This window comes from Ylistrum balloti, unplaced genomic scaffold (assembly GCF_031769215.1).
Source record: "Ylistrum balloti isolate Yb309-2 unplaced genomic scaffold, AGI_CSIRO_Ybal_v1 Utg370840, whole genome shotgun sequence".
Taxonomy (NCBI): domain Eukaryota; kingdom Metazoa; phylum Mollusca; class Bivalvia; order Pectinida; family Pectinidae; genus Ylistrum; species Ylistrum balloti.
Window position 1 is genome coordinate 2,383,245 of NW_026782484.1, and position 72,089 is coordinate 2,455,333.

The 72,089-nt window shown below is 36.1% G+C and overlaps 2 protein-coding genes across 2 annotated transcripts; one reads left to right on the plus strand and one right to left on the minus strand.

The window, feature by feature from the left end:
- Positions 1–13,132: 13,132 nt before the first annotated feature.
- LOC132558925 (circumsporozoite protein-like) lies at positions 13,133–14,909 on the minus strand. Its single transcript, XM_060223542.1, has 2 exons — positions 14,791–14,909; positions 13,133–13,607 (listed from the first exon to the last, which is right to left on the minus strand). Exons 1-2 carry the CDS (start codon positions 14,907–14,909, stop codon positions 13,133–13,135), a joined length of 594 nt encoding a protein of 197 aa, XP_060079525.1.
- A 5,142-nt stretch (positions 14,910–20,051) lies between these two features.
- On the plus strand, positions 20,052–45,368 carry LOC132558926 (uncharacterized protein DDB_G0292186-like). Its single transcript, XM_060223543.1, has 3 exons — positions 20,052–20,095; positions 21,323–22,041; positions 43,966–45,368. The coding sequence occupies exons 1-3, from the start codon at positions 20,052–20,054 to the stop codon at positions 45,366–45,368; spliced, it is 2,166 nt and encodes a 721-aa protein (XP_060079526.1).
- Positions 45,369–72,089: the final 26,721 nt, after the last annotated feature.

The window sequence follows — 72,089 nt, forward strand, 5'->3', positions numbered from 1 at the left end:
CAGATGTACCTACCAGATACACTAGACTGACAGATGTACCTACCAGATACACTAGACTGACAGTCTACAGATGTACCTACCAGATACACTAGCCTGACAGTCTACAGATGTACCTACCAGATACACTAGACTGACAGTCTACAGATGTACCTACCAGATACACTAGACTGGCAGATGTACCTACCAGATACACTAGACTGACAGATGTACCTACCAGATACAATAGACTGACAGATGTACCTACCAGATATACTAGACTGGCAGATGTACCTACCAGATACACTAGCCTGACAGTCTCCTGATGTACCTACCAGAAACACTAGACTGACAGATGTACCTACCAGATACACTAGCCTGACAGTCTCCTGATGTACCTACCAGAAACACTAGACTGACAGATGTACCTACCAGATACACTAGACTGACAGATGTATCTACCAGATACACTAGACTGACAGTCTACTGATGTACCTACCAGATACACTAGACTGACAGTCTACTGATGTACCTACCAGATACACTAGACTGACAGATGTACCTACCAGATACACAAGACTGACAGATGTACCTACCAGATACACTAGACTGACAGATGTACCTACCAGATACACAAGACTGACAGATGTACCTACCAGATACACTAGACTGACAGTCTACTGATGTACCTACCAGATACACTAGACTGGCAGATGTACCTACCAGATACACTAGACTGACAGATGTACCTACCAGATACAATAGACTGACAGATGTACCTACCAGGTACCTACCAGATACACTAGACTGACAGTCAACTGATGTACCTACCAGATACACTAGACTGACAGATGTACCTACCAGATACACTAGACTGGCAGATGTACCTACCAGATACACTAGACTGACAGTCAACTGATGTACCTACCAGATACACTAGCCTGACAGTCTACAGATGTACCTACCAGATACACTAGACTGACAGATGTACCTACCAGATACACTATAGTGACAGTCTACTGATGTACCTACCAGATACACTAGACTGACAGATGTACCTACCAGATACACTAGACTGACAGTCTACAGATGTACCTACCAAATACACTAGACTGACAGATGTACCTACCAGATACACTAGACTGACAGATGTACCTACCAGATACACTAGACTGACAGATGTACCTACCAGATACACTAGACTGACAGATGTACCTACCAGATACACTAGACTGACAGTCTACTGATGTACCTACCAGATACACTAGACTGGCAGATGTATCTACCAGATACACTAGCCTGACAGTCTACTGATGTACCTACCAGATACACTAGACTGACAGATGTACCTACCAGATACACTAGACTGACAGATGTACCTACCAGATACACTAGACTGACAGATATACCTACCAGATACACTAGACTGACAGATGTACCTACCAGATACACTAGACTGACAGTCTACTGATGTACCTACCAGATACACTAGACTGACAGTCTACTGATGTACCTACCAGATACACTAGACTGACAGATGTACCTACCAGATACACTAGACTGACAGTCTACTGATGTACCTACCAGATACACTAGACTGACAGATGTACCTACCAGATACACTAGACTGACAGATGTACCTACCAGATACACTAGACTGACAGATATACCTACCAGATACACTAGACTGACAGTCTACTGATGTACCTACCAGATACACTAGACTGACAGATGTACCTACCAGATACACAAGACTGACAGATGTACCTACCAGATACACTAGACTGACAGTCTACAGATGTACCTACCAGATACAGTAGACTGACAGATGTACCTACCAGATACACTAGACTGACAGTCTACTGATGTACCTACCAGATACACTAGACAGACAGGCTACTGGTGTACCTGCCTGGCCTCCACCAGTTACACTGGACTGACAATCTACTAACAGACACATCCACCAAGTATTCTGGACTGACATTCTATAGACAGACCAACTGGGCTGCAGCCAGTGAGTCTGGACTGACAGTCTAGACAGACAAGGTATCAAGTTCTGTATATAGTTAAGATCTTCCATAATGCAACTCTGACAGTGGTTGACAAAACAGTAGAGCTTAGAATGTTGGAGAACTCCCTATGACTTTGTGAAGCCAGTAACAAACCTGTGTAATACAACTCATCAGCTTCAATGCAATACCATTAGCTTTCACATTTCCTGTACCCGAATACATCCTGATCTTACCCAAGATAGGTATTCCTTGCATTAGTCTGTACCCCAGTCCTACCTTCTGAGCTGTACCTGGTACATTCATCAATGAACCAGACAGGTAAAATTTCTCCTGTCAATGGAATTCTCTGACCGTTAAAATGTACAGGTATGAACTGGCGATGGAGACCACCACATGATTCCATAGCCTGGCAGATCAATACTTGTCTATTGTCAGGAATACATACACCCAATCGCTAATTTACTTTCAGCATTGTCGGCATACTACAAACACACACACATTTGTGGACTGTTTTTGTCCTTCATCCCACTACAGACATTTATTGTTTTACCAATTCTGTCCCTCCACCATTTTCAACAAGCTACATATAATATAAATATAGAAGCAATACAACATCACCAGGTGATAATGCCTGCTGTTATTTGTGTTGATGCTGCTGTACCTGGACTGTCTCCAGTGTATGGTAATTATCAGCGGTGTTTTCCTCGCCATCGCTACACAAACACATTAATCTACTGATTAGAGGAATCTGTCTATCAGAACCTTCAGTCTAAATTACTCCAGGCTACTACTCACCTATAACGACTTAAGTTTGATATCACCTGACATTTAAAACTGGTGTAATGAAGGAAAATTTTACATGAACTTTAAACAATGACCTTAAAGTACAGTTATTATTTTCTAAGTGATTTAGGATGAAACAGATTAAACAAAAAGTAAGATGAAGAGGTGTATTTAATTGAATATTCCATTATTTATTTTTATCTTTTTCTACCATAACTCTTTTGACTACTTTTTTTAAAATTCAATGATTACACCACTAATTCAGATGGCCTTTATTTGGTTTTTGAAAAGTTTTAATATTCTTTTTAACAATTTAAGTCAATTAGGACAAAGATTTAATTATAAAGTAAATATAGCAGTATAGTTTTGGTTAGTGATAATCCATTTATCAAAAATTTACACATCAAGTAGTAAGTCTAATTTAACTAATAGTGTTTGATCAAATCTGACAGTAAGATAATCCAAAGACAAAATAATTTGAAAGTTAATCAACTAAAGTTAACAAATACACTGTAGGGATTAAAAGGACTGATTAATTGTTTCAGAATCATACATTTTTCTCCATGCTTATAATTAACATAGTTAAATAACCTCTGTAGCATTATTTCTTGTTTGAGATAGCTATTGGATTTGTTTTCACATCTACGCTTCTCTCCACCGATTCTGTCCTTCTGTTGGCACGGCCACAAGGACTACAGGATGCACACTTGATCCCACCAGCATCATGCATGGCCAACAATCCTACGTTTATAATTTCTTCTTCTGCAGTTTTTGTTATTAAGGTTTGCAGTGTTGATTACATATAAAGATTTATGAGCCTTTGACAACAAAGAGTTCTCTTCAGCTTCCCAATCAATAACCAGAATTTGTTTTAAAGGAATGAAAATCCTTCTTTTTTTTTATTAAAAAACTGTGATGGAGTACACATGGATTCCAATGAACTGTAAATATATCGGAAAAGGGAAATAAATCTCCAGCAGTGCATTTAACAAACTGAATATATGTTCATCTACCAATAGCTAATCCTCTATGGCATAGAATGCAAGTAATTTGTTTTTAGTGTAAAGTATAAGGAATGTATTACAACTGGCTAAAAAAAGGATTTATTTCTGTGAATCTCAATATAAGATCTAATTCTGTGTTAAATTTACACTGTTTCACTGAATAAGAGTTTTCATGTTAACAAAATGTTCAAAATGAATGTTATATGTGAAAAGAAAATTTAATGTTACATGTAAGAAATTTACTGAAAGACAACAAGCAAAAGATTATCTGACAAACGCATATTGTCAAAATTATAATATCCATTGTCACTTCTTGAAAAGCAATGCATCAAAATACTAAAGCCCTATTTCATAACTGGGGATCCTGCAAAAGGACCAGGGGACCAGTACAAAAACTTTGACTCAAAGTAAACAAACAGATACTCCAGCATGTGTGTAGGTGGGTTGCTAGGCATCAGCTTGTTGTGGATAAACAGTACTTCTATCAATTGGTTAAATGAAAACAGATTTCAATATTTTGAAATTAAAACATTTCCAAATTAAAGATGAAAATAAAATTGATATATATAAAGAAGTAAGTAGAAGTTTCAATTCTCTTTAGATTCAAATGCCAACTTATTACTGAAATATATACACTATAGCTAAATCTCACTGGAAAGACAAGCCAAACCTTCGTAGTTCTGTTAACCAAGACATCCATGATATCTAAATAGCATGTACACATTATTTCAAAAAAACAAAAAACAAAAAAAAAACACAAATAGCTGGAGCCAGACTTTTGTTGGGTAAAATCAGGGGAGGTAATTCTGGCAGATACTAATTCAAAGTCTGAAGACAAGAACCACAGCATCATGTTAAATGGTGTTATATGAATATCAGGTAAATGTTTGTGTTATGTATGACAGACCAGTATAATGATGCTGATTGTCTTGTATTGATCTCCATGCTTGCATGTATAACACAAATAAAAAAATGAGGACCAGATATCACGCACAAACATACTAAGATACATACATCATTATCGTAAATCCATGTAATTCTATCATCTCTCCTCAACATGCCATGCTTTTCATGCAGCTAAGTAGCAACATTCATCAAATTTGTAAAAATTGCTTCTATTAAATGTATATGTTTTGAAGTATCTCATTTTTCAAATTTTATCACAAATTTCCATACAATTTTAAGAAATATATCATATGTCAAATTCTGTTACAAAGTTCTTCTATAAATGTAAAACATTAGGACTTAATATGCGTTTGTCAAATTTTAGAGATATTGTGTCTATTTGTAAGATATCCAGAGTCCTTTGTCAGGTAAAAATTTTACATTAACAACATTTAAAACAAACAGCTTATATAAACATTGCTGTTCTCTCTTGCTACATATTATTGACAAACTATTTAAGAAATCGATTATTTAAAGGTTACAGGCAAAAGTGGCAATTAAGAAATATTCCACATAATATATAATCAGCCAAAGTCAGCACCACACTATTTATAGCTCCTATAAACGAGCAACAAGGAAGCCAAATGCCAGAACATGTTAATGCACTGTATATCACAATATCTGTTTCACTTCTAACCAATGGGAAAGTTGAAACAGGATCTCTCCAATATCAACATAATATACCAAACAAGGAAGGGGATCCTGGTGAAGGGAGACTGTAATGAACGGGATCCTGATGAAGGACGACACTGATGAAAGGGACTGTGATGTTCTTTCCTTTACTTTCAGTAACATACCAACAGATCATCATAACTTATTCAATATAATACTGATTATAAAACCACTCTCTGGAAACAGGGAAATGATACTGATTATAAAGCCACTCTCTAGAAACAGGGAAATGACACAGATTGTAAAGCCACTCTCTGGAAACAGGGAAATGACACAGATTGTAAAGCCACTCTCTGGAAACAGGGAAATGACACTGTTTATAAAGCCACTCTCTGGAAACAGGGAAATGACACTGATTATAATGCCACTCTCTAGAAACAGGGAAATGACACAGCTTCTGATGACATAATCTGGAAACAGGGAAATGACACAGCTTCTGATGACATAATCTGGAAAAAGGGAAATGACATACCAACTAATGACGCTCTCTAGAGGGAAGTGGCTAAGCTTATAGAAACCTGGCAAAGGCATAAAGCTTTAAACGGCATAATCAAACATCAAATACTAGGAAATGGCTGATTACTGTTACAAAAACAAGACAATGATGTAACTTCAAATGACAACATCTTAATTTGCAACATGGAACCTTCATTGTATCAAGACAGGACAAGGCCACCAGATGAATTACATAACTTTATCTACAGAGCAGGCAGTTAGCCTACTCTTCACTAACACAACTGCCAGATCAAATACACACACATTAAGCTTATCCACACAAATAAATATTTAAGTACAAGCATATATATCATTTTAGCTAACTGTTAACTTATAATGGTGGTTCTTCTGTATGATATATCCTATATGGTTAACCAAACTATTCTGCTTAATTTTATATTTTTTTAACACTATTGAATTACAATGTATCCAAACAAAACTCAAACTTTGCAACAATCTCTATTCATCAACTATCAAGCCTTCAACATGGCATTTGTTAAATGGGCGACTACCATCAAACAGATCCCAAGTGTGTTTCTATTTATAGAACAAGGGCGGAGTTTCACCAAGAAGTCTCCATAGAACGCCAGTGTATTCTACACTAATTTAAGATCATCCTGTGTTTATTCAATTTTAAATAAATAATTCAAAGAAATCATGCATTTTGATCTTGAAGTTTCTAAAATGATGCGATTTGTTTGGGAATTTAGTAGGCGGACGTCCTTATCCTTACTCTATCTACATTTATATCAACAGTTTATACGATTAACTTCAAAGCAGCCGACGTTCACAACAGCATCCTGGTCTTCTGCAGTCGCACACAATATGTTGTCTCCAACCTACCACACACAGTGGGTCATCAGGTGCATGAACTCCAAAGAAATTTACCCCCATAGAAAAGCACAGCAGTTTTTATGGATAATAAGTAAACATTCAAAAATACGTAATTTCTCTAAAAAAAGAAACATTGATCTACATTTGTATACAGCTTTAAGTACAGACGTACCTTAGGCCTGACCTTCTAATACTGCCAAAGATGGCCCTCCAAAACACGCTATGCTCTTTGACCTACTAATACTGCCAAAAGTGGCCCTCCAAAACATGTTACATACCTCAGACCTAATAATGTTGCCAAAAATGGCCCGCCAAAACATGCTCATAGTTTGGCATTTGTGCAATGAAGACACTCAAAGAAACTGATACTATAAAAGGAAAATGAGATCTTGTAATATATATCTATCACAAATGTAGTGAGATACAAGAGTATTTCTCCTTTATAAGAAGTCATTAAAACAATGTAAGACAGGAAAAACAGGAGTTTTGTTGTTCAGAATTGAACTGGTATGGTCATGTGGTTAGTAAAGTCAACAGATGATTGGTCCAATGGTAAACACTTTTATAGTGTCATCAGAATGAAATGTCATTACCTGGACATGGTAGCTAGTCACACAATCCCATTACACTAAATAACAAAACAAGCTCAACATTCCTTACTGCTTATCCAAAGATTTTGTATTAAAGAGAGGGTTGTTTGGTCTGTGGTCAAATTTATATCTGCATCATGGGTTTTTGATATTATTCTTTGTGAAATGTCAGAGAAAAATCAAAACTCAAAATACCTATAAAATTATCTTTAAGGCTTATTTCTCCAAAGGCTAGAACCTGTACAATTATTATTACAGTCAGTGCTCCAAAAACTAGAAATACCTGTATAAGTGTCATGAGAATTAACTGTCCAAAAACTAGACGGAATATTTATAACATTTAATTATAATCACTGGGTTTCTATTTACACAGTACCTGAACTTACACAGTACCTGAACTTCAGATTATCAGTTTGTTTCTGTAATTACACAGCACCTGAACTTCTGACCATCAGTTGGTTTCTGTAATTACACAGTACCTGAACTTCAGGTTATCAGTTGGTTTCTGTAATTACACAGTACCTGAACTTCAGATTATCAGTTGGTTTCTGTAATTACACAGTACCTGAACTTCAGGTTATCAGTTGGTTTCTGTAATTACACAGTACCTGAACTTCTGACCATCAGTTGGTTTCTGTAATTACACAGTACCTGAACTTCTGACCATCAGTTGGTTTCTGTAATTACACAGTACCTGAACTTCTGACCATCAGTTGGTTTCTGTAATTACACAGTACCTGAACTTCTGACCATCAGTTGGTTTCTGTAATTACACAGTACCTGAACTTCTGACCATCAGTTGGTTTCTGTAATTACACAGTACCTGAACTTCTGACCATCAGTTGGTTTCTGTAATTACACAGTACCTGAACTTCTGACCATCAGTTGGTTTCTGTAATTACACAGTACCTGAACTTCTGACCATCAATTGGTTTCTGTAATTACACAGTACCTGAACTTCTGACCATCAGTTGGTTTCTGTAATTACACAATACCTGAACTTCTGACCATCAATTGGTTTCTGTAATTACAAAATACTGAACTTCTGACCATCAAAGAGTTTCTACACAAAACTTATGATACCTACAATAAACAGTGGCCTTAGTTACTTGTCAAGGAAGTGATGAGATAGAATATTTTGTACAACAGTTGTACAAAATGCATTGCATCCAAGACTTTTTGAAATGTAGCTCAGATATTTGTAAAATAAACCTCAAAACATCACTCAAGAATTTCCAACATATTATAATTCATACATATATCTCCAATTTTTCGTTCTCTAAGACATGATGAAATAACAAGGAAAATACAAAAAAAAATAATAAGTTCATTTAAAAAATGACCATGAGCCTTAATATCTAGAGACACAAACAGTAAAGAAATATGTTCATACCCATTTCTACAATTGTGTGATATCTGTGTATGACCATGGTAAAGATTATATTGTTGTCAGAAAGTAGCATTTATTGTCTGTGACAACTTAATTCAAATATTGATGCAAAATTGAGCTGGAATTGTGATCCAATAAACATTTTATCTATATCCAGACATAAAAACATCAAGCCAATTGTCACTTAGCCTTCTCTACCACAGTAGTCAATTTACATAGGAATCAGTGAAAACATAAATGTTATACAACCAAATTTCGGTACACATTGGTAAAATGGAAGCCAACACAGCTTATCAGGCAACAGAGAAGCATGAAAACGCCACACAGGAAAAGGAAATAACAATCAAGTTATCTGCAGTGTGATTGGTGGATATGGAATTTGAAGCCAGCAAGAACCCAACGTATAAAACAGATATGAATTGTGTCCTTCTTCTACCATGTTTGTCTAAATAAATCACTATTCTAATCAACTTGCCCCTGGGAATTTTGTAATCAAACTCAGAAATGAAATATAAAATGATTCCATTGATGAGAACTTCAATATTGATCCTCATCAATGTCATCTTGAATTTCAAAATCTATACTGTACCAGGGTGGGTGTGATTGGTGCTGCAAACCAGCTTCCCAAAAATCTGATACACAATGTAGTATATGTGATATTGACAAGCTGTGTTTGGCTGGTGATTCCAGCAAACTTACATATAAATAATGCAATATAAAGTAGAGGAAATAACAAACGAGTTATCAGAAACCTTCAAGGAAAAAGAAAAAAAAGGGAAAAAAAATATCATATGAAGAAATGATGGAGAAAGCTCCTAGAGCTGAATAAGCTCCTAACAACATTGAAAGCTCCTTAAAACAGGGAAAGCTCCTTACAAACGAGAAAGCTCTATACAACAGAGAAAACTCCTAACAACAGTGAAAACTCCTAACCACAGTGAAAGCTCCTGACAAACCAGAAAGCTCTATACAACAGCGAAAGCTCCTGACAACAGTGAAAGCTCCGAACAACTTAGAAAACTCTTTAAAACAAGGAAAGCTCCTTAAAACAGGGAAAGCTCCTTACAAACAAGAAAGCTCTATACAACAGGGAAAACTCCTAACAACAGTGAAAACTCCTAACAACAGTGAAAACTCCTAACCACAGTGAAAGCTCCTAACAACTGTGAAAGCTCTATACAACAGGGAAAACTCCTAACAACAGTGAAAGCTCCTAACAACTGGGAAAGCTCTATACAACAGGGAAAGCTCCTAATAACTGGGAAAGCTCTATACAACAAGGAAAGCTCTATACAACAGGGAAAGCTCCTAATAACTGGGAAAGCTCTATACAACAAGGAAAGCTCTATACAACTAAGAAAGCTCCTTAAAACAAGGAAAGCTCCTTAAAACAAGGAAGTTCTATACAACAGGGAAAACTCCTAACAAATATCCTAACAACCAGAGGGATCAATTTTGTTTCTCTCAAACTGAAGACTGCACAACTAGGCATAAAAGGAAACCTTGACATGAAATGAGGTATTCCTCAACAAATTAGTATTCAAAAGTCAAAATCACAAGTGGAAACTGTGATCTATCCAGTGCTTCTAGAAATTTATAAATATCAAACAAATTGTTGCTGGTGGCTATCTTGAATGTCCAATAAAATTCACAGTGTTACATGCACAATTAGGACCTAAAATAACCTTATCCCTAAAGTTTCAAGAAGACCCTACAGTAGTTCTTATGAAATAGCAGTAACAAACTTTAAATGGCACAAGAGATCCCAGACAGATTATTTGATCTATAATTGTTCTGTAGAAGTTGGACCTTTTCTCTTCTCTCCTATGTTTTTGCTCATAATGATAAAACATTCTAACATTCCTTTGCAGTAAAAGAGACAATAATCTCTCTAATTTCATTTACTGATTATTTTTCAATATTATGATGATCAAAACATAACATACTCATCTAGAAATCACAATGTCCTTATCCTTACATTTTCAAAGTTCATGCAGATCCTTTCAGTAGTTCTAAAGAAATGATGATAACAATCATTCAGTGGCAAAATTCAAAATGGCCACTGGCAGCCATCTTGAAAATCCAATGTATCTAAAATGTTACACAATGAAAACCCATTGCGAACATGTCAACATCAATGAAATCCCTTCTTTAAAGGATGGACTAATGAATGTATGGACAGACAGCTCAACCGACAGACTGATGGATTGATGGACCATAAATGAAAGCGATTGAAAATGCCATCGCATGAAGGTGGGCTAACAATCAGTGAAAATGACATAAAAATGCTTGAAACATCTGTAAAGAACATTCAGACAAGGGAGTGTGCCCAAAACAGTTCAGGGATTGACTGGATGGTATTCATCATACTGGTCAATTAGCTGCCTAAAATGAGTAAGGAATAGATATCAGCTATTTGTTTAAGGAAAGAGCAGACTGACAAGCAGAGATACTAACATAGACACCACGGCAAGTATATCTATTGTTATTCCAAGGCTTGTTTACAAACTATCCTGTAACATCTCTCAGTAGCTTATAATAAAGAGTGAAGTTTTCCCAGCGTATCTGTGAATTCACCACAATATAGTGGCTGGCTCTACACAAAAAACGTTATAATTGCATCATATATAATGTTTGATTCAATTGCACTATTGAGATAAGTCTGATAATGTTATCAGAATATTAATGGGGAAACCATGGAGAAATCAAAAAAAAAAAAAAAACGGGAACCAGTGTGCTTCCCGGCGTAGTTCCAGTCATCAATATTGGTCTACCAGATTTACCATAACAATCACAGCAAAACTGTTAAACAGTAGTATAGCAAAGTAAAACTCGGTTGGCAGAACATCAGATTTAAGAGCATCGGTTGGAAAATATAGGTGAAAGGTGTTTCTCTAGAATTTGAAACCATGATTCCTCCTCTGCTGTTGTAGTGGTGTCCTAAAGTAAGATACTCAACATGGAAGCATGCAGCAGGCCTTTCACATGTTGTTCAGTGAACACTTGAAGGAGATCCTACCTCAAATGACTCACTCAATTCATAGTGCAATAGTTCACTCCAAACAAACAAGAAATAACAAAGTGTAAACAAAGTCTAGTTGGTCACCTATCAACAATATTATTATTACTAATCAGTTTCAAAATTCAATATGCATAACAGGAACCATGGGTTCCTCTATAAACAACTTTTCCAGGGCTTGATAAAATAATCATTATTTAAAGACAAGTGAACAGATTGACCAATGACCTGATACAAAGGATGATCAGGCCATCCCATGATGAAGGTGTGCTTAAGAGGCAACACTCATTTGCAGTAGAATAGGCTGTGGACTGGGAGATGTTATGTAGTCTAGACTTCTACTGAAGGCTGTGGACTGGGAGACTTGTATTGAAGGCTGTGGACTGGGAGATGTTATGTAGTCTAGACTTCTACTGAAGGCTGTGGACTGGGAGACTTGTATTGAAGGCTGTGGACTGGGAGACTTTCCATAGGTTAGACTTCTACTGAAGGCTGTGGACTGGGAGACTTCTACTGAAGGCTGTGGACTGGGAGACTTTCCATAGGTTAGACTTCTACTGAAGGCTGTGGACTGGGAGACTTCTATTGAAGGCTGTGGACTGGGAGACTTCTACTGAAGGCTGTGGACTGGGAGACTTTCCATAGGTTAGACTTCTACTGAAGGCTGTGGACAGGGAGATATTCTGTTAGCTAGACGTCTACTGAAGACTGTGGACTGGGATATGTTCTGTAAGCTAGACTTCTACTGAAGGCTGTAGACTGGGAGATATTTTGTTAGCAAGACTTCTACTGAAGACTGTAGACTGGGAGATATTCTGTAAGCTAGACATATTCTGTAAGCTAGACATCAACTTGTGGTCCAGTAAATATTATGAAGGATATTCACTTCCCTTGTATGACTTAGACTAAGATATGTTTTGCAGGTTATATTTCCACTTTAATTTGAGGACCATGAGATATTTTACAGAAGTTGTTATGCAATGGACCATGAAACGTTAAGTGGCAGCACCATGCTGTGTCATGGTGCATACTTAAAATTTCTACTTTGACAATATCTGCTGATATTATCGACACACAACTGCAACCATGCTGAGTGATAAAGTATAACTTGGTGCAGTAAATATCCCAAACTACCTACAATAAACAGACTACTATTCATCTAATCAGTCCATCTTTCATGTGAATTCTTAGAGATGATACTTTATCTATAACCTTTAGAACAGGTAAATACCAGAGATTCTCCAACTGCTAACAACAAATATGAAAAGGTCTCAAATATTTTGATGCTACTACTTTACTGCAACAGCAACAATATACAATGTAGTCAGTTTATCGGCTACTATTGTACCACCAATATCCTATGTGGTCAGTCCATCGGCTACTATTGTACCATCAATATCCTATGTGGTCAGTCAATCGGCTACTATTGTACCATCAATATCTAATGTGGTCAGTCCATCACTTGTACCACCACTCGTACTACCAATATCTAATGTGGTCAGTCCATCGGCTACTATTGTACCACCAATATCCAATGTGGTCAGTCCATCACTTGTACCACCAATATCCAATGTGGTCAGTCCATCACTTGTACCACCAATATCTAATGTGGTCAGTCCATCACTTGTACCACCAATATCTAATGTGGTCAGTCCATTAGCTGTACCACCAATATCTAATGTGGTCAGTCCATTAGCTGTACCACCAATATCCAATGTGGTCAGTCCATCGGCTACTATTGTACCACCAATATCCAATGTGGTCAGTCCATCACTTGTACCACCAATATCTAATGTGGTCAGTCCATCACTTGTACCACCAATATCTAATGTGGTCAGTCCATCAGTTGTACCACCAATACCCAATGTGGTCAGTCCATCAGTACACCTATAGTCAGGCAGACTTTAAGTAAGATCTAAAGTAGTATATCAACCAAAACCAAAACTAATTGAATGCTTAATTAGCAGATTTTAGCAGTGTCCTTTTAGGGACAAGACTTTTATACATTTAGTTAACCAAATTATTGCCTACTTCATCTAAAACTATACAATTTCATAACAAAGGGTTAAGAGATACAAAATTTGCTTGTCCATTGGTCAGACTATTTGGTTAATTTTTATCAAATTTCTCCCTATGTGATATTTTGACCAGCATCATATGAGGGCTGATTGATAAGTTGTGAGCTTTGTTTTCAAGGGTTTGACTTTTGGCCGACATATTGCATTATTGTTCAGCATAATCCCATTCAGTATCTTTACACTTTTGTCAGCAATATTTAAGGGTCTCAATGCCTCTTTTACCGACCATTTAGATGTCCTCTATGTAAAACGTCACCATCTGACTAAAAGTGGGTACCGGAAACATTTTTTTTTCAAGTTTGGAAACAGATGAAAGTCTCATGGAGCAAGATTAGGCAAATAAGGCAGATACACAGTCAATTCCTGGCCACAATCATTAATGGCAGCCATGGCAATGAGAGACTTGTGAATAGGGACATTGTCCTGGTGGCATAAAATACCTTTACTGAGTTCTCCACAACACTAGAGTTTTTCTCTTAACAGCTTAACAAGTGATGCAAAATATGTGCCATTGATTGTGTGTACTTTATGCATATAATCTACCATCAGAATACCATCAACATCCCAGAAGACCAAGGCCAGATAGAACAGTCTTTGCCTTTTTTGGCAGGGGTGAACTAGGGTGCTAGACTGGTGTTTGGCCTCTAGGGTGAAATGATGGAACCACATTCGTCCATCATCACAAACCTCTGCAGAAATTTAGCAGGATCTGCCTGTAAAAGGCTCAGATCAGCATGCGACAAAGTCCTCCTGGTGTGCTTCTGATCAACTGTCAGAAGTCTTGGTAACCAACATCATCCCTAAGAATGGAATGTACTCTTTTCTGTGAAATCCCAACTGTACTGGCTATATATCTGTCTGTAACTTGCCTGTCAGCCATAACAATATCATGGACTTTATTGACTATTTCTGGGGTTGCAACAGTGAAATGCCTCCCCGGATGGGCATCATCCCCATGGCTCTGCCTGCCAAGTTTAAATTCCACCACCCACCTTTTCACTATAGCATATGAAGGGACATCATTCCCTAGTGTTGCAGTATGTATATCCTTAGGTGCTAGACTTTTCCTATGAACATATTGAATCACTGCTCTTTCAGCAATTTTGTCCATTATGAAAAAGTCACTTGCCTTGTTTACTTTAGAGTGCTACCTCTTTGACATAAACTGAATAAATGACACCAGTCTTTGGGTACACTTCCTTAAACAGTAAGCGAAAAGTAGAAGTGGAAAAAGTACATCCCTGCTGAACTTCTTCATTACAAGGCTCTCAACTTATCAATCAGCCCTCATATGTAAAAGAGAAAATTACCTTTGAATAATAACCTTAATAATGTTGGATAGTAAAGAAAAAGACCCCCAAATACACTTCATTACTTCACAATTTTGACCAAATAAGCATATTATGTGCTTACAAAAAATCCAAAGGGGCGTGTTTAAAAGATGTATTGATATGAGAAAACATGTGAACTTAATCAGAATCCAGACTCAAATTCAATAAAACTAGTGCCAAATACAAACAAGGAGCCACAAAGCATGGCATTATCCCTCGCACCAAGCTGTTGGTGTAAAATCCAAATACGATATAAATATATCTTATGTATCAACCTTAGAGCCAGAGTTTATATCTTGATGTAGATCCTGTGTATTTGACTTTTGATATTTGAATGGAGATTGGTATTGTGAACAAATACATGCAACACTCTAAAAGCTCTGGAGTAATTCAAGATGGTTACAGAAAAAAGATAAATGATAAAATGTCCTCAAAATGGCACAACTAGGGCACTAACCTAATATATACAGAAAATTATGTGGATTTGAGTGGTACAGTTTTGACGTTATAAAGTTGAAGTAAACACTAATTTTGTGTTTTTTGATTATGTTTCAATGGTAACACAAAAAATACAAAAAAAAATGAAATGTCGCCAGTAGCAAAATGCACAACTAGGGCACTAACCTAATATATATAGAAAGTTTTGTGAAGTAGAGTGAAACGGTGTTGAAGTTGTAACCGGGAAAGGAACGTAAACACTAATTTTGTGTTTATTGGCTGTATTTCCATGGTAACACAAAAAGGATAAATGATAAAAAGTCCTCAATAGCAAAAGGCATAGCAAAGGCACTAACCTAATACATACAAAAAGTTTTGTTGAGTTGCATGGAATGGTTTTTGAAGTTGTAGCCTGGAAAGGAAAGTAAACACTAATTGTGTTTTTTGGCTATGTTTCCATGGTAACACAAAAAAAGTATAAAATGAAATGTTGTCAATAGCAAAAGGCCCAACTAGGGCACTGATCTAATAAATACAGCAAACTTTGTGAAGTTGAGTTGAATGGTTATGAAGTTATAGCCCAGAAAAACAATAGAAAAATTTAAACAAGAACTCCAGAAAAATAACAAAGAGTAATCATCTCCTCCTTCTAAGACAACACTGCCAGGTAAATCTTGTTCAATCCAAGTACTGTATTTGATCCAATAAATACACATGTCCCTATAAGTGCCCCTCCCCCTATTTTTTTGGATTCTGATGTTCAGATTTATTGACTTGTTTTACTCAATTCAAATTTCGTGGTCGCTACCCTGAGGTGACTTTAAGGGTGGTCCTTTGCGAATGATGTATATCAGAGCACATGGCTGTATTGCAAGCTGTAATAAAATGGAAATGGAAATGCAAACTAACTATACAGTAAAATGACAGGAATAATGAGAAGAATTTCCTTATTATACCTATATTATCGTACTCAACAATGACTAAAAGGTCACAAATTGAAGGGAAAAAAAAGAGAATAAAACATCAGCTGTTTTCACCTTTGGTAATTTCTATTCAAAATCTTTAGTGATTACGGTGTAGGACATATCTGTACCAGCAACTACACAGGAGTCCACAAATGCCATGTATTAACACTTCATATGATACACACTATCTAGTGTCATGTAAATATTTTTCCAAACTCATAATCATATTCACTTCATTACCATATTAAGAATATCTTACCATTTGTAAAAAGGGACCCAAGAGTCATATTCAGGCTAAATATTTTTGTGAAACACAAGATTTCAGAAACTTGTCATTAAGTCTGCATTAGTGATATGGTCTGATTCAATATGGCTTTTCAAACCAAAAAAAGAAAAGAAAGAAACTTGCAAATAACAAAATTACATAATCTTAAACTGAATAACCCATAATTTCCACTTGCATTAAAAATGTTTTTACATTAATCCAATCTTTTTAGAACGCAAATCATTTTAATTGAAAATTTAATTGTTTTGACTAGATTTAAATTCAATAAAATTCTAGGAAGATCAAATCTTGATCAAGGTCGCTCATGCAGTTTGCCTCAGTATGGTAACAACTTCAGCCAGACTTTCCTTGCATATGAGTAAAAGGAGCAGACATGGTGAATCAGAAGGACAAAATGCCCTGGCAACCCAGATGATTCAACTGTCATGGTATACAGTCAATATTTCAGCATCTGCAACACACACCTCTACGACAGTGTAACAGAGGTCATTTTTCATCGCAAAGCTGCTGCTAGGAATCGAACCCGGGATCCCTGGCTTACTAGTCTGATGCTCAACCAGTTGAGATAAAGAGTAGTTTTCTCTAGCCGAGTGGTATATTGCGGCTAGTATTTTAACAGGGTTACATACTCCCCCTCCAGGAATTAACTCGTCCTTGAGTTTCCAGGGGTCAAAGCAATGCCGGTGGGGCATGGCTAAGTACTATTCCCGGGTCCCTATGTGGGCGCCAATGTAACAGGTCATTTTTCATCTCAATGCTTCTGCTAGGAATCGAACCCGGGACCTCTGGCTTACTAGTCTGATGCTCAACCAATCGAGCTAAAGAGAAGTTCTCTCTAGCCGAGTGGTATATTGCGGCTAGTATTTTACCAGGGTTACATTATCATAGTTTTGCTTTTAACACATAAAACTATCCATCAGAAAACTGACCCTTCCTTATTTGCATAGTGAAGATGGCCAGTCAAAAACTGTCACAGACTGTCCCTGGTGTACTGTCCTCAGGAGTGCAAGTGACATAACACAAGAGAGGTTGACAAGATTACCAAACAAACACAGACATCTTCAGGACAATAATGACCAGGGTGATCTTTATCACAACAGGGTCTTTAAGAACAACATCAGATGACAAATGCTTATGACCTTGAGACAACTTTTCTTTTGATTAAGCAACAAGGCAGTAATCTGAAGCACACAAGTACAAATTAACAGTCTCCTATTTCTATCTCACTCAAAACATTTTGTTTATTATTTCATATTATTTTTGCGAAAATACATTATCACTGTTATACATTTACACATACACTGAGAATACATGGTCATTTTCCGTAAATATAAGCTGTATTTTGCCAAGGGTGAAGAAATTGAGACACATATTGTGAGCCTTTGGCTAGCCACTTTCGCCTTTCTGTCCTGAGCCAAAATGCAGCTTATATTTCAAGACAATGAACATAAGATCTTACAGACTTTACCAAAACTTTTTTGTTTACCTGACGTTGATGTTACTCTTAATTGTGTCTGATGATGCATGAAAATATCGCTCTGCATGGAAATATAGTTCCACACTTCAATGGCTATGAAAAGTTTTTTTATAAATTTTAGTAAATAAACTTATTTGTTACAACATATAATAAGACAGCTTGTTTAAACAGTTATTTATATTCTTAAATGAAATATTTAAGTAAATCATAAAGTAATCCTGTTAAATTAATGAACAAGCTAAAATACATTGACATACCATTCATAAAAACAACATGCAATATACAACATACTGAAGTGTGGATACTGGACAAAGTTTACATATCCAACATACTAGAAAATCCAAATAAGAGAAAACTGACCAGTGTATATATAAGGTTATACAAAAGATAGACACTAGTACATACTCTACATCGACCAGAAGGCCACACCTAACAGGACAAATATTATACTTAATTAGTATACAGATCAACCAAGTGATACATTATAATGTAAGTCAGGCAGGCCAAATATCTCCTATTTCTTCTTATGGTGTGGTACAGCTGCTGACCATTTTATGACTTTATCAATATGCAGTGTTTATGACTTATTTACATTATGTACACCACCTTCCCACATCATCTCATTAACCTCTATTCCAGTCATCTAGTCACTCCATCCCAGGCGAAAACTGTCCTCCTGGTGATAACTTACTCTGCCCCATCCCCTGAGCATTTACAATGTAGTACAAAGTCTATTGGCCTTACACAAAAACATGTATATAAGTGACCCAGTTACCAAGGAAACACTAATATTTTGCAAAAAATTATAAAGAAAAAAAAAAACTCACGCCAACACATCTACAGCATATAGCCCATAATACATCTGCATTTTTTTTCACAGAAGTCTAGAAAGGGCCCTCTAATCATAGGTTTTAGTTGGATGTTATGGCAACCAAATGACATAGGACGTGCTGGAAAATAGTACCATTGTTATAACTAATAACCATTTTTCAAAAACTTTATGTATCAATATTTAGCATAATCGTACAATATCTTAATTTTGACCAATCACAAGCCTTCAGTATGTAATGATTCTGGAAACACTTGATGTGTCAAATTATAGGCTTTGATATGTTACACCATTTGACCAAGTTTCATTAATATTCATCTAAGGACTGATGAGCTATGAACCATTACACAAAAACCTGTGTATATTGACAACCAAACATTCTGCTGAAAAAAAAAACTGCATGCACATCTATGCATGGTTCCTAACATTCCTGTGTAGTGCCATGGAAGTTAATTCACAAGTTAAGAAGGAGTTGTCAGGACAATTTTTTTCAGACAGACAGACAAACAGACTGACAGACAAGTGAATTCCAGTATAACATTGTTAGGAAAGGAAGAGTACATCACAAAACACATTAGGGTCATCCTGTCTGCACACAAAATCATTCTGATAATGCTGTAAATTCTCTCTACATGATCAAAATATTGCAATCTTCATTTTACTGTTCACTTTCTCTTTTATCTTAAATTCATCATACCTAACAGTAACCTTTACAAAAAACCACTGTAAATATCCGCCATATGCACCCATGTTTGTTTTACACAGAGTTTTACAGAGAGTAAATTTTGCCAACTTGTGTAGTCTTTCGGTTTGATCAAACCAGGTGTCTGCTGATCAGAAAACAACATTTTGTTCACAAAGTTTTCTCAAGAAAAAAAAAATACCTACCAGGAATGCACTTGCTGAATTTCCCTATCCCGATCCGTCATGACTGACGAGGTCCACGATGGAAAAATCATTTGGAATCAAAGGTAAATCAGGTAAATGTGCCAATAAAGCCTACTGGTACTTGTTTCCTTTCAAATATCAATGATCTCCATAAAATGTATGACTAACATACTTAACAAAGATGCAATTTATACTTGAAGAAACATCTAGCATCTTACAACAAATATTGTCATAGCCTATGAACCAATCAAATTTTCCGTCGTGCCTCATTCCAGGCAAATCTAAATACACCTATATGGAATACCAATAGGAATATCAGAGCTAATTCACACCAGTCACTTAATTCTTACAGCATGGATTAATACTGTTCCATATTAGAAAAGTCTTAATTTGTCCTGAATGTCTCACTTCAGATCCAATGGACCACAAAACTATGACATTTTGTAAAATGAGGAAACTGTTTTACCCCTAATAATGGACCTGACAAAGACTCCCAATGAAGGATGATTGGACAAGTTTCTGCAATAACAATGTCACTACTGTGATTTAAAATGATTCAACAACATTGTTCAATACCTATACAACAACATATAATTCTAATGATTTTCAACTCAATATGTATCATTTTGATCAAGCAATTATGTGGAGAACCAAAATTAGAACAGGCAATCACAAACTGTAAGTACCTCCAAGCTTCTTCAGTAAATAAAGGATATTTCAAATATTACGTTTAGTGCTTAATTAAATTTGGACATATATTTACTGACTATAGGATACAGTGCTTTAATTCTCTGTTGCTTAGGTTTATTTGAATACTTGATACTCATGGGGACTAATTTGCAATGTTCTATAATTGAGATGAAACCAAAGTACATTAAACCAGAAAAAATTGAATTCTTTGTGAATGTTTTGCACTGACAGCCTCGTACAGACATCTTTGATATGGAAAGCCATCAAACAGTATATGGACCTAAGTATGAGCACCAATATGCCTTGTCTATGTGTAAAATGTGCATCACGTTTACGAAAAACAATAATTTCCTAAATAAGTGTGCATTATACACACATAATTATCATATTTATAGATCGCACCTTTGGGGCACACACACCTAAGTTTATCTACAACTCATTCATTTTTAGCATTAAAATTCTTAAAGAATTTTTCCCCAATTATCTTATCTTAAATTTTCTTTATATACATAGATTTTATATTATTTTGTATGTTGTAACTGATATTTAGATGTCTTGCATAGACCAATCTTCTCCAGGGCCAGTTTTTGAGTCAGCTTATTTCTGAAAAGATATTTCAGAGTCAAGGGATTTCTCATGCCATTTTCAAGTCTAGTCACTTCTCATGACTTATTCAGAGCCAAGGGATTTCTCATGCAGTTTTCAAGTCTAGTCACTTCTCATGACTTATTCAGAACCAAGGGATTTCTCATGCCATTTTCAAGCCTAGTCACTTCTCATGACTTATTCAGAACCAAGGGATTTCTCATGCCATTTTCAAGTCTAGTCACTTCTCATGACTTATTCAGAGCCAAGGGATTTCTCATGCCATTTTCAAGTCTAGTCACTTCTCATGACTTATTCAGAGCCAAGGGATTTCTCATGCCATTTTCAAGTCTAGTCACTTCTCATGACTTATTCAGAATCAAGGGATTTCTCATGCAGTTTTCAAGTCTAGTCACTTCTCATGACTTATTCAGAACCAAGGGATTTCTCATGCAGTTTTCAAGTCTAGTCACTTCTCATGACTTATTCAGAATCAAGGGATTTCTCATGCCATTTTCAAGTCTAGTCACTTCTCATGACTTATTCAGAACCAAGGGATTTCTCATGCCATTTTCAAGTCTAGTCACTTCTCATGACTTATTCAGAACCAAGGGATTTCTCATGCCATTTTCAAGTCTAGTCACTTCTCATGACTTATTCAGAGTCAAGGGATCTCTCATTATTGTTTATGAGTGTGTAGCCCCTGACACACCAAAGAAATTGTGTTGTTGTTTTGTGGTGTGCATTTGCATCAGTAATCAGTTTAAACATGCGTATTTATGTTATTTACTGATGGCATCGACACTAACTGTGTTTTGACAATGACTTCCCCCACAGGAACTGTAATTTATAGAGCAATATCTGGAGGAGTGGGAGGCATTCTGATAAATCTATCAATAAATTTCTGCTTCTAAAAATAGAATCATATATTTTAAATATTTAAGGTTACTAAGCACACTCAATAGCATTCTAATGGTGCTATAACTGTAAAGTTATACAGCCATCTCATACATAATAATTCTGGTATATTTTTCTGCTGAACAATTCAAGTGTCAATAGAATTATCTAAACCTTTGAAAATTTCTTTCTCAATGAAAGCACAGATAATCAAAAAAAATTGCTTTACATCAAATTTACGAATGTTTACTTAAGTAAATAAAAAACAGAATAGATGTTTACAATGTATTCAAAACATTATCACATCTGTCCATTAAAACCTCTTCTGCATAAAGTTATTCAAGCACCTGCCCATACAGTCCACAGGTTTACAAAAGTGTATATATTTACTTTGTCTATAAAGTCAATCTATCTATGATGACTGAATGTTCATAAATTCTGTCTGCTCTATGAGCACTTGTCTTAAGAGAACCTGTCTATAAAGTTCAATAACTACAATGTCAGTAGGTACCTGTTGATGAATATCACACATGTTGTAATGGTCTATCTAGACAGGTTGTCATTATATTATGTTGGTCTCAGGATCACTAGACAGGTTGTCAGACTATACTGGACTCTCTAGACAGGTTTTCAGACTATACTGGTCTCTCTAGAAAGGTTGTAAGACCATACTAGACTCTCTAGAAAGGTTGTCAGACTATACTGGTCTCTCTAGAAAGGTTGTCAGACTATACTGGTCTCTCTAGAAAGGTTGTCAGAATATACTGGTCTCTCTAGAAAGGTTGTAAGACCATACTAGTCTCTCTAGACAGGTTTTCAGACTGTACTAATCTCTCTAGACAGGTTTTCAGACTGTACTAATCTCTCTAGACAGGTTTTCAGACTGTACTAATCTCTCTAGAAAAGTTGTCAGACTATACTGGTCTCTCTTGACTGGTTGTTTGACCATACTGGTCTCTCTAGACAGGTTGTTATATTAAAACATTTATCTCACTAGACATGTTGTGAGACTATAGGTTTCTCAAAGAACAGGTTGTCAGACTATATCTGTCTCTCTTGACAGGTTGTCAGACTACATTGGTCTCTATAGACAGATAGTATGACAAGAATGTCTCTTAATAGGATGTCACAGTACGATTTTGGTTCTGTTGCTATAGTAAGATATTGGTCTCTTTAAACAGGTTGTCAGACTACATTGGTCTCTATAGACAGATAGTATGACAAGAATGTCTCTTAATAGGATGTCACAGTACGATTTTGGTTGTGTTGCTATAGTAAGATATTGGTCTCTTTAGACAGGTTATCAGACTACATTGATCTCACTGGTCAGGTTGCCAGACTATATCTGTTTCTCTTGACAGGTTGTCATACTAATTGGTCTCTTAGACAGTTTGTTATAGTATGACATGAATGTCTCTAAATAGGTTGTCATAGAAAGAGATTGGTCTCTGTAGACATTTTGTCAGACTACATTGATCTCTCTGGACAGGTTGTCAGACTGTTTTGGTCTCTCTAGACAAGTTATTTAACTAACCAGTGATGAAACCATTATTATAGATTTCAGTTTCAAATGTGTAGGTATAAACTAATTCTTCAAACGCATGTTTTAATTTCATTTTGTTTCCAGACACCATTTCTACCACACTGAAAGCTGTGGAACACTCATATTCATTGCTTTAACAAAGTGAAATAAATACTTCCTCATGTATATTTCTGTTTCTTTACTCTTATTTTTTATTGATTTTCAGCAAACATGCTTATCAGTTACAACTTGCTGCAAGGCCTGTGACCTTTCAAGCCCCAAGGGAACCACCATAGAATGCCCCACTTCATCGGCTCCATGTCTTCTTGTGTGAGTCGTAGAATCTAATTATTAGAGCTCAATAGTATAAAACCTGATTAGCATGGAAACAACCAAAATTTTCCCTGGCATATTTCATGAAATTCTAAACCTAAACAGCAGAATTTTGGATTCAAATCCATAGCTTCAGGACATGAAATGCGAACACTTATCAATTTGGAGATTGGAACTCCAAAGTACATTTAGATTTAAGCAGCTATGGAAGCCTTTACCAACCTTGTAGGACATTACATGGACAAACAGTAAAGCATAAAAGACTGACCTCCAGCAAGTCTGTGGGACAGAATATTGTCTGAGTGAGAGACCAATGTATATTTCCCAGGGGACAACACTTCTTAACCACAAACACCACACTACCAATACACACTCGTCATATTTCCTATATCAATCAACTACTGACAAGTAACTTGATTTATTGAAAGTCTTATGTTGGTGATTATATCTCCCACACTCTAGAGTTTTCTATTAATGTAATTTAACTTTTCTTATTGTCTTCAGAGACATAGGCAAAAATTTGTAACTTTTTTTCTTTTGTTTGAATAAGACAGCTATTCCAAATTACCCTCAAATGATGGTGTCTTGTTATTGAAGAAATGAAAGGCAACATAAAATTTGGAGAAATACTTTATTCTGCATTACTATAGGTAATTTCTAAAATCTTTTTATGTCCATAATCTAATTCAAATCCCATAGTTTTGCTACTTTAACATAACAACCTGCCACACAACTTATAAGTTACCCATAACAACTTGCCACACAATTTATAAATTATCCATAGCAACCTGCCACACAACTTTTAAGTTAACTGTAGCAACATTTCATACCAACTATAAGTTACCCATAACAACCTGCCATAGTTACCCGTTACAACTGCCAAACAACTGTCACACAAGTTATTGGGTTCCCATAACATGCCACACAAGTTTTAAGTTACCCATAACAACATGTCTCAAAAGGGACAAGTTACCATAGCAACCTGCCAAATAAGTTATAAGTTACCTATACCAATTTGGCACCAAAATGGGTTACAATGTTATGTAACCCCTATGATACTGATATACTATAATGTGAATCACCATTATGAATTCACCCTTACCAACCTGCATGAAATAGAAGTCACCCTTCCAATTTGTTATGAAAGTTAAAATACTGTCTAACAGTACTTACACAACTTTACACATGATAAAATTGTAAGATTCCTCTATCTACTGCTGATACACCCCAGATAAACTATACCAATTTATCAGACAACAGACTCCCAACATAACAGTTACATATATGAGACATTTGTGTTAGTTTGTCATTTAGTCATTCAATCCATGTTCCCAGTTAACACCCAATGTTCAAATGTGTCAAAATAGTTGAAGGCCGAGGTTAGAAGTTTTGCTTACAATGTCAAAAATGTTACAGTTTTCATATGTGAATTGTGCAGTTGGCCAGATAACTAGTATATATAGTTCCACAGCCATATCTAGACTGATAGGATAGGTTTAAAGGTTTCTGTGTTAGTAGGTTTATATTAAGTTTACATGTGATACTGTATAGTGTGTAGTCACAACACCACCTTAGACCAATAACAGAAACAACAAAATCCATTATTTCTGTAGATATCAATATAATAAACAGATTACTAGTATATATAGTTCCACAGCCATATCTAGTCTGATAGGATAGGTTGAAAGGTTTCTGTGTTAGTAGGTTTATATCAAGTTTACATATGATACTGTATAGCATGTAGTCACAACACCACCTTAGACCAATAACAGAAACAACAAAATCCACAATTCCTGTAGATATCAATATAATAAACAGTAGAATCTGTGCTAGGAAACGACTAGAATTTTACCAAGGAAACAGTAAAATGTCTATAACAAACTGCTATCAGTTTACCTAAGAAAGAACTGGATTTTGTGCCAAGATAACAGAAAATAACAAAGTCTTTATGGCCAGGAAGGACTCTTGTTATGTACTAAGAATTTTTTAATGTACAGGTTTGGGTTCAGGAAAAACAAAACCAGGATGCCATAACTCTGTCAGGTAACATGGGAATGGAGTTGGATTTGGATCATGAAAAGAATAAGATTTCAATGAGAAAACTTGGACAAGGAAGTCTCTTGACTTTGGGTTAACAAACAACTGAAGTTTGGAATATGGCCAAAGCAGTTTGGTATACAAAGCAAGATACTTCGGACACAAGGGAGATAACTTTGGTGCATAACACACATTTAGCATCTCCATGACTGGTTTTGAAATGTCATTTGAAGTTTCAGAAATTCTATTTGCAATAAATATACACTCCGACAAAATTGCCTACCATAAAGAGCATATCTAAAATAAAGGCCAGAATGTTTTTGTTCTTAAATAAGTAGTTGTATAGTTTATCACAAGCATTAAACAAGTACAACAAGACAGAAGTCTGTTTGTGGAATTAAATCAATCTTACTTCACACAAAACCAACACTAAATTAGTCTGGGTTGTTGTGATGGATTATATGCATTAGCGGGTACACTAATCAATGACGCTTGTAATGACTGTATCAAATAATAGTAAAAAACACACAAAGAAATTGCATATCCACGTCACATTTGCCAGACATGGGAATGTATATATTCTCTTCCCCGGAAGGGAACTAAAGACTGAATCTAGCAATAGGCCCATGGGGTAGTAAGACATTTTACATCGCATACCTATTCCTACTTCAGTTTTACCATGTTTTCTATCACAGTTCCCCAGGCAATGTACATTAAACTCAAGCAACATCTTCAGCTAGTGTAGAGGTTGCCTAACAAATGTACATAAATCCCCATGCACTGCCCTTCAACTTCAGACAGTGTCCTACATTCTATGACAATGTCCTTGATCTCCAAATCCTGATATTGATCCTCAGGCATTGTCCTTGATCCCCAGACAATATTCTTGATCCAAAGAAGTGTATTTAATTTGCAGAAAATGGACTTAATTCCCAGAGTGCTTTGATCTGATAAAGTGTCCTTGACCTCTCAAGGCAGTGCCCTTGACCCCTTTTATTTACCTCAAACATTGTCATTTATCTTTTTTGCCTTTATCCTCAGACAATGTCCTTTATCCTTTTACAGTGTCTCTGACATCAAGACAGAGTCTTTAATCCTTATACAGTGTCCTTAATCTCCAGATAGGTTTTGATCTCCAGAACGTGTCCTTGACAGAACAGAAGTTCTTATACAACAACCAGTAGAAGAAGTGTGATGTTTTGATGACTACACAGGCACCTTCTTCAGACAAATGACCAGTGTGAAGCACACTGATGTATGTAGTGTATGACTTGTATCTAGTGTGTATGATCTACAGTTAGTGCCACAGTTCTTTGTCTTTACAGATTATAAAAAAGCTGAACTGTACTATGATTTAGAGGTCAGTTTCACTGTTTGCATAGTCATCTTTTTAGAGGGAGACAACCTTAACAGGTGTACTGCTCTTTCCGCCATACACAGCGTTTCTAATCATCAGGCTTAAAAATTACATCTCAACTGAAAAACAGGTCATGTGGCATCCTTAATCTGACATTAAAGTGAGGTCATGGATTTCAGGTGACAAAGTCATGTGACATCTAGAGTTATTCAAGATAATTACTGATTCTGACCCAAACATGATAATGTAAGTGTCATATTATTACAGGCAACTCTACCTGACAAAGATGTCACTGTCGTCATTTTGGTAAGTGATCCTTTACTGTAATTGCTACCTTTGTATAATACATTTTAACAATGCCTGCATGGGTAGCTTTACCTGCAAGACATGTGAAAGTAGGTAGCTACAGATACTAGTCATTGGTGTGTAGGTAAGTAGCTATAGATACCAGTCAATGGTGTGTAGGTAGCTACAGATACCAGTCAATAGTGTGTAGGTAGGTAGCTATAGATACCAGTCAATGGTGTGAAGGTAGCTACAGATACCAGTCAATTGTTTGTAGGAAGGTAGCTATAGATACCAGTCAATGGTGTGTAGGTAGGTAGCTATAGATACCAGTCAATGGTGTGTAGGTAGGTAGCTATAGATACCAGTCAATGGTGTGTAGGTAAGTAGCTATAGATACCAGTCAATGGTGTGTAGGTAAGTAGCTATAGATACCAGTCATTGGTGTATAGGTAGGTAGCTATAGATACCAGTCCATGGTGTGTAGGTAGGTAGCTATAGATACCAGTCAATGGTGTGTGTGTAGGTAGCTATAGATACCAGTCATTGGTGTGTAGGTAGGTAGCTATAGATACCAGTCATTGGTGTGTAGGTAGGCATCTACAGATACCAGTCATTGGTATGTAGGTAGGTAGCTATAGATACCAGTCATTGGTATGTAGGTAGGTAGCTATAGATACCAGTCATTGGTGTGTAGGTAGGTAGCTATAGATACCAGTCATTGGTATGTAGGTAGGTAGCTATAGATACCAGTCATTGGTATGTAGGTAGGTAGCTATAGATACCAGTCATTGGTATGTAGGTAGGTAGCTATAGATACCAGTCATTGGTATGTAGGTAGGTAGCTATAGATACCAGTCAATTGTTTGTAGGTAGGTAGCTATAACTTCCTTCACTAATTTAATGAATATGCTGATGGATCAGAAATACTGAAATGTAAGTATACCAATTTGAGAATATGTTATTTAAACCATTGTGTATGAAATCCAGAACAGACTCTATCCTTGTGTCAGCTATAGACGTCCTCAGACATAACAGAACAATAAACAATACTAATTGATACTAGTTATCTTATTGTCCTGATGCAGTTCTGATATACTGATATACAGATTTAATCCAGAAAAGCATAAATTTTCACAGACAAGCTACCAGGTACTTTGTTTCAAGCATCATCCTTGATTTACTAAATTTACTGATGAGGGGGTGTCTTTTATATGTACATTTTTTGTGTATGTTCATTTTGTTTTCAAAATGGGACAACTTTTTTAATTGAATACCTAACTGATATCAATACATAATTGTCAGAAATGTAAAGTAAGAACATAAAGTAAAGTCTAGATAGAAATGTGCAGACATTTCCGTTCTCAATGTTGAGCCAACCTCTTCATAGGTTTTCTTTAAAAGCAAGACACAACAGCATTGCAAATATACTCCTCAGGCCATACATATATGAAATGAAAATGAAATATTGTAAACTTGAAAAAGAATATGGCATTTTTTCAATTACACGAGCAAAGATGAAAGATTTTGTGGAATCCAAATAAAAAGATTTCCATTAGACTGCATAAAAAATAAATGAAAGAAAGAAATCCAATGTTTCCAGACCTATCATAGAAGGCGGATTGGTGACTTTGTTACATAACCAGTCATGCCAGAGGGAGACTTGTCCAAGGGCCGCCACTCCATCACCAGGAAGCCATATATCCAACTACATACGAACAGACGCCAAGCCCTGCCCAGACAAGCCTTTTGGCTAGTCACAATTGAGATAGAAACAGGAAATATTGGGATACACATATGGTTTTGCTAGCATGTATTTTTCTACAGAGCCATTTTGTCGCTGATATAAGGTCAGAGGTCAACATAGTCACTGACAAGCCAACTTTCAACTACTTAAATCAATGAGTTGCACAAGTTGCTTCGTCATGAATATAAACATGGAGTGGGCTTGTGGTGACATGTCCACTTCTTATGGAAATTAATATTTTAGTGTCCCATGTCAGTGCCCAGTAAGCTTTGTTTCCATCCAAAATATCCCGTTCTGGTATAGACATGACTGTGATGTTGTCTCCACTACATTGTCACTAAACAGACAAATAAGTCTGATCAACATTAGACAGAGAGTAAATTACTAATACATTATGTAAAGGGAATTGTGATCACTGGAAAGTGATCACACTAGCCATGACTGTTGCTTGTCTTCTCTGTTTAAACAATGTAGACTGAAGAAGATAGCAAAGACTACACATTCTTTCTAGTACAGTATATACCTGGAGTTTGGCTGCATAGACTGTGCATTTCCTCTAGTAGGTACATGAAATTGGACGATATAGACTGGACATTCCCTCTAGTAGGTTCATGAAATTGGACGACATAGACTGGACATTCCCTCCAGTAGGTTCATGAAATTGGACGAGATAGACTGGACATTCCCTCTAGTAGGTTCATGAAATTGGACGACATAGACTGGACATTCCCTCCAGTAGGTTCATGAAATTGGACGACATAGACTGGTCAGTCCCTCCAGTAGGTACATGAAATAGGACCTCTAAACCAGTGATCTTGTGTTAAAGAACTGACTTATGTAAATATGATATTCAGAGGTCAAGTAATTACTGTCATATTGACTTTGCATAGTTGTCATTCTCACAAGCTCACATAATTCTGAATCTTAGTGTTAGCCATATACACTTCAACACATGGCCCCATATACCATTACAACACAAGGAACCATATACCACAACAACACAAGGAACCATGTATCACAACAACACAAGGAACCATACACTATTACAACACAAGGAACCATATACCACAACAACACAAGGAACCATATATCACAACAACATAAGGAACCATATACCACAACAACACAAGGAACCATATATCACAACAACACAAGGAACCATATACCACAACAACACAAGGAACCATACACTATTACAACACAAGGAACCATATAACACAACAACACAAGGAACCATATACCACAACAACACAGGGAACCATACACTATTACAAGACAAGGAACCATATACCACAACAACACAAGGAAACATATACACAACAACATAAGGAACCATATACCACAACAACACAGGGAACCATACACTATTACAACACAAGGAACCATATACCACAACAACACAGGGAACCATACACTATTACAACACAATGAACCATATACCACAACAACACAAGAAACCATATACCACAACAACACAGGGAACCATATATCATTACATCACAATGAACCATATACCACAACAACACAAGGAACCATATACCACAACAACACAGGGAACCATATACCACAACAACACAAGGAACCATATACCACAACAACACAAGGAACCATATACCACAACAACACAAGGAACCATATACCATTACATCACAAGGTACCATATACCATTACATCACAAGGTACCAAATCCTATGGGTCCTACATCGCTCACCTGGCTAATTCAGCTATTCTGTCAGATAGATAATTTCTTAAATAATTTCTTTATTGGGTCCCAGTCCTAGAGTCATACAGAAGTCAGATTTGCAATTTCTGAAAATTGCTTCAGACCAAACAACATCTTTGTACTCAAGAAGGATTTTAAAAATCTTACATATTCCAAATTTGACCCCGCCTCTCCTGCCCCAGGGGGGCAGAGATTTAACATTTATACAGAACAAATTAATCTTCACCCAAGAATACTTCAGCCTTGATTTGGGCAAAATTCAATCATTCCTACAAAAGGAGTAGGATTTTAAAGAATATGCTCTCTTTAAACCTTGCTGGACCCTGTTCCTCTGGCCTCAGGGGGCCAAGACCCAGCGTCTATACAAGATTAATTCCCCTTATCCTAAGAATGCTTTACACCAAGTTTGGCAGTATCCATTCATTCCTACAGGAGGAGTAGTATTTAAAAGGATTCATTCTTCTTTCCCTATTGGGCCTGCCCCTCCTGCTTCAGGAGGCAGAGACCTACCGTTTATACAAAACTGATTCCTTTTCATCCACAAATGCTTCAGACCAATATCCATTCATACCTGCAAGGCCCCACCCCTCAGGCCCCTGAGGGTTGAGAACTGATACTTACACAAACTTGGTTCCTCTTCACCAAAGGATGCTTCTGAACAATTTTTTGGAAAATCAATTCCTATTGGAGAATTTGCTATATCAAAAGGCTTGGGCCCTGCCACACCCTCCCAAATACAATGCCATGCAACATCAATACAACACAATGTAACACAACTACAACACAATGTCACACCACTACAACACAATGTAACACCACAACAACACAATGTTACACCACTACAACACGATGTTACACCACAACAACACAATGTTACACCACTACAACACAATGTTACACCACTACAACACAATGTTACACCACAACACAATGTCACACCACCACAACACAATGTTACACCACAACAACACAATGTTACACCACAACAACACAATGTAACCTTACTACAACACAATGTAACACCACAACAACACAATGTTACACCACTACAACACAATGTAACCTTACTACAACACAATGTAACACCACTACAACACAATGTAACACTACTACAACACCATGTTACACCACTACAACACAATGTTACACCACTACAACACAATGTCACACAACTACAACACAATGTTACACCACAACAACACAATGTTACACCACTACAACACAATGTTACACCACAACAACACAATGTTACACCACAACAACACAATGTAACCTTACTACAATGCAATGTTACACCACAACAACACAATGTTACACCACTACAACACAATGTTACACCACTACAACACAATGTAACACCACTACAACACAATGTTACACCACTACAACACAATGTTACACCACAACAACACAATGTTACACCACAACAACACAATGTTACACCACAACAACACAATGTTACACCACAACAACACAATGTTACACCACTACAACACAATGTTACACCACTACAACACAATGTTACACCACTGCAACACAATGTAATACCACTACAACACAATGTAACCTCACTACAACACAATGTCACACCATTACAACACAATATTACACCACAACAACACAATGTTACACCACAACAACACAATGTTACACCACTACAACACAATGTAACACTACTACAACACAATGTAACACCACTACAACACAATGTACACACAACACAATGTACACCACTACAACACAATGTTACACCAATACAACACAATGTTACACCACTACAACACAATGTTACACCACTACAACACAATGTTACACCACTACAACACAATGTAACACCACTGCAACATAATGTAACACCACAACAACACAATGTAACCTTACTACAACACAATGTTACACCACTATAACACAATGTAACACCACTAAAACACAACGTAACACTACTACAACACAATGTAACATCAATACAACACAATGTTACACCACTATAACACAATGTAACACTACTACAACACAATGTAACCTTACTACAACACAATGTTACACCACTATAACACAATGTAACACCACTAAAACACAACGTAACACTACTACAACACAATGTAACACCACTGCAACAAGTCCTATTACCTCCTTTTCCCATACCACTACTCCTGCAAAATTTAATCCATCACTTGACTGCAACTCTACAGGTTTATGGTATAAAATTTGAAACAGATCAATATTTATTACATACATTGGCTTATAAATATCTCAGCATTGTTATCAGTAGGACGTTTGGCATGTTATGTAATACATTTGTCCTCTGAGATATGTACACCAATAGATTACTCCAGCAAGCAACTTCAATTTACGTATAAAACCAAACGTCACTTTCACATTTTATTTGCATGAAGTCCTACCCGATTAATTCAATGCTCTGTTATAATTCTCTTTATGCCACTGAAGCATTTATATATAATGTCTTTTTCTGATACTTTACTACTCCGACCTTCCATCAAACATCCCCAGAATCAGCGAATTGCAAAAATATAATGCTTTCCACTGTATTGAAGCAGTAAATTTGACTTTTATAAGTCTTCGATTCTCTGAAATATCACTTCTTTAATACTGCATACACTAGTGGAAAACAATGCATGAAATAAGAAAAGTGAAGGACCAAAACAGTAAAAACATACAAGTTTAAGATAACACGGATCTGAGCACATTAGCTTAAATGGATTGAAATGAACCGTTTCTCTTTTTAGAATAGAACTGCTAGACCCTGTGTACTCTTACTAGATATATGATGAAGGCTTTAATTCAATTGCAACGAACTCCCATAGGCCACATCTATCAATGATTTACTATAATTTTTTTTTGTCAACAACAGCAACAAAAAATTTTATACCACAAGGAAATAGGTATACGTAAGTAACTTATACAACTATGACAAGACAATACCCATTGTTACAGATATGTCATACAACAAGACAATACCCATTGTTACAGATATGTCATACAACAAGACAATACCCATTGTTACAGATATGTCATACAAGACAATACCCATGGTTAGAGATATGTCATACAACAAGACAATACCCATTGTTACAGATATGTCATACAACAAGACAGTACCCATTGTTACAGATATGTCATACAAGACAATACCCATGGTTAGAGATATGTCATACAACAAGACAATACCCAGTGTTACAGATATGTCATACAACAAGACAGTACCCATTGTTACAGATATGTCATACAACAAGACATGCCCATTGTTAGAGATATGTCATACAACATGACAATACATGTTGTTAGAGATATGTCATACAAGACAATACCCATTGTTACAGATATGTCATACAACAAAACAATACCCATTGTTACAGATATGTCATACAACATGACAATACCCATTGTTACAGATATGTCATACAACAAGGCATACCCATTGTTACAGATATGTCATACAACAAGACAATACCCATTGCTAGAGATATGTCATACAACATGACAATACATGTTGTTAGAGATATGTCATACAAGACAATACCCATTGTTACAGATATGTCATACAACAAGACAATACCCATTGTTAGAGATATGTCATACAACATGACAATACCCATTGTTACAGATATGTCATACAACAAGGCATACCCATTGTTACAGATATGTCATACAACATGACAATACCCATTGCTAGAGATATGTCATACAACATGACAATACCCATTGTAAAAGATATGTCATACAACATGACAATACCCATTGTTATAAAAAGTCATAAAACATGACACTTTCCATTGTTTAAACAAAGTCATAAAACAAGACAATAACCAATGTTAAAACAAAGTCATAAAACAAAGCAATATCTATTGTTACAACAAAGTCTTAAAAGAAGACAATAGCCATTGTTAAAACAAATTCATAAAACAAGACAATATTCAATGTTAAAGCAAAGTCATAAAACAAGACAATAGCCATTGTTAAAACAAAGTCATAAAAAAAGAAAATATTCAATGTTAAAACAAAGTCATAAAACAAAGCAATATCTATTGTTACAACAGAGTCAGAAAACAAGAAAATAACCAATGTTATAACAAAGGTCATGCACTCTGATATGAAATCAAGCAGTACTGTTACCACATAATTTATTTGAAAGCAGTTTTTTTCTTGAACATCACATTCTTATCCAACTCTACTGGAACTAGAAATTAGGAGACTGTAATTCAATGATGCTTACTCCACTTACAATCCTGAAGACTCCAGTGAAAAGATACAGTATTAAATTTACATTTACTCCTTAACAGTATACCACAAGATATATAAAACAAAAACGTCTACATACAAGTTTTAAGCCACAGACAGACTTAATACCGAAAAACACAGCTCTCACTTGAAACAAATATCTAGAAAATAAATCTATAATTTTTTTATTTTTAGAAACAATGACCTTCGTGTTCTCCTTTGGAACTTTTTAACCCCTCAAAACAAATTAATATATATTGTAATTCTGAAATTTTGTATTCCTGTCACATTCTCCCACACCACATCATAGAAAATAGACAAAACAGAATGACAACTTCACTGTAGTGTCCATAGATTAACCAACAATACAAACATTCTCCCATGCAACACCATATGACACCGACAAACAGACAGACACCTTCACTACAATTAGACACCTAATCAGGCACCCAATCACAAAGGTATGGTCCATAGATTATCCCACAAAACTGACATTCACCCTTATCACACCATACAATGTTCACAAACAGTCAAACCATATAATATTCACAGACAGACATCTTGACATAGTTATACTCCATCATAGCTCAATACATTAATCCCAAATATTGTTTCTGGTGTTAGAATGCAAAAAAAAAAAGGAACAAAAACAAGAAGAAAAAACTTTATTCAATTCTTCAGACATCAGGAGACTGACAGCCATCGGTCATGTTAAAGTCTGATATATAACGACATACTGTTTTAGGTACATTGCAAAGTTCTATCTCTGTTGACCTATGTTCACTTCCAATCAGCAAATTTAAAAATTAAGATTCACAATGTCATGATACAGAATTTATCGTTGAAAATTTTATCTGATACATGTAATTACAGTATTGAAATATAATATTGGATTTTTATGAAAGAATAGTTTCAGGTCATGGTTAAAAGGCAATGGAAATAAATAAAGCCAACTTTTGTCACATATTTGACACAAAATCAATGATACTGTTTGTTGAACTCTTGACCAAATGACCTGTTGACCAAAGAAATACATACTGACCATTAGATGACCATAGTATCAAACATGCTGTTGGGGCCTGAAATCAATGGTGGCCATGGATGGTAAATACAAGTACAGAGATACCACAATATTGAAACAAACAGACACTTGACAATGTCATACATCTACCAACAATGGTCTGACTGGCAAATACACAAAGCACCTTCAACCATATTTACATAAACCAAAAACAAAAGGGCTTATCCAACTTCAAAGTCGCATTTCTCCTGAGTAAATATTTGTAATTTTAGCTTTAGATTGTGACTGCAGCATTTCCTACATCAGGATTACTAAATCACAGCACAGAATATTTTAGCCACAGCAGGGAAGGTGTCATATAGATTTTATATCAATATTGAATGACGTCTTCTGTAGGACCAGGGGAGACAACCTCATTTGAAACTACTCCACAACTCATACTAATGCCAGAGCAAACAAAAACACTATTTCAATTAACCTTCATTCATCTAGAATATAATGTTGACTTCTAAAAACTACTAAATTCTATCAATCTGATATTCACTGATACAGCTAGAAAAAACATAACAAGATGAAAATAACCTATAAAATAGTTTAAAGAATTCACACAGAAGATTTTAATCAGCATTATATACATCACTTTTTTAATTATCTTCCTCAGATGTTGAACTATCAAATTACCTCCCTAAATACATACCATGTAATTGTGTGTTATCTCCCTTATTTGATACCACAGGCTTGTGAAAGATTGTTCTTTGTTAATTACCTCAACTACACTTATACCATGGATTTGTATGCAGATATTTATCAAGGAATACCAGACTGATATTTTGTGTCACAGTGATTTATGACTGAGTTATCTCCCTTACACTTTGTTATCTCCCTTACTTATTATTGCTTTAAGATGATTTTTTCCCTGCCAAGTTAAGGCTATACAAAAGATGCACAAGAGAATAACACATCATGCAGTTTTAACAGGTTGTCTGTGGTCAGTTACCTAAAGACAATATCTGCCCACAGGTCTGACCTCTAAAACATAGTGTTAGGTCAAAGGAACACTAGACAAGAAGACACTATCTCTATTCAACCCCCTTTCTTGTACTATTTACTTTCTCTTATTGCTTTTCCGATCCCATTCTACTCACCTTCCTATCATTTCCAATCTGCTGAGAGCCTGTTATTGCAAATATTAAGCCTATTAAAAAATAGCACCTTTTAATAAACAATAAATATGATACAACTTAAACTGCATATTACATATGCTACAGATATCACACAACTTCAAAACAAGTTAATGTGTTAATCATTATATATTGATAGTAAATAACTGTCCTTTTGAAAAAACAAATTAGTGAAGTTTCCCTTTACCCTTAATTATAGGTCAGATATTTTTTTGTGATCCCATGAGATAAAAATTCAACTTCAGGTTGTAAGTCCCTACTAAGGAAAATTTCATTGGATAGTCTATATAGCAAAAAACTTAATTTTACTCTCACAACCTATTAACTACAAAACAAAAGAGAAACTAAATTTACTTCATTACCTAATCTTGCAAATTAGCATGTAACAAGCAACAGACATCCTACACCATTAACTTACTGGCTTTCCTTCACATCATAAACAAAGTGCACTTTTATCGTACATAAAGAATACATATCCTCTGAAAGTTCAACTCTGTACAACATCAGACTGAAACATAAAATGACTTTATGGTACAAATGGAAACTCTTACGGGACCAATCTGGGACTAGAAGTACACTGTCTACTACCTCTTAAGTACCTGTGGTCACATTGTCTGCCAGAATAACCCCACCTTATGCAAGTGTGGACATAATCATAGAAGACTGTTAGAGCACACCAAGCTTACATTTGCTTGTTTGTTTGCTGGGTTTATCAATCCATCAACAGCTATGGTCACCTTGTAATAGCTGATAGCTGACTCAATGAATAACATAGGGGAGGCCCATCACATTCCATCCAAAGCAACTAGGACAAAGATTTTTTCGCAAGGAGACCAGCATGTCAGCACAAAATGGTGCATTTCTCATCTTCTTAAAAAAAATCCACAGGGATTGGAAGTATTGAACCACGCATCTCAGATCTTCATCCGCTTCATACTCTAACCAACTGAGCTATCGTGGACTGTCCCCAGTTTACAAGTGGGTACAATCTATTACTTATCATACAAGTCCATCAGAACACATCTAGTTTACAAGTGAGTACATATTTTACAAGTCTGTCAGAACACACCAAGCTCACAAGAGGGTACTCTGCTAGAAAACAACCAGTTTTAACGTGGGTAAATGTCATACCATACATGTATGTCAGTGCACACCCACCTTACAAGAGGGAACAACAGCAGCCCTATCAGACCTCTTAGCACCCCATCAGACCCCTTAGCACCCCTATCAAACCCCTTACCACTAATAACAGACCCCTAGCACCAACATCAGACCAAATAGCACCAACATCAGATCAAATAGCACCAACAACATATCCCTTGGCACTAACATCAAGCCTCTGAGCACCAACATCAGACCTCTTAGCACCCCAATCAGATTTGCCCTTACCACCAATATCAGACCCCTAGCACCAACATCAGACCAAATAGCACCAACATTAGACCAAATAGCACCAACAACATATCCCTTGGCACTAACATCAGACCTCTTATCACTCCAATCAGATCCCTAAGCACCCCCTATTAGACCCTTTAGCATCAACATCTGACCTCTAGAAACCCCCATCAGATCCCTTATCACCACCATAAGACCCCTTCGCACCAACATCAGACCCCCTAACACCAGAAGAAGAATATCTCTACCAGTTCTTCGAGAGTTTGATCTTTCTTTTATTTTCTGTTACAGCAGTAGCCATCTTGAATACTGATCAAAATTTGAAATTTGTAACCAGAACCAGCACTGCATATGTTTCAAGAGAATCCTTAATGTAGTCCTTAAGAAATGGTGATAACAAATAACAAAACTGTAACGACAAGTGTCAAATTCCAAGATGTCAGTGCCATCAATTCACACATAAGATTTCAACATTATTAAAGTTGTTAGAGAATTTAAAACATCGCTTGAATTCTTTCTGATATAATGCACACCAGCATGTCAGTGTTGAAAAGCTGGAATGACAACAACTACAGAAAGATATATCTGTATTGCATTCACAACACAGTTGCCAAGCAATATCATGAGTACCTCTTGGTTAATTATCTGCTCCACGTTTAACAATTTTTCCTAAAATTCCAACAAATAACCACAAACACAACAAGTTTTCCATAGCCATTGCATCACTGTATAATGTTCTAAAATATGTTTGCACTAATTGCACTTTCTCTAATATTATTTATATAACAATCATGGTGGATGCACGACTTCATCATCATGTTAATTACTAAAATTGACAACCTGCTAAATATTTTATTGCAACAAATTAAGTATGTTTAAAGTACTCAATTTTAAAAATTCAAATTAATCAAATGCAATCAATTATGTTTTTTTTTTAGTTGGTAAAGCATGGAAATGAAAATGTTAGCATGTTAAACAGCAAGTAGAGAAAGCATAAAACGAATGTGAACAGAAGGGAAAAAGAAGAAAGAAAGCACAAGGAAAGGAAGAAGATATGAGAAGCCAAAGAAAAATGAGAACAGTAAGAATAGGAGTTAAAAAGGGAAGAGCAGTTAAGGAGAAAGAATGATGAGAGGAGTAAAAAGTGAAGACAATGAAAGTATTAATGATATAACTTAAAATGATGTCTAGCTTTACCATGCTAAATCAAAATCTATGTAACAAAGGATAAACCACAAAACTGTCACTTTCATTTCTCCCAACTTATTCACTGTAGAGCATCACACAGGGATAATTTAATGAAAATGAATACAAAATACAATGAAAAAACATAAATAACAAGTTTTCTGGTCTTCTTACGTCTTTCATCACCAGCAACAGTCATAACCAGCTGGGTAGAGTAAGAGCTTATGTATCCAATCACAGTAAACAAATCTCCAAGGTGGGTTGTAGCGATGGTAGCAACAATATCCATATTTGATTTCTGATGATTGAGAAATGCCCTTGACTTGTCAACCACCTCCTGTAAAACTATGTAACTGCCCAATAAAGCTGTAACTAATGAACAATACCAGAGACAGATATTTCTTACACACATCAGAACATGATGATCCAAATACAGGATGTCCAGATACATATAGAAAGGCAAGAGGTCAGCAGATGTTCAATGATAGAGAAGGGCGCTAACTGAGGTGCTATTGATTATGTGATTATCACCGAACTTCCATAACTGGAACCCACCACTTTCAGCCCACTTTAAACCGATAAAATGTGTAAATGATTGTCCTAAGACGTTGTGGATGAACATGAATTATTTAAAACATGCCCGGACCAGCACTGGCCCGCGACCATCTTCCTCTATTACTGACAATGCAAATTAGGTTTTCTGAGCCAGAATTTAATTTTGTTTTTCTCCAGCAGTGTATTTGAGCGAAAGAGTACATCACATGTAGGTTCTAATGGGATATTCAGATGGTTAAGCAGCAACTTGGGATTGTCATAATGGAAGCAATAGTACCAAGAGGTTGTGCAGGTGTAATTAGAGGATGTACAGGTGTTTAAGGTAACTAGTTGTGCAGATGTATAAGGTAACTAGAGACTGTGCAAATGTTTACAGTTACTAGATGTGCAAATGTTTACAGTTACTAGATGTTGTACAAGTATTAAAGGTATTTAGAGGCTGTACAGTTATTAAGGTAATTAAGGTACCTAGAACTTGTACAGGTGCTTAAGATACCTAGAGGTTGTACAAACTTTTTATGAGCAATATATACCTTGGACTATACAAGTGTTTAAGGTACTTTAGACTATAATGAAGTCAAATGTGCCATAGTGCTGTGTAGGTGTTTATGTACCTCTGTGCTTGTGTGGGTGCGTAATACTTGTGTAGGTACTTATGTACCTTAGTGCTTGTGTAGGTATTTATGTACCTTAGTGCTTGTGTAGGTATTTATGTACCTTAGTGCTTGTGTAGGTATTTATGTACCTCAGTGCTTGTGTAGGTATTTATGTACTTGTGTAGTGCTTGTGTAGTGCTTGTGTATTTATGTACCTTAGTGCTTGTGTAGGTATTTATGTACCTTAGTACTTGTGTAGAAATTTATGTACCTCAGTGCTTGTGTAGGTATTTATGTGCCTTAGTGCTTGTGTAGGTACTTATGTACCTTAGTGCTTGTGTAGGTATTTATGTACCTTAGTGCTTGTGTAGGTATTTATGTACCTTAGTGCTTGTGTAGGTACTTATGTACCTTTGTGCTTGTGAAGGTACTTATGCATCTTAGTGCTTGTGTAGGTATTTATGTACCTTAGTGCTTGTGTAGGTATTTATGTACCTTAGTGCTTGTGTAGGTATTTATATACCTAAGTACTTGTGTAGGTATTTATGTACCTTAGTGCTTGAGTAGGTACTTATGTACCTTAGTGCTTGTGTAGGTATTTATGTACCTTAGTGCTTGTGTAGGTATTTATGTACCCGAGTGCTTGTGTAGGTACTTATCTACCTTAGTGCTTGTGAAGGTATTTATGTACCTTAGTGCTTGTGTAGGTATTTATGTACCTTAGTGCTTGTGTAGGTATTTATGTACCTTAGTGCTTGTGTAGGTATTTATGTACCTTAGTGCTTGTGTAGGTATTTATGTACCTTAGTGCTTGTGTAAGTACTTATGTAACTTAGTGCTTTCATATGTACTTATGTAGCTTAGTGCTTGTGTAGGTGTGTAATACTTGTGTAGGTATTTATGTACCTTAGTGCTTGTTTAGGTACTTATGTACCTCAGTGCCTGTGTAGGTATTTATGTACCTTAGTGCTTATGTAGGTGTGTAATACTTGTGTAGGTGATTTATGTAGCTTAGTGCTTGTGTAGGTTTGTATGTACCTTAGTGCTTGTGTAGGTACTTAAGTACCTTAGTGCTTGTGTAGGTGTGTAATACTTGTGTAGGTGATTTATGTAGCTTAGTGCTTAAGAAGGTGTAGCTAGGGAATTTCCTTAAGGCAAGATTTTGTCAGTATGTATTTTTGCACAAATGTTTCAGGTTCTCCCTGGTAGTGTAACACAATTGTGAAGAACCTATAGGGGCTGTAAATAGCAGAAGTGGTTTTATTGTTTAGAATACAGCAGCTTGGCTCTAGCAATGACATTTAACTAGTTTAATTTCTCATTACACACTAATTAGAAAGTACTATGTTTGTCGCACTATTTCTTCCAGCAAATGTGAGCTAATCACCCTGTTAATGAAAAAAATCTAAGCAGCTATGTTTTAATGTATGTTTCCTCTCCCTAATTTATTGATACATCATTTTGGATAAATAAAATGGAAATTTTAATAGAAAACAGGATTGGTTTGCTTAATTTCTCCTCATAAAATTCTACCGAAATCAAAGGTTGATTTTTACAAGGATATTAGGGGCTTATTTTCTCTAAAAGTAAATTTAAGATTAGTAAATAAACGCACTATTAAACAAAGTATTGTCTTTCAAGAGCAGATATTGGAAAGGTTAATTTGACTTAAAGACATGAAGGGGAGTAACAGCAAGTAAGGTGACTGCTTGATGTTGTGTGAGGATAGATTTTATGGTCTTTATATCATTGTTTTAAATCACAAGGATTATTTTCAAAAAAAGTTGGTACCTTAGTATACAATTGTGTAGGTGTTGTAGGAAGGAATATGTAGATGTTGGCTACAGAGATATTCTGAAAATTGTGGCCCTTTGATTAAGATTAATCAAGGAGGACACCATCAGATCAGCCATTAAAATATTTCACTGTGTGGTAAGCTGTGGATGCTGTAAACAAAACATCAAAAAGCTGTATTTGTTTTTAGTAATACATGCATTGGTTAAAGTCAAATTGTCATTTTTCCACTAAAATTGAAGATTAACTATTATGGTAACACATTTCACATTCGTTTACCTAATAGAAAGGTTACATAGTCATTACAACCATCACTGACTAATAATTTCTCCAACTTTTAAAAAAGCTGACATTTAGAAATCTTGCAAATACAAAATACATGTCCCTTCAGGTGTTGATAATTTCTGGACTACTAAGAGAGACTCACATATGCATATATTGGAAATGGTGTCCACAATTCAGAGCCATCCAGGATAATTACCAAGACATTTTCCATCTTAATGTAAATGTCAACGTTGTAATCAATACAAATACGGCTATATCTGTATGTATTACCATTTCCACTATCTTCCAAAGTCACCCAAAAAAACTTACAACTGTATACCATTCCAAAAAATAGCCACTAATACAATGAAATACCACTTCCTCCACTAACTACTCATAAAATAAAGTACCACTTCCACCAGCAACTACTCCTAAAATAAAGTACCACTTCCACCAGCAACTACTCCTAAAATAAAGTACCACTTCCACCAGCAACTACTCCTAAAATAAAGTACCACTTCCTCCACTAACTACTCCTAAAATAAAGTACCACAACAACATCCCCACCGACAACATCCCAACAACAACAGCCCTACCAACAACAGCCCTACCAACAACAGCCCTACCAACAACAACCCTACCAACAACACCACCACCAACAACAGCTCCACCAACAACAGCCCTACCAACAACAACCCTACCAACAACATCCCCACCAACAACAGCCCCACCAACAACAGCCCCACCAACAACAACCCTACCAACAACAGCCCTACCAACAACAGCCCCACCAACATCCCTACCAACAACAACCCTACCAACAACAGCCCTACCAACAACATCCCAACAACATCCCCATCAACAACATCCCTACTTACAACAGCCCTACCAACAACAGCCCTGCCAACAACATCCCATCAACAACATCCCAACAACATCCCCACCAACGAAAGCCCTACCAACAACATCCCCACCAACAACATCACCACCAACAACAGCCCTACCAACAACAGCCCTACCAACAACAACCCCACCAACAACATCCCCACCAACAACATCACCACCAACAACAGCCCTACCAACAACAGCCCTACCAACAACAACCCTACCAACAACAACCCCACCAACAACATCCCCACCAACAACATCACCACCATCAACAGCCCTACCAACAACAGCCCTACCAACAACAATCCCACAAACAACAACCCCACCAACAACATCCCCACCAACAACATCACCACCAACAACAGCCCTACCAACAGCCCTACCAACAACAACCCTACCAACAACATCACCACCAACAACAGCTCCACCAACAACAGCCCTACCAACAACAACCCCACCAACAACATCCCCACCAACAACAGCCCCACCAACAACAGCCCTACCAACAACAACCCTACCAACAACAGCCCTACCAACAACATCCCAACAACAGCCCCACCAACAACATCCCTACCAACAACAACTCTACCAACAACAGCCCTACCAACAACATCCCAACAACAGCCCCACCAACAACATCCCTACCAACAACAACCCTACCAACAACAGCCCTACCAACAACATCCCAACAACATCCCCATCAACAACAGCCCCACCAACAACAGCCCTACCAACAACATCCCAACAACATCCCCACCAACAACAGCCCCACCAACAACAGCCCTACCAACAACAACCCTACCAACAACAGCCCTACCAACAACATCCCAACAACAGCCCCACCAACAACATCCCTACCAACAACAACTCTACCAACAACAGCCCTACCAACAACATCCCAACAACAGCCCCACCAACAACATCCCTACCTACAACAGCCCTACCAACAAAGCCCTACCAACAACATCCCTACCAACACCATCTCTACCAACAATATCCCCACCAACAACACCCCTACAAACTTCAACCTTATCAGCACAAGACTTACCAGTACTCCAATAAATTACATTCCTCCTACAACATCACTCTTACAAGAGACTGTGATTTTGAAACATTAATATCACCTTTTCCACAACATCTCCCGTCCTCTCCATCCTTATATTAAATCGAAATCCAATCAATTTATCAGAGAAATGATGCTTTCAAAGCAAATACTGTAATATTCGCTATCTAGTTACGATGTTATACAACACTGTACACATACTTATTTTGGCGCAATATAAATTTTGGACAAATAAGCGAAATGATGAATTTGCACATTCGCAGTTACAGCTATATCAAAAACAAACAGAAACTGTAATTAGCACAAACATATTTTATCACCATATCTTTAACAAAAACGGCTGTAAAGTATTTACCATTGAAATATGTTTGTTTACAATATGAAATATTATGTTCGTATGCAAATTTATCAAGTATTTTTATGTACACTTGACATAATAGAATTTGTAATGATTTACAGCTGTCATGTAAGTTTGTTATACAATAAAACAAAATCTATAACAATATTTTTTATCTAAGTTAATTTCACACTCAACAACAGAACTAAGTTATTCACAAGCAAGAAACAAAACAAAACAAAAGAAGATTATCTCACCGTGTTCGGAATGCAATCATTGTGATTCCAAGATCTGCCACTTTGTATGGCATTACATTGTATGTGACCAGAATTCCGGAGAAAATTCTGAATGTTGAACACTGAGGACTGACTCTTCACTGATGTGGCTATCTTTTACTGACACCATTCCCAAGAGTTAGACATTTCGGCAATGCTAATTCACCACAGAATCAATAAAGTCACACAATCAAGTTTTACACATATCCTAATGCAATGAATGAATATCAGTCTCACCAATACTAGAGGAAGACAAAAAAAAAATTTCACAAAACAAAATTCCCTTACAGGAAATCTAATTGTTCTTTAGCATCCCAAACTGCAATAACTCAACACAGATGTGATCAGGAATTTTAATTTAATTTAGAGTAATAATTTATGGGAAAGAAAAAAGATATTTATTGAATAAATGAATGAAAACAATTAAAACAGAGAAAGAAGTCACACCATATCATCGTTAGGTGTACAAGCAGAATCATTATAGCTCCGTAACTCCATTAACTTTGAGAGGGCATGCAAAACACTCCCTTGCAAAACAATAAAACAAAAATATGGACAGATAATCCTGCTTTGTGCAAATTAGAATTGTTCAAACCCCCAAAGAAATTTCTGTGGCAGATAATATATCACAAATATAACAATTAATGTATTATCAATGAATTAAGAAATTTTAAGAAGAGTATGTAAGGTATAGGATAGGCCTACTAAGTAGAAAAGATCCTGATTCTGTACCCCTGCTATGGATTAAACTCTGGTTAAGATTTATCATAAAAAAATAAATCACTATCTAATCACAATCTAAATTGACATTTATATATAGCCTGTTCTACAGCTTCTGTTTGTCTATAACTATCACCTGTCTAAAACTATTATCTGTTCTGTAGCTACTGTCTGTCTATAACTATCACCTGTTTAAAGATATGACCTGTTCTGTAGCTACTGTCTGTCTATGGTTATCTTCTATATAAAGATATGACCAGTTCTGTAGCTACTGTCTGTCTATGGTTATCATCTATATAAAGATATGACCTGTTCTGTAGCTACTGTCTGTCTATGGTTATCATCTATATAAAGATATGACCTGTTCTGTAGCTACTGTCTGTCTATATTTATCATCTTGCTATATCTTCAGTCGGTCATTCCATCTTTGAATGTCTTCATAAACACATTCTATATGGGTTCTAGTTATGCATATTACATTTTCAGGTTGATCAGATATTCAAGATGGCCACTAGCAGCTATGATAGATTTTCACATCTTAAGTTTGATCCCTTTTTCATAATGCAGAAGATGTTTTTGAAATCTAAAGAACATATTTATCACAGGTCCTGTAGGTGTGAATTTGATCAGATGTTTAAAATGGCAACCATCATCTATAGTCATATAAAAATTGTTAGTACCACTAAAAATGTTTGGTGTATATATTTACGAATAGTTTCATACAATATGTATATATAAAATATGTAATACTAATATACACCTCATATATGTATATAGATAACACAACTTTGTGTTTTCTTTAATTATATCATCCTTCTTAAGGTAAGATATAAAGTCTGATTAATGTTGTTTATGCATTATATGGTAAGTTAACACATGCAGTCTTTGTTCAATAATAGTGTTGAAAAAGACTCTAGATAACCACATACAGTCTCTGTTAAATAAAAGTGTAGAAACATATTCGTGATGACTACGTTCAGTCACTGTTAAATAATAGTGTAGAAAGACTCATGATAACCATGTTCAGTCTCTGTTAAATAATAGTGTAGAAAGACTCATGATAACCATGTTCGGTCTTCTTAAATATTGTGTATGAACTGACTCGAGATAACTACGTTCAGTCATTGTTGAATCATTGTACAGAAACAGAGTCATGATAACCACATTCAGTCTCTGTTAAATAATAGTGTATAAAATAGCTTGTGATAACCACGTTCAGTGTGTTAAATAATAGTGTGGGAATATTCAGAGACAAAAAAGTGTTGGTGGTATACTGGAATATCATGTGTGAATATCTACACAAAAAAGTGTTGGTGGTATACTGGAAAGTCAGGTTGTGGGAATGTCCACACAAAAAGTGTTGGTGGTATACTGGAATATCATGTGTGAATATCTACACAAAAAAGTGTTGGTGGTATACTGTTGGTGGTATACTGGAATATCATGTGTGAATATCTACACAAAAAAGTGTTGGTGGTATACTGGAATATCATGTGTGAATATCTACACAAAAAAGTGTTGGTGGTATACTGGAATATCATGTGTGAATATCTACACAAAAAAGTGTTGGTGGTATACTGGAATATCATGTGTGAATATCTACACAAAAAGTGTTGGTGGTATACTGGAATATCATGTGTGAATATCTACACAAAAAAGTGTTGGTGGTATACTGGAATATCATGTGTGAATATCTACACAAAAAAGTGTTGGTGGTATACTGGAAAGTCAGGTTGTGGGAATGTCCACACAAAAAGTGTTGGTGGTATACTGGAAAGTCAGGTTGTGGGAATGTCCACACAAAAAGTGTTGGCGGTATACTGGAATGTCAGGTTGTGGGAATGTCCACACAAAAAGTGTTGGTGGTATACTGGAAAGTCAGGTTGTGGGAATATCCACACAAAAAGTGTTGGTGGTATACTGGAATGTCAGGTTGTGGGAATGTCCACAAAAAAGTGTTGGCGGTATACTGGAATGTCAGGTTGTGGGAATGTCCACACAAAAAGTGTTGGTGGTATACTGGAATGTCAGGTTGTGGGAATGTCCACACAAAAAGTGTTGGTGGTATACTGGAATGTCAGGTTGTGGGAATGTCCACACAAAAAGTGTTGGTGGTATACTGGAAAGTCAGGTTGTGGGAATGTCCACACAAAAAGTGTTGGTGGTATACTGGAAAGTCAGGTTGTGGGAATGTCCACACAAAAAGTGTTGGTGGTATACTGGAAAGTCAGGTTGTGGGAATGTCCACACAAAAAGTGTTGGTGGTATACTGGAAAGTCAGGTTGTGGGAATGTCCACACAAAAAGTGTTGGTGGTATACTGGAATGTCAGGTTGTGGGAATGTCCACACAAAAAGTGTTGGTGGTATACTGGAATGTCAGGTTGTGGGAATGTCCACACAAAAAGTGTTGGTGGTATACTGGAATGTCAGGTTGTGGGAATGTCCACACAAAAAGTGTTGGTGGTATACTGGAATGTCAGGTTGTGGGAATGTCCACACAAAAAGTGTTGGTGGTATACTGGAATGTTGTTTTCTGGGAATACGAGACGAAAAGCGTAGGTGTATACTGGATGTTGTGTTGTAGGAAAATTCAGAGACAAGAAGTGTTAGAAGTATAAAGGTATATTTTGTTATCTAGTAATAACAGATTGTTACATCATCAGACAGGGGAGTCAATATTCACCTAGAAACAAAGGCAAGTCAATATTTACACAGAAAGCAAAGGTAGACAAATTGCTCAATGATTACAGGTATGTCAATATTCAAAATAGTTCATTGGCATGAGTTTGACAGGCTCAAGGAGAATTCTAAGAAAGAATTATCTATAATACGATACTGTATACAATGTGTGGTTGATTGGCTAAACTAAGGCAACTAATCAAATTATTGAAGAAATCTGCTAGTCTGTAGCCTGGTGAATTTGTTACACAATGTCAACAGTGTGTGTGCATAATCTGCACATGCTGTGAAATGATATTTCAATAATGAGCGAGCGAGCGAGCGAGCGAGTGAGTGAGTGAGTGAGTGAGTGAGTGAGTGAGAGAGTGAGTGCAGAGTGAGTGAGTGTAGAGTAAGTGAGTGAGTGAGTGAGTGAGTGAGTGAGTGAGTGAGTGAGTGAGTGAGTGAGTGAGTGAGTGAGTGAGTGAGTGAGTGAGTGAGTGAGTGAGTGAGTGAGTGAGTGAGTGAGTGAGTGAGTGAGTGAGTGAGTGAGTGAGTGAGTGAGTGAGTGAGTGAGTGAGTGAGTGAGTGAGAGAGTGAGTGAGTGAGTGAGTGAGTGAGTGAGTGAGTGAGTGAGTGAGTGAGTGAGTGAGAGAGTGAGTGCAGAGTGAGTGAGTGTAGAGTAAGTGAGTGAGTGAGTGAGTGAGAGAGTGAGACGTGTGCATGTCAGTCCAGTCCCCTCATTCTGCACCTGACTGGCACCAAGCACAAACCTGATTTGCATATTTTCATCGTAATGTTCATAAATGTATCTGATCAGTCTTGTGCAAAATATAAGCAATACAAATGTATTGCAAGTTCCAGTTAGTTGTCTCAGTGTATTGTAATAAATGTGTGGAAAAAACTGCCTTTCGACTTATCTGACCTATTGGTGACAATTTTTATTAAAACTGTTTTAACCATCCCAAACGTGGACTTTAGATGAGAATTCAGTGTATGGAGACTGGGGTGGATTATCCAACAAGAAAACAGCTGTTGTGTGCAAATACTGGCTTAACATTTATCCATATAGTAAGTGTCCTTGACTTTGACCTTCACACCTAAAATTGTAAGCATGTATGTGTCATTCACTAATGAACTATGAAGTACTCAGTAAGTTTGAGGATAACTTTCCCTGGTCATGGAACAAATCAAATTTTTGTACATAAACAAATTTCTATTTATAATACAGTGGATACCACTTGAAATATCGTATATTATCCTGCAACTGGCACTGCCATTGTCGGAATACAGCTGTCACATATATTTCTGCAGTATTCACAGTGACGGAAAACAGCTGTATTTTAGCATGTGCGTAATTTCAACGGAATAACTTTCTGAATTTACTTAAATATTACGTTAAGAGATATAAATAGTTGTTGAAATAAGCGATTTCACATGTTGTATTGAACATCCAGAAAATTCATTAAATCACAGTTATATCCGATGAAGTTTGGAACTATATTTCCGTACAGTGCAATTACTTTGGCATCCAACATCGGGCAAAATTCAGCGTAACGTCAACATCAGGTAAACACAGACTGAACAACAAACGTTTCAATAGTCTTACTTTTAATGTGTTGCAGCATTACAGCATTGTCAGAGGTGCAACACTTTTGTCTTTCTGCACCCTCACCAAAGCTTATAAATTAAGCAATGACCATGTATTCTCTGTTTATAATCTCCTACTTATTATGAATTTTTTCCATGTTCCAAATATTCTTTATAGAAATTAAATAAAGAACATATTTATCCATAACCAAACTCACTGGATTTCAGACTTCAAAGGATTCCCAAGTAAACATTAATATCACTGAATTACTACAAAGATGGTCCACACTGGAGCTAAAGTTATGAAAAACAGATTTGTTTAAACAAAAGATCCAACAAAGAATGACAACTCCAACTTGGCAATCCTGTCTAGCAGATTGAACAAAAGTCCATTGTTTATGGGTCTTCACAGATCCATATTTTCTAAACTAACACAACAATTCAAGTAAATTTCACTTAAATAATTAACCAGCTTACATGATTGCATAAAAGTTAAATTATGAAGGACATGAATCATCTATCTTATGCTATTAAATAGTTTAAAACACACAAAATGTAAAACCATTTAATCTTTCTCCTCTTCCATATATGGAAGAAAGGTTAAACTCATAATAACAACCCACTGGTATTGTTCTTAAAAGATTGAGGACAAGTTCCTCCCCAAAATGAAAAAGGTGAATTAATCACTTCAGTAATTAACCCTATGGTCCTAATTAGTTTTCCTTGGCAGGACTTTAATCTCCAAGAAAGAAGTTCACAATGTTACCAGGTACAACGGTGTGCGACAACTGACATCTGGCAAAAGTTGTTCAAAGCTTGGGTAGAGCTGAGCAGGGGTTAGTGAAAATTTCAATATGAATTGAGCAAAGTTTGTGATTTTTTTACCTTTTCACAGCTTTAGATTGATGGAGGCAAGTCAAATTGATATTCTTTCAATTTTCCTTAGAAGGTCCTTGCATTTACACTAACCAAGCTTTGAGCAACTGGGATCAGGAATGAAATGCTAGAATCCTCATGATAGTATCAAACTCAGAGGCCTTTCTTTCAGCAACATTTCGACCACATCTGTTTCCCAGATGACAGGTGTGGGTGATATTAAAATTTTTATTCCAACCTCATTTCTTCACAAACTTCCTGGTATTTACATACAAATTATTTTGATTCACAAACAACAAATCATCTTGATGAAACCCTGAAATAAACTGGCAAAATATTGCCTTGAAAATAAAATAATGAAAAGGATTTCTTCAGATCATTAATCTAATATCATAAATTCCTGAATACCTAGTATGATGTGAGACTTACCAAACACTCTAGAGTAAAAACCTATCCCCAGAACAGCACTCAGCAGCCTCCGTATCCAAATTGTCAGACAAGGATGGTAGTTAGTCCATAGAAAGGTTTTAATTAATCTATAACACAGACATCATTAGAGACGTACTCCTCTCCTACTCTTTATTAAAACTGTAAAATAACACAGCATCAAGGTAGCAGCACACAAAGATTTACCCCATCCATTGTATTGTGTACTGTGTATCAAAGCCAGCTAGATATAGACATCTGTAAACTTGGATTTAATAAAGGATTCAAAAAAACGAAACTCTAGTAACTTACTGAATCTCTTCTGTCAGCCAGAATCCAACCAAAACCTTGAAATCTGAGCAACTACTTCTGAATAACAACACCACATGTTGATGGAATGCAACCAATATATGACAAAACTAAACAAAAATTTCTCTTAAACGGGTCGAAAAGGTTCTTGGGATTGTACATTTTATTATGTAACCAGTACTAGACATAACAACATTCTCTGTGGGAAAATTTGACATTCGTACCAAATGTATCGCAACAGCAGTGGAGGATACAAGCCGTTAACAAGATATTTATAGCTAACAATATTTATTTACTTAACGATTTATAGATATGGTAATGAAACTTTAAGTGGGTGATGGAAAAAAGCCACACACCCATATGTGAGGAATTTACTTAAACGTGCAACAAGTCATGTTTTATGTGTGTACAGGCAGTGAGAACATGAGATTTCACTTAATATTCTTTTTTCTTACATTATAGACAATGTGTTTCTGTTGACAACCATACCCTATGGTCATTTTTTGTTTTTTCTGCATGCTGTATGCTGGATTTCTGAGGTCTGATTCATTCATCAACTTATTTCAATTCAACAAATCTGAAGACTCAATTACAGCTGATTCTAGTTGTGATTTTGATGTAATGAAAAACATTCCACATTCATGAACAAAAACATTTTACCATCTCTCATAATACTTAACATTCATACAAATGTCTCTGAAGTGACCTCCACAGAATGAGTACTTGGAACTGAAGAGACCATAAGACATCAATACTTTATCTCCAGCATATCAATAACCTTAGAAATTGAAATTTACTATCTCCAGTTAAACAAACACTCACCAGGAGGACTACACACCTGCAGTAGGATATCAGAGAATCATGGAGCTTAAGGTATCAACTGACTAAACCACAGCAGGGAGAGGTTAAAGGTCAAAATCCATGGTCAAACCATGATATCACAATCAATGGAGGTCAATCATTATTAGAAAATTCAATATAAGTTACACAAATCACAAAGAGATATCAGACTCCAGGCAAATATAGGTTGCACAAAACACAAAGACTGCGTCAGATTCATGTCAAATATTGGTCACAAAAATCACAAAAATTGTATCAAACTCAAGTCAAATACTGGTCACACATATCACAAAGATGGTACAAGTATTAGATTCATGTCAAACATAAGTCACACTTATCACAAGTAATGATCTTTATAACAGATAGGATCCGGAATCTCTGGTTCCCTAGCCATCAAGTTACTTAGAACAACAGAAGAGGCAGTTTGGTGAAGATACAACAAAGACATATGATGAATAACACTGAAATACCAGACTTATAACATATTAAAAGATGTTGCAGTTCAAACAATAATCATTAATATTCCTATATTTGACAATTCCCTAATGTACTATAAGGCCAAGGGTCCAAGGCCACAAATATACAACTAAGAAGGATTTGTGTATACTTGTGCAGAGAGATACTGGGCGACAGATCATTTACTAGATAAGATATAAATCTCCTTCCCATGTCAATCATCCTCATCCAAAACACCAACATGGAGAAAGGTCAGGTCTTTAGGGACTTCAAGTACACCATTTATCATTGCTCCATATTTCTAGCCCATTTATCAGCCTTCCCAAACAGCCCCTGTTAAAAGCCATCATAACATTTCATATCCATTCATAAGTATCACATTAACGTTTCCTGTTTTTTTTTTTTTTTTTTAAGCTACAATCCGTTCAATTTTCCCAGTTCACTTATCAGGTTCTTAAAACATTTCCTGTTTGTTTTATCAGTTCCCTCAAAATTTCCAGTTCTTTTATCAGTTCCCTCAACCATTTCCAGTTCTTTTATCGATTCCCTCAAACATTTCCAGTTCTTTTATCAGTTCCCTCAAACATTTCCAGTTCTTTTATCGATTCCCTCAAACATTTCATGTCCTTTTATCAGTTCTCTCAAACATTTTCTGTTAATTTATCAGTTCCTTCAAACATTTCCTGTTCATTTATCAGTTCTCTCAAACATTTCCTGTTCATTTATCGATTCACTCAAACATTTCCTGTTAATTTATCAATTCCCTCATTCATTTCCTGTTAAGTTATCAGTTCTCTCATTCATTTCCTGTTAATTTATCAGTTCTCTCAAACATTTCCTGTTCATTTATCAGTTCCCTCAAACATTTCCTGTTCATTTATCAGTTCCCTCAAACATTTCCTGTTCATTTATCAGTTCCCTCAAACATTTCCTGTTCATTTATCAGTTCTCTCATTCATTTCCTGTTAAGTTATCAGTTCTCTCAAACATTTCCTGTTCATTTATCAGTCCTCTCAAACATTTCCTGTTAATTTATCAGTTCTCTCAAACATTTCCTGTTCATTTATCAGTCCTCTCAAACATTTCCTGTTAATTTATCAGTTCTCTCAAACATTTCCTGTTCATTTATCAGTTCTCTCAAACATTTCCTGTTAATTTATCAGTTCCCTCAAACATTTCCTGTTAATTTATCAATTCCCTCAAACATTTCCTGTTAATTTATCAGTTCCCTCAAACATTTCCTGTTCATTTATCAGTCCTCTCAAACATTTCCTGTTCATTTATCAGTTCCCTCAAACATCTCCTGTTCATTTATCAGTTCCCTCAAACATCTCCTGTTCATTTCATTTGTTTCATCAAAGATCTCCTTTTAATTGATCAATACCCTCAAATATTTCCTGTTAATTCATTAGTTACCTCAAACATCTGTTCACTTTATTAGCTTCTTCAAACATCTCCTGTTCATTTATCAGTTCCCTAACCACATTAACAAGCTTTCATTGAAATGTTTTTGTTCATTTACCAGCCCTCCAAAATGTTTTCTGTTCTTATATCTGATATTTGTATTTTTTCATGTTGTTTTATCAGCCTTCCCAAACATTGGCAGAACGTTATAAATATTCATACCCATTTTACTTTTGAACAGTTCCAGAAATGCTTTGCTTTTATTGTTACGACCAAGCTGTGACTCTTACCATTAGATGTGTTCTGACTCGACCAAGAACCCAAATCACAAAATCAAATAAATACCACTAGATAAAACTTTCTTTCTGTAATCAAAGAAGATGGGGGCTTATTAAGCCTAAAACAATGACCTTCAACTCTCCAGAGGGAAACCATTAAAAAATTCAAACTTTTAACATTTAACACCTGGAAAGCAATAAAAAAAAACCTAGTTCAAAGTAGACTGTAATCCTATCAAAGTATTCAGCTTATTCTCAAAGTATTTGTAATATCACAATGCCTTATGAAGAAAACCAATTCCTGAAATCATTTTCAAATTAACATCAATTTAAATAAGTAGAACATAGGGGTGAGATATAACATAGCAGTGAAGTACAATATAGGGCTGAGGCATAAAACAGGGATCAGGATAAAATAGGAGATAGGTGTAACACATGGAAAAGGATAGCACAGGAGTGATGTACAACACAGGAGTGATATACAACACAGGTGTAAGGTAGGTATGACACAGGGCTGAGGTATGTCACAGGGATGAGATATAACACAGGGTTGAGGTATGACACAGGGTTGAGGAATAAAACTGGCAATAGGTATAATATAGGGATGAGGTATGACACATGGCTGTGGTATAACACAGGGCTGAGGTATAACACAGGGCTGTGGTATAACACAGGGCTGAGGTATAACACAGCGTGAGGTATAACACAGGGATGAGATATAACACAGGGTTGAGGTATAACACAGGGGTGAGGTATAACACAGGGTTGAGGTATAACACAGGGGTGAGGTATAACACAGGGGCGAGATATAACACAAGGGTAAGGTATAACATAGGGATGAGGTATAACACAGGGGTGAGATATAACACAGGGATGAGGTATAACACAGGGGTGAGGTATTAACACAGGGGTCAGGTATAACACAGGGGTCAGGTATAACACAGGGGTGAGATATAACACAGGGGTCAGGTATAACACAGGGGTCAGGTATAACACAGGGGTGAGATATAACACAGGGGTCAGGTATAACACAGGGGTCAGGTATAATATAGAGGCTAGGTATTAGGTATGGGTCAAACAATGCTCCTCAGATATTCACCTTAGGTTAAATAGACCAAGGCTCTAATCCACTAAGCTATCACAGACCCTTAATTTCCTTTCCACACTATCCAGATAAATTATTGGTTAACAATGTTAAGGTATGTGAATTTTTGTGGTTAAATACTGTTATTTTGCATTATATTCTTGTAGATGAAATCTATATTTTAGATTTAATGATACAAAACATCACTCTAAGATTTCTGTAAATCTATGAATATTTTGAAAAAGAAATATTCACACAGCCTTTTCCATATACCATCATGGTTCTTCTATACCATACATTATTTACATAAATCCTTCATCCCTAAGCATGGCACTGTTACCAACTCCTCTGGTGACATCAAATGAATGGATTAATCCACTTTTTAATCCTGTTACTACCAGGTGACTTACACCAGGTGTTATCCTGAACAGGAAATTGGATAGAGATCTAAGAGATTGCCTTATCCAATTAACTCCCTATACTAATAACATTTCTTGAAACGAAAGTATCATGTAAGTATTATTTGTCAACTGACCTGTTGAATTAAAATATTGACTTCTTGACCTCTACATGAATCTCAGTTTTAACAATCCCTTTACAATGATTGAACTTTAGAAAAATTCCTCAGTGACAATCAATATCTATGGCTACTACACAACTCCAGTAGTAAGCCTGTAGAAAATGTCACCTACCTTACAATCTCAATTCAGGTGTCTACAGAGTTTGTGGACTGTTGTAAAATGAGATTGATTTCACCTGTGTACAATGGCAGAAAACAACAGATCAAATCAAATTTCACACTTAGACTTGCAGTTCTGGACTGACTAATATATCTTATCTCAAAACTCAAACCATTCAGGAATGCAGCTACTATATACACTGAAGTATTACAGGATATTTAATCAATCTTGTTTTGTTTTCCAATTTCTCAAAGGAAAATAACAAAACATAAAATTTCAGAATAAAACATCTGCTGGCCATGGTATTAAATCATTGTTATAACTGAATGTCTACTTTTTGGGGGAAGATTTATTCCAAGATGTTATAAAAAGTTTTTAAAAAATCATATATCTATTAAAGGCTAAAGGTGATATTTCCAGTAGTATCATACCAATTAAATAAAAAAGATAATAGATATAATGATATTAACTAGTAGAGAACACACTGACACTAAAAAAAAAAACATAATACAGGTTCTCTTAAAAAGGTTCTCATCTGCTAGTACAAAACATATGTACCCCATAAAGATGACCTCTATAGAAGGGTTCTAATATACTAGTATACAATACTCTCTAGAAAGATGACCTTAATAGAAGGGTTCTTATATACTAGAATATAATACTATCTAGAATGATGACCTTTATAGAGGGGTTCAAATATACTAGTATACAACACTCTCTTGAAAGATGACCTTTATAGAAGGGTTCTAATATACTAGTATACAATACTCTATAGAGAGATGACCTTTATAGAAGGGTTCTAATATACTAGTATACAATACTCTATAGAGAGATGACCTTTATAGAAGGGTTCTAATATACTAGTATACAATACTCTATATAGAGATGACCTTAATAGAGGGGTTCTAATATACTAGTATACAATACTCTCTAGAAAGATGACCTTTATAGAAGGGTTCTAATATACTAGTATACAATACTCTACAGAGAGATGACCTTTATAGAAGGGTTCTAATTAAGAGAGGAGTGTTCCAGTATATGGGTTACAGAATATGTATGTAAACATAGAAACTTTTCTGTCTGGTCACATTCCAGATACATCACATATATAACCCTAAAAAATGAGACCAGGATATATTTGCATTCTGTTAGTAATTATTCACCAACAGCAAAAGTTTAACATTTCAAATAGTAAGCCTAGATATCAAACAGAAGTATACTATATATTACAACAAAGACTCACCTTGGTCAATATAAGACATAAATTGCTGGCTGAGCAATGCCCAATAGAGATGGTCAAGTTGTAGGAGAATATTAGACTTATAGTTTACATATTCCAGTGAATGTCACTTCTATACTCCACATTGTCCAGATTGCGATGTCAAACTCGTAAATGATCACATTAGCCGTCCCTAAAACCAACAGAATCCTGATGATTAGGCACTTGATGCCTCCTGTTCACAGCAGGAAAGACTCTTAAGATTACAGATATTTCAGAATTTTATAATTTTTTTCCTCAAATTACCGCATAGAGGCCTGGTATTTCTATGATAAACACACAATGAAGACTTCTACAAGCAGAATATATTTCTTACATAAAATCTCCGTCTGTTAACCGACAAAATGTAGCAGTTATCAATGAAGCCGTTACATGTCTTCCATAAATTATGTCCTAAAATTATGATTTTGCAAGTAACAAAAAATAAAAATACTCGAGGAAAGTCATTGACAAAGGTAAGATATGAGTATACACTAACCTGAACTTCCAGATTCCTCGTCTATTGACACAATGGATTACAACAAATCATTCATTATTATTCCCCAATGGCTTTCAGCAAAATATTTTCTCCAAATAATTACATATCCATTAATTTCACTATGCAAATATATCTTATAACTTTGGTGGAATTAGTTTCATCCAGGTGACAATGTGCTTACAAGTCTCCATCCCAGGTAAAAATCTCTCAATGTGATAACCACAATGCCGATGTTTTGTATAGCTGTCCGCGAGGTCCTCACTGACCGACAGACTATACTGAAGTACCTCAACTTTTGTGCTAATATAAAAAGTGTACTCACCTTGATATTAGATTAGTGGATTCTGTCCCCCAGGGAGCTAGCTTAATACGTGACCCTGGCCCCGTCAGATTTTAAGGAGTAGGGTACTATAGAGGGACCCTGAATACACAAAGCTGATCTCCAGATAGATAGCTCTCTCAAATAAACACTGTTACAGCTATCAAAACTGTCTTGTTATATTTTCACTCCAAACCAATATTTATCTTTGTGACAAAGCAGACAAGGTCGAATATGTTGAATGTGACGACAGAGGTATCCGATATCAATCTGTCCAGTATCAAATCATCTTCACGGGTGAAAGGCTCCACGCACCCCTCACACACACCCTTACCCCACAGGCGGTGCCAAGAAAGCACCACTGGCCCTTTCGAGGAGACATTTGTCTTGGTGTATTGATAAGGTCTTTACACATAATTAACCCTATTACAGGGTTGGTGCCCCCATACAATATCCCTTCAGTTCCATACCACACCAATACAACCTGGCAGCTCCACTTCTATACCAACCTGTAAAACAGCATTGTCATCTTAATAATATGTTGTAAAAGTTAAATTTGAAAAAGGAATATCTATTCAAAAACATAAAAATGTTTGGTGAGAATAACAACATTGTCCCTTGAGGGCCGTATAAAGGTGTAAGTTATATTTAAAAACTTCAAATACAAATTATTATTTGTAAGTCTTGATATTAAAGTAAGCTGTTTGTGTTAAGCTGTGGATGCTTTGAAAATAAGTTCACCTGGAAGATTTAATAACCCAATATTTTACATAAGAAATTTATTATACATTTCTTTTTTTACTCATATATCAGTGATTGACGTAAAATAGGATTTTAGTTATGACAATCACATAAGTCATGGAAGCAATCTGTTTTAAATTATATCCAATTTCAAAAGAATTTAAAAATGAAAATAATTTGAAACATGTTTATTGTAAGCTAACCCTTTAACACCATCATTTTGTGGGATGTTGGTTTATTTATGTAACAGGTATAATCAGAGAGAAAACACGAACTGAACCCTATACAGTAACACACCTGCCTATTTGTAGCATTTTACCTGCTGATCCTAGCAGCTTTGTCCCGAACAAATTGTCAGGTTTAGTAGAGTAACCTGTGGGCTATGTAATGTAATAGGCTTGATGAAGATAGCTATAGGGACTGCACTGTTTACTTACAAATGAGACCTGTTTCAATTTGTCTTCAAAAGAATTCAGCATTTAAATAAATTATATCAAATACATTTCAAAGTGACAGTATTGGCATTAAAATGTCCATGTGTTTCACTGCAGAATACATCACGAACTTAAATTTGGGGCCAAAGAGCATCAATTAATCAACATATGTATTCCTGTCTGGTTCTACATATACAATGAATGCATTACACACCTTTATGTACATGTAACAAAAAATACCCTTACCTGACCTGGTAAATACATATATACTCAAGCACACGTTGTTACCCCAAAACAGATCAAACTGCTCCTCCTTGTTGCCATCTAGTGAAATTTTTTTTCTTTTCTGCCATCCAGACAAAATGTTTCCTTTCTGCCATTCAGAGAAAACAACTTTTCCTTTCTATAATCCAGACATAACAAAATTAACTGTCTGCCATCTTGACAAGAAAAAAACCTTTCATCATCCAGAAAAAAAACATTTTCTCACCACCATCCAGAAAGAATAATCCTTTCTGCAATCATGACAAAACAACTTTTCCTTTATACCATCCTGACAAAACAAAAATAATTCTGCCATCGACACAAGACAAAAATAACTCTGCCATCAAGACAAATAAAAAATAACTGTCTGCCATCAAGACAAATAAAAAATAACTGTCTGCCATCAAGGCAAAATAAAAATAACTGTCTGCCATCAAGACAAAACAAAAATAACTTTGCCATCGAGACAAAACAAAAATAACTCTGCCATTGAGACAAAACAAAAATAACTATCTGCCATCGAGACAAAACAAAAATAACTCTGCCATCAAGACAAAACAAAAATAACTGTCTGCCATCAAGACAAAACAAAAATAACTCTGCCATCAAGACAAAACAAAAATAACTGTCTGCCATCAAGAAAAAACAAAAATAACTGTCTGCCATCAACAAAAAACAAAAATAACTCTGCCATCAAGACAAAACAAAAATAACTGTCTGCCATCAAGACAAAACAAAAATAACTGTCTGCCATCAAGACAAATAAAAAATAACTGTCTGCCATCTAGAAAAGAAAAAAATCCTTTCTGCCATCAATACAAAACGACCTTTCTTTTCCATTAACTACACAAAACAATATTCTGTTTTTGACATCTCGACAAAACAACTTTTCCTTTCTACCATCCAGACAAAACGACCATTTGTTTCTGTCATCCAGACTAAATAACTTTTCCTTTCGACCATTGAAACCATCCAGACAAATTAACTACCGTAAATAAATTCTATTTCTTGTGGTATTTATTTAATATGCAAGGAGAGCTAATCATGAATTCAAATCTCTCACACTTATTTGGACAAATCTCTCGATGACATCCTTGTTATTTATTATGTTATTAACTTACTTTTATGACCGTTTACATTTCCTTGAATCGATACATCCCTTATATTATCACAAACAAATCTGCTAGACAGATATTACTGTCAACTTTAAACATCTGTGAAACTGTGTACTTTTAAACATCATTCCTGTATTGCTGACTGTCACAAAATTGAAGTTTTTGCAAGTTAAACCAATTTTCATGATGTAATACTTACCATAACTTTAGTATGCAGTGCCTGCACCCATCTTTGTAACCAAAAGTCAAAAAGATTAAAAAAAGTCCTGCCCTCCCTACAGTCTCATGAGCCATTACGACAGAGATACAGAATGATCTCCTTTCCTTGTAAACCTTTATGCAGTCCAAAAAAGGGGCAGGGAGGCAGAGAAGGAAAGGGGAGGATACCATAAAGTTATTGTAAGGATTACATCATGAAGTATTCCTGCCACACAGGAAGGAAGCAGACATGACCTCCTGAAAGGAGGACCTATTCAATCTCACCGGAGCCTGATAATCTGAATGCTAGTAAGCATACCTGATGGCAGACCCTCAGAATGAGAATCCAAGGACCTAAGATAAAGATCTGTGAAAGTATTCCTGCCACACAGGAAGGAAGCAGACATGACCTTCTGAAAGGAGGACCTATTGAGGAGGACCTAAATGATGCAGCAAAGGTCCTAACCTAATAAGCTTGCATGTTCAATCCGAGTCTGATCATCTAAATGCTCGTAAGCATACCTGATGACCTGAGAGATATTCCTATGACTCTGTTTGATGGGCAAATACAGACTGGAACCAGAGACACGAAAGCTTGCAGCTGATTGTTCAGAGAAGTGGCCAACAGGTCTATGAAAGGCACACCTGACAAATTCTCCTAAAAATCAAGCGACTCAGCTGCCATGTCGTCAACACCACTTGATGGCGCCTGAAGAGAGTGTGCAGAGAAGAAGAATGTGGATGGCAAGGGCATACAGAACATAAGACCTGGTGCCCAACTGTCTCTCCAGATATGCGATAACTCTAGAGTAGTCCATAGCCACGCAAATCACCTTGGGATGCAGAATCCTCCGAAAAGACTGCAGATCCAACAGAAAAGACCTCACATCGACCACATTCAAGTGCTCCAAGAACTGAACCTCAGATCACTTCCCTGAGCATCACTCACCGCCGAGGTTAGATCCCCAACCTGTCATGGAAGCATCCGAGAACAGAGTCTTAGAGAGAACCAGCTTGGACAAAGGAAGTCATCAGAGCACGTTCTTCTGAAAGGTCCACCACTGGATGATCTCCTTAACTGACTGGTTAAGAGAAAGCTATGCTTCCCAATACCTGGAAGAAGGGACCCAGTTGGCCAGGAGAAACATTTAGAGAGATCTGATGTGAAGTCTCCCTAAAGGGACCACATCTGACAGGGAATTGAGATAACTCAGGAAACTGAGAAACCAATGCACCTGGATCTATCAAAGTGGCCAACATTCCGTTTCTCACAGAGGCAATGATGCTCCAGGGAGTCTCCATCTTGAAGTGAAGAGAATCTATGTGCCTGTTGAAGGCATTTAGATCTATGATCAGACACCAAGAACCAGACTTCTTCTGAACCAGAAACACCCTGGAATAGAAGCAGGGTGTGCAGTCTGCCACAGGAACCTGTTCAACCACATCCTTTGTAAGAATGGTACCTACTTCCTCCTGGAGTGCCAGAACCTTTTCTGGATTCCCAAGAGGAGGAAAGAACATTTGCTGGGAAGCCAAGGATGGATCATGAAAAAGTAGCCTGACCACAGACAATGTCCAAGCATCCTCCATATACTATACTCCTATACTCAGATAATTACAATTCTGTATGGATACATGTGTCACATGACTACTAAATCACTTTTCAGGTATAGTTTCATGACTCAACAAAATGGTGGCCAAATGAAGCTATTGGTTGCTGATATATGAGCTTTCCAGATTCCACATCTTTAATAGAACGTCATTCAAAAATTCAAATTCATTTCTATATCAGCATTGATGAAATCATGTATTTGCAAATATATGTCTGCTGAAATGAGTTCGGGGGGAAATAAAACATTCATGAAATCTAAAGGATTTACAGTAATATGCCTTTCTACTATCGAGACAAAACAACTAACGTTCATTTGCATCATTCAGATAAAAAAAACACTGTTTCCAGAATGCACACAAAACAATCCTTCATTTCCACCATCCAAACAGAACAATACTCTCTATTTCCATTATCCAGACAAAACCATTTATCTTTTATTTCAACCATGTACACATGACAATACTCTCTATTTCCATTATCCAGACAAAACCATTTATCTTTTATTTCAACCATGTACACATGACAATACTCTCTATTTCCATTATCCAGACAAAACCATTTATCTTTTATTTCAACCATGTACACATGACAATACTCTCTATTTCCATTATCCAGACAAAACCATTTATCTTTTATTTCAACCATGTACACATGACAATACTCTCTATTTCCATTATCCAGACAAAACCATTTATCTTTTATTTCAACCATGTACACATGACAATACTCTCTATTTCCATTATCCAGACAAAACCATTTATCTTTTATTTCAACCATGTACACATGACAATACTCTCTATTTCCAAGACAAAACAACCACCTTAAACCAATGAGGTAGCACTTTGGTCAAATCTGACACAAGGTTCAAGACAAAATTGTTTGAAGGACAAAATTTTAACAAATTTGACCCATGTGACTATGAATACAGGTCAAGGTCATTTCTTTTCACAAATTTTGTCAGGATTCATCCAAGACACCAACTAGTTACATATCCTTTTAGGGTAGGCCTTGTGGTTAATAAAGAAGAATTTGTTAGAAAGTTTCAACAATTTGGCCACTGTGACTTTGAGTGTGAGTCAAACAATAATTTCCTTTTGGAATCATTGTCAGGCTTTATCCGAGGAACCTATAAAAACAAATATCCTGACTCTTGGCCATTTGAAATAAGTTGATGCCAGGGGGACAACTTACAGATGGATGACAGACAAGGCACCAGGGCATTAGCTCACTGGGCCCTTCTGCCAGGTGAGGTAATAAGAGCTGAAATTTTTTTCCCATTGGATCACACTTTCAGGAAACTTTATAGATCAGAAATGTCTAACAAACTGAATTTTCATTGATTTGGATTTTACAATGGGAGACTAATTTGCCCTTCTCCTGACCAACTCATCACAGCCATGTCCATTTATATTCTTCAATGGATCGGCAACAGTAAAATTCAATTACATCTCCACTAAAGTTCAATTACTTTTTTATATGGGACAGTTAACATGTCAAAGTTTCACCAAAATGTACATTTCTTTGATAACAGTATATGCATGTGACATATTAGAATATATTTCCCATAATTCAGTAAAATAAGAATTCCAAATTGACTGACATAAAACTCTGTTAGCAAGATTCCATAGGTAATTCATTGGGAGGCAATGGCCAGGTCTCCAGTTTTTGTGATTGTTTGTATGAAATCTGATTCAAATAGACATACACAACACTACTGTTTATTGGTTTTCAAACATAGGTATGAGTACATACATACTTCACAACATGTACCTGTACAAGGCCTCAAGGCAGCTTAGACTGACGAAATCCCCTTTATCCAAAGATGCTCTAGATTAAGTTTGATTAAAAAGAAGACTTTGCCTCTAACTCATCTCAGCTCCTCATCCTTAGAGTCCTACCCCTCTACCGAGAAGGAGGTCTTGCACATAGTTTATGCAAAATACAGGATGCACTCGGTTATATTTTCAGAAGAAAGATTTCAAAGGTTTATACAAATTTCAATGCACTTCACCTAAGGATACTTCTAACCAAATTCAGTCAAAACACTTCATCCCAACACAAAAAGAAGGATATTAAAGATTTTCTTCAATTTCAAACTACTAGACCCCATCCCATCTGGCACAGTCTCAAGAAGGGAAGGGGGAAAGCAGCCTTGATATTTATACAAAATTAAGTGGGATTTCCTTTCGTCAAATCTTCATCTCAAGTTTAGGTGAATATAAAATATATTGAGTCCGATGATTGATTGTGTTGCTTGTAATCAATTAATTAGTCAAATTTTAGAAATATCTGTACGTTTCACCCCATGTCGGTTTCCGTTATTCATGTGTATAAAGGGAGATCACTTGCTATTTAAGTTTGACAAATATTGTAGCTAAAGAACTATTTGTCTAAAGGGTTCTGACTATCTGCGATTTTAATTTTGTCTCGGTCATGGCCATAAGTCAGAATTACAAAACACCAAATCCTAGCGATCCTGCAAGGGTCGGCATTCAGGCAATGTTATTCATAGTTTACAATAACGTGATAGTAAATTATATATTGATGGAAAGATAATACATTTTTCTACCAACTTGTACATATGTCAAAGTAATTAAATGTAAACTCATTCCACTCATTTCCCCAACAACTTTACTTTCCAACATGTTTACAATGGCTGCCACAACACAAAATCTCTCCAGAGTTGTGACTATAAACCAACCAAACAATAAATTCTTGTGATATTGGCAGCAATGGTAGATTTATAACTATAATTCTAGAGCAGGTCTGTATAGTGGCAGGCATTGTAAATATGCTGGAATGTAAACAAGGAATGAAACCACACAAACAAAAGCAATTACAGTAGGACAAGGATACTGAAATTGAAATTTACTGAACTGATTATTATTGTCAAAATCACAAAGGAAAGATTAACTGATTCCAACTAATTAATCAATTATATCTACAACTGAAGTTCCACAGATATTAAAGTCATTCCTCTATGTCTCCTATTTGGCCCAATCCCTTTCTCCCCAGGGGGTCAGACCTTTCAAGCTAAGAATGCTTCTTATCAAATTTGGAGAAAATACCTTCAGCCACAGAGAAGAAGGCAAAATCCAAGCATTCCAACAGAAGAAGTAGGATTTTTTTAATTTGCTCCAATTTTCCCTATTGGACCCCGCTCCTCCTGCCCAAGGAGGTCATGACCCAAAGTTCACACAAAATTGGTTCCCCTTCACCAAGGAATGGTTCAGACCAAACAAAATCTTATCATTACTACAGGAGGAGTAGAATTGTAAAGAATTTGCTCTATTTTGCATATTTGGCCCATCCTCCTGTCCCAGGGGGCTGAGAACCGATATTTGTACAAACTTGATTTCCCTTCCCCCAAAGATGCTGTAGAATAAATTGATACAAAATCCATTCAGCTGTTTATAACTAGTAATGACTTTTATCAAAAAGTTGACTGATGACTGATGACTGATGACAGATGACGGATGACAGACAACGGACACTGCACCATGGCACAAGTTCAATTCATTGTCAATTCAAAAGCTATGCTCCTGACAAGAACGAAACTCCTGCATATACTTGATCATTGACATTGGGATGAAGGACACATTATCCTAATGTAAGTGCACTTATGCTTGTGGGTGATACAGCTGTTTCATCTTTATTCCAGATCTTTTACCTTAGGCGAAGGCTATTGTGCAGAGACCTAATATTGGTACATTGCACACTGTGGGTATTGGAATTCCATGATGATGTTTCTCACAGTTCAAGAATTATGGCCTTAACAAGACTGTCACAGAAGAACAATAAAAACCAGTAATAACACGACATATATGTCTCTTCAGTTAAAGTCAAGTTATGTATAGAGATTTACAGAATGATGACAAGGAAGAGAAATAACCATGAACAGACACACAGAAAGACAGATGGAGAAACACAGAGTATAGTCACCAAAGACAACCAGTTGAAAACAGAAGCAGGCTTGGTGTATTGACCTAATTTGTCAAGAGATAGTATTTGCATTTTATGTAAACTAGTGTCACCTACATAACCATTGATAGAAGGATTAAAGCTTTACCACACTGATATAGGCCGATTGATACAGGTATAATCACAGGTCCTACCTAATAGATTTCTTTAGGGATTCACCAAATGGAACATCTTGCTATATGTTACATTGATCTTGGCTTCATCTCCTGCTAATGTAAATAATAAGTTGTATACAGGTGTCAATCCTCACACAGGTATGTATGCAGGTGTTAGCTACAGGTGTAATCAGCGAGTGTCTTAAAAATGTATGAGTAGGGTCTTCATTACAGCTGTTATCTCACCTATTATCAGAGAGCATACTTGGCCATGTATTGTTTATGCTTGAGTGGCTAAATTCAGTATCATCAACTGTTCACCTACACTTTATCAGATAACAACTTGTATAAACAGGTATAAATGTGTGGTGATCAAACGAAGGTTTGTGGTAGTTATTTCTATGATAAAAGATAAACTGTTGTACATGTACATGTTCATGTAGTATGGAAATTTATATACAGAATGAATATGATTCTACAAAAAGAACCTGTCTGGTTTTGAGTTTGTGATTCAAATTCAGGATCAATTAGCAAAAATTCTGCCTACTATTTTTTAACCTACATCTGCAGTAAGGGATTTTGGTTATTTCCATACAAGCCTATGTAGACACACAGAAGAGATACAGATGATGTAGTGTACTATGTAGACATATAGGAGAGATACAGATGATGTAGTGTACTTTGTAGACACACAGAAGAGATAGAGATGATGAAGTGTACTATGTAGACACACAGAAGAGATACAGATGTAGTGTACTATGTAGACACACAGAAGAGATACAGGTGATGTAGTGTACTATGTAGAAACACAGAAGTGATACAGATGTAGTGTACTATGTAGACACACAAGAGAGATACAGATGTAGTGTACTATGTAGACACACAGAAGAGATAGAGATCATGTAGTGTACTATGTAGACACACAGAAGAGATTCAGATGTAGTGTACTATGTAGACACACAGAAGTGATACAGATGGAGTGTACTATGTAGACACACAGAAGAGATACAGATGTAGTGTACTTTGTAGACACACAGAAGAGATACAGATGATGTAGTGTACTATGTAGACACACAGAAGAGATTCAGATGTAGTGTACTTTGTAGACACACAGAAGTGATACAGATGTAGTGTACTATGTAGACACACAGAAGTGATACAGATGTAGTGTACTATGTAGACACACCGAAGTGATACAGAAGTAGTGTACTATGTAGACACACAGGAGAGATACAGATGATGTAGTGTACTTTGTAGACACAAAGAAGAGATTCAGATGTAGTGTACTATGTAGACACACAGAAGTGATACAGATGTAGTGTACTATGTAGACACACAGAAGTGATACAGATGATGTAGTGTACTATGTAGACACACAGAAGAGATACGGATGATGTAGTGTACTATGTAGACACACATAAGAGGTACAGGTGATGTAGTGTACTATGTAGACACACTGAAGAGATACAGGTGATGTAGTGTATTATGTAGACACACAGAAGTGATACAGATGATGTAGTGTACTATGTAGACACACAGAAGAGATTCAGATGTAGTGTACTATGTAGACACACAGAAGTGATACAGATGTAGTGTACTATGTAGACACACAGAAGTGATACAGATGTGGTGTACTATGTAGACACACAGAAGAGATACGGATGATGTAGTGTACTATGTAGACACACAGAAGTGATACGGATGTAGTGTACTATGTAGACACACATAAGAGATACAGGTGATGTAGTGTACTATGTAGACACACAGAAGAGATTCAGATGTAGTGTACTATGTAGACACACAGAAGTGATACAGATGTATTGTACTATGTAGACACACAGAAGAGATTCAGATGTAGTGTACTATGTAGACACACAGAAGTGATACAGATGTAGTGTACTATGTAGACACACAGAAGTGATACAGATGTAGTGTACTATGTAGACACACAGAAGAGATACAGATGATGTAGTGTACTATGTAGACATCCAGGAGAGATACAGATGTAGTGTACTATGTAGACACACAGAAGTGATACAGATGTATTGTACTATGTAGACACACAGAAGTGATACAGATGTAGTGTACTATGTAGACACACAGAAGAGATACAGATGATGTAGTTTACTATGTAGACATCCAGGAGAGATACAGATGATGTAGTGTACTTTGTAGACACACAGAAGAGATACAGATGATGTAGTGTACTATGTAGACACACAGAAGAGATACAGATGTAGTGTACTATGTAGACACACAGAAGAGATACAGATGTAGTGTACTATGTAGACACACAGAAGAGATACAGATGTAGATGTAGTGTACTATGTAGACACACAGAAGAGATACAGATGTAGTGTACTATGTAGACACACAGAGAGATCCAGATGATGTAGTGTACTATGTAGACACACAGAAGTGATACAGATGTAGTCTACTATGTAGACACACAGAAGAGATACAGATGATGTAGTGTACTATGTAGACACACACAGAAGAGATATGTAGTGTACTATGTAGACACACAGAATGATATGATGTAGTGTACAGATGATGTAGTGTATGTAGACACACAGAAGAGATACAGATGATGTAGTGTACTATGTAGACACACAGAAGAGATACAGATGTAGTGTACTATGTAGACACACAGAAGAGATATAGATGTAGTATACTATGTGGACACACAGAAGAGATACAGTATAGTGGACTATGTAGACACACAGAAGAGATACAGATGTAGTGTACTATGTAGACACACAGAAGAGATACAGATGTAGTGTACTATGTAGACACACAGAAGAGATACAGATGTAGTGTACTATGTAGACACACAGAAGAGATACAGATGTAGTGTACTATGTAGACACACAAGAGAGATACAGATGATGTAGTGTACTATGTAGACACACAGAAGTGATACAGATGTAGTGTACTATGTAGACACACAGAAGAGATACAGATGATGTAGTGTACTATGTAGACACACAGAAGAGATACAGATGTAGTGTACTTTGTAGACACACAGAAGTGATAAAGATAACCTGGTGTACTATGTAGACACACAGCTGAGATAATGCAGTTCTATTGTGTTGTTGACACAAAGAAGGGAGGACTACCCCGAATTTACGTACTGTAATCTTCATTCCTGTCGTTTTTGTTGAGATGACATATACTTTCTGAGAGCAAAAAAATATGCACTGCATCCTATCATTTTTCCCCCATAACTGACTAGTGTAATCTAAGTCTGTGGACGGAGTCTATTAAATAACTACGTTATGTCTGCGAATTACTCGGAGACAAATTGGGACGGTGTGTAAGGCATAGATAACACATTTAATTAAATAGAAATGTAAAGCCTAAAAAAGCTTATTGAAGTCCAATTTTTATCCTTCCATCAAATTGTACAAAGAAACCACTGTGCATCAAAAGACCTGCAAAGCCAGTAGCGAATCCAGGATTTTTGGAAAAGAGGTCCCAAAAAAATCCACCGGCTCAATAAGAAATGACGGTAGTTAGATTGATGTAGTTTTTCATCAATACACACGTGAGTTGTATATAATTAGATATATACCTTATAACTTATCGTCTTGTCGTGTCGCCTGTAGCCATGATGAACCATTTACCGTTTGATGTGTAAAGGGAGTTAACTCTAACAACCTTACGTGCCTTACATTTATATCTGAAATGACTACCTGTGACTGGTAAAATGTGTGCATGGTCTAAAACTTGTAAGTAAATAACACACTCGAGACTCGCGATCATTTCAACATGATATTTTGCAAACCGTGTTTTGCGACCTTCAACTTTTTAATCAAATAAATAAGTGATAAATCCTGTCTGTTATTTTATTTCTTTTTTTTCTTCACTTAAACCCAATCCGTTCAGTGGACAATAAGATTAGGGTGCATAGTTCTTTTTTTCTTTTCTTTCTTTTTTAAGGTTGATCAGTTGGAAGTTTAAATAAGATTATTGAAAGCATGAAACAATAAAATTTGCTGTTACTTGTTTACACTGTACAGATTATAAACTTACAACGGATGATTCTGAAAATTTTAAGCATAACATGACCTATGTTAAAAGTTACACAGCGGTCACATTTAAAATTCAAACAAGTATAAAAAATCGTTATCGAGTTTAAACCCTAAGCCTTCAACTGGCTGTTAGTGTATGTGGTTATACTGATATCACCCTATCAGCTGTCGAGTTTTTACGTCACGATTTGTATAAATTGTAGTACGGCACCTAACTTGAAAAAGAGACACCTTGT

Excerpts from the sequence above, each read along its gene's own strand:
- LOC132558925 (XM_060223542.1), bottom strand. The coding sequence starts at position 14,909 with ATGGACAAAATTGCTGAAAGAGCAGTGATTCAATATGTTCATAGGAAA. Across the intron at positions 13,608-14,790 it reads TCATATGCTATAGTGAAAAG|GTGTACTGATGGACTGACCA; the intron begins GTGGGTGGTGGA and ends GCCTGACTATAG.
- LOC132558926 (XM_060223543.1), top strand. The coding sequence starts at position 20,052 with ATGACTGACGAGGTCCACGATGGAAAAATCATTTGGAATCAAAG. Across the intron at positions 20,096-21,322 it reads AAAATCATTTGGAATCAAAG|AGTCAAGGGATTTCTCATGC; the intron begins GTAAATCAGGTA and ends AAGATATTTCAG. Across the intron at positions 22,042-43,965 it reads TGTGGTGTGCATTTGCATCA|TACCACAACAACATCCCCAC; the intron begins GTAATCAGTTTA and ends CCTAAAATAAAG.